At 37.9% G+C, this 72089-nt stretch overlaps 2 protein-coding genes, 1 long non-coding RNA gene and 1 pseudogene across 7 annotated transcripts; 2 read left to right on the top strand and 2 right to left on the bottom strand.

Moving 5' to 3' along the window:
- Nucleotides 1–5278: 5278 nt before the first annotated feature.
- On the bottom strand, nt 5279–9297 carry LOC134218231 (protein FAM91A1). Its single transcript, XM_062697156.1, has 10 exons — nt 8944–9297; nt 8803–8887; nt 8603–8743; nt 7912–8426; nt 6675–7848; nt 6501–6610; nt 6163–6441; nt 6003–6106; nt 5873–5942; nt 5279–5809 (listed from the first exon to the last, which is right to left on the bottom strand). The coding sequence occupies exons 1-10, from the start codon at nt 9028–9030 to the stop codon at nt 5699–5701; spliced, it is 2676 nt and encodes an 891-aa protein (XP_062553140.1). The 5' UTR covers nt 9031–9297; the 3' UTR covers nt 5279–5698.
- Nucleotides 9298–14725: 5428 nt separating this feature from the next.
- LOC134208872 (chromatin-remodeling complex ATPase chain Iswi-like) lies at nt 14726–17006 on the top strand (annotated as a pseudogene).
- Nucleotides 17007–18621: 1615 nt separating this feature from the next.
- Nucleotides 18622–19619, bottom strand: LOC134214147 (uncharacterized). Its single transcript, XR_009979680.1, has 3 exons — nt 19317–19619; nt 18857–19258; nt 18622–18802 (listed from the first exon to the last, which is right to left on the bottom strand). It is a non-coding gene; the product is annotated as an uncharacterized LOC134214147 (long non-coding RNA).
- An 8707-nt stretch (nt 19620–28326) lies between these two features.
- LOC134218229 (dnaJ homolog subfamily C member 5 homolog) lies at nt 28327–58600 on the top strand. Of its 5 annotated transcripts, none has more exons than XM_062697151.1 (8): nt 28327–28679; nt 28712–28940; nt 43176–43314; nt 43385–43537; nt 43602–43736; nt 55021–55083; nt 56721–56919; nt 58464–58600. In XM_062697151.1, exons 2-8 carry the CDS (start codon nt 28921–28923, stop codon nt 58496–58498), a joined length of 744 nt encoding a protein of 247 aa, XP_062553135.1. In that variant the 5' UTR covers nt 28327–28679; nt 28712–28920; the 3' UTR covers nt 58499–58600. The 5 variants fall into 5 exon arrangements, with proteins under 5 accessions (XP_062553135.1, XP_062553134.1, XP_062553138.1 ...); XM_062697154.1 differs by lacking the exon at nt 58464–58600 and adding exons at nt 57092–57147; nt 57353–58383 and having other exon boundaries at nt 28328–28940; XM_062697150.1 differs by having other exon boundaries at nt 28327–28940.
- The last annotated feature ends 13489 nt before the right edge of the window (nt 58601–72089 follow it).

The raw sequence follows: 72089 nt of genomic DNA, 5'->3' as shown, positions 1-72089 counted from the left end.
ATTGCAATTCCGAAATGTGAAGTTAAATTCAACTCCATTATTATTGACGACGATCTTCAGCTACTGATCCGTCTTAAAAATGTGAGAAGAAGGCAATACTAAAGAACACGCGATCCCGCGTTGAAAGTTATTTGGCGAGATTTGCAAATGAAATTAAAAACGTTTCGCTATTCTGAGAAATACCAACTTTGAGAATAATGTCTCGAAGTTGGATCCCAGTTCGAAACCCTTTTGGAAATTAACAAAATTCTTAAAAACCTCAAAAGCCAATTCCAGCGCTTAAAGAGGGAAATAAAATTTTATTAACAAATGGCGAAAAGGCTCAAAAACTTGCTCAGCAGTTCGAGAGTGCCCATAATTTTAGTCTAGGTCTCACTAGTCCAATTGAGGATCAGGTTACACGGAGCTTCGAAGACATTCTCAATCAAGAGAATGTTTTGACCCTTCGTTGGGAACCAATTTGGATGAAGTGAGATCTATTACTAGAAAATTTAAAAATATAAAAGCCCTGGGTGATGATGGTATTTTCTACATACTTATCAAAAAACTTCCTGAGAGCTCTTTATCCTTTTTGGTTAATTTATTTAACAAATGTTTTCAATTGGCATACTTCCCAGATAAATGGAAAAACGCCAAAGTTGTTCCTATTTTGAAGCCGGACAAAATCCAGCTGAGGCTCCTAGTTATCGCTCAATCAGTTTGCTTTCTTCAATAAGCAAACTGTTTGAAAAGATTATTTTAAATAGAATGATGGTTCATATTAATGACAATTCTATTTTTGCTGATGAGCAATTTGGTTTTCGCCATGGGCATTCAACCACTCATCAGTTATTAAGAGTTACGAACTTAATTCGGCTCAACAAATCTGAAGGATATTCGACTGGAGTTGCTCTTCTTGATATAGAGAAAGCATTTGACAGTGTTTGGCATGAAGGTTTGATTGTAAAATTGATGAATTTTAATTTTCCTCTGTACATCATTAAACTGATCCAAAATTATTTATCAGATCGCTCACTGCAGGTAAACTATCAGAATTCTAAATCTGATAGATTACCTGTAAGAGCTGGTGTCCCCCAAGGCAGCATACTGGGGCCCATTTTGTATAACATTTTTACTTCTGACTTACCTGATTTACCACCAGGGTGACCTTTGTTTGCAGATGACACGGGCCTTTCAGCCAAAGGGCGAAGCCTTCGTGTCATTTGTAGTAGATTGCAAAAAGTTTGGATATTTTCTCCACTTACTTGCAAAATGGAAAATTTCCCGAATGCTTCCAAAACTCAGCTTATAATTCTCCCACATAAGCCGAGAGCTTTTTATTTGAAACCTTCTAGCAAACATATTGTCACTATGAATGGGGTTCCAATTAGTTGGTCTATCGAAGCTAAATATTTAGGACTTCTGCTAGATCAAAAATTAACTTTTAAAAATCACATTGAAGGCCTTCAAGCCAAATGTAACAAATATATTAAGTGCCTATATCCACTTATAAACAGAAAATCAAAACTTTGTCTTAAGAACAAACTTTTGATTTACAAACAAATTTTTAGACCTGCCATGTTGTATGCTGTGCCAATATGGGCTAGTTGCTGCAATACCAGAAAGAAGGCACTCCAGAGGATTCAAAATAAAATTTTGAAAATGATTCTGAAGTTGCCTCCGTGGTATAGTACCAATGAACTTCATAGAATTTCTAATATTGAGACATTGCAACAAATGTCCAACAAAATAATTTCCAATTTTAGACAAAAATCGTTGCAATCTTCTATTGCAACGATTAACTCCTTGTACCCTTAGTATAAAATAGGTTAAGTTTAGTTTAAGTAGAAAACATTGTAATTCCTACATGGTTCAATTCAACCAGAGGAAAAAATTCTAACTGCTAGAGGCAATTGAAATGTATTAATAATAACTAAAAATATAACATAGCAAATAAGGATGATAGTGTTAAGAAAACACGGAACACCTAGTCTAAGAGATGAATGCATGTATTAGATAATTAGCAAATAAAATTAGTTAAAAAAAAAAAAAAAAAAAAAAAATTGAAGGACGTAGGAGACGTGACTAAGTGTATTCTGAAAGACAAATAAAATTACTACCTCACTACCGGACTACCTTATAACACAGTAAATGACCGATAGGGAATGAACTCATGATCAGCGCTAGACGGTAAAACAAGAGATAGAGTCACGTTTAACTGAGACCTTAGCCACCTATGTGCATGAGAATAGACCATATCAGGACAGAATTTTCAAAGCGACTTATCTGCTTTTGTAGGCGGGGATTCGGACGGCGATTTGACGGGTCTGATGGCTTTCCCACGCGGGCCGACACTATCAACAGGTAGCGGAAACCTTCAACTACCTGTTGATGTTTTTGGTTTGCGTGGGAGAGCTGTCAGATTCGTCAGGTCGTCGTTTGAGTCTTTGTTTGCAGGGGCGGGTGGGTCGTTTTGGGAATTTAGCCTTGATATGATGCTTTCATCCACTATCCTTTTATCTACATAACTAATAGTTTGACCACCTAAGGTCGTGAGGAGCTCAAATGGAAGCTTACGAAATGGTTTGAAATTTTTACTGACTGAATCTAGTTCCGAGACAATGATGATGCTATGCAAGGCCGTCATAAGTCCACAAAGATAGTATCAGGCGTTTTCTTGGAACATGGTTCTTCAAAATATGTAGTTGTTAAAATAGCAGGCTCAAATTTTTGAAGATTGTTTGGTGAACGGTTCTGAACTGTGGCCCATTTTGGCTTTTCGATTCAGTTTTGACTGTTCACTAGATAATTTTCAAAACTTTGGACGATTATTGATATTCATCAAATTGTAATACGATATTTTAGTTTCAAAATACGTTTTCATGAAAGGTGTTTATTTGAAATATAGTCAGCAATTCAAATTTAACGAGATGTATCGCAATTCCTATACCATATACACTAGGGTGGTTCAAAAAATCGATTTTGCTCCACAGTGCTCATCTGATTCTTTACCATGTTCTGAGGGTCCTCTGAAAATTTGAGCTCATTTGGATTAAAACTGATTTAGCACAAGCCGTTTCAAGTTTGCATGCAAATTAGTATGGGGAAATTTATTTTTTCATTATACTGTTAATGACGTTTCCCCATTAAGCGCAGGTTAAAAGAAAACCTACATAGCTAAAAGGGATACTCAACAGCTTTCACCCAACGAAAACCGCATGTTGATTAATCGTCCCAATAATAAGTAATCGATTTTAAGACAGGTTGCGAATCTTTAGTCATGATCGTTAAACTTCTTTGAGGGCATCACTGAAATGTGCAGTGCAACATAGTAGCCTGAATTTGTGTGTGCTATCTTTCGCGCCACGAGCAGCAATGTTGCCTGTTGATGAGTTATGCAATTAGCTATAGATTAAATTCGATTACTAATTATTGGAACGATTAATTAAGACGCGGTTTTCACTGAGTGAAAGCTGTTGAGTATTCCTTTTAGCTATGTAGGTTTGCTTTCAACATGCGCTTGATGGGGAAGCGTCATTAACAGTTTAATGAAAAAATAAATTTCCCCATACTAATTTACATGCAAACTTGCAACGGCTTGTGCTAAATCAGTTTTAATCCAAATGAGCTCAAATTTTCAGAGGACACTCAGAACATGGTAAAGAATCAGATGAGCACTGTGGAGCAAAATCGATTTTTTGAACCACCCTAATATACACATCAACATAATTGTATTAACACTGACTCGCGATCGAAAATTAAGATTTTGAACAAACTTTTAAAGCTTCTCTTGTTTGATGGGGACATTACTTAAACGCTATTGATGAGAAAACTACTTCGAAACAATACCACTCACACTGAATACTCCGAACAATATTGAAAGAGACTTTTTATAAGAACTGTTTAGATCAGGCCTTAACAGCAGACTGTAATGACGAATAGACTAATCATTTAGGAGTAAGGATTTGTAAGGGTTACCTTACTGGACAACTAAAATTTGTAACATCAGACAACTCTAACTAGAAGAATACAGATATCAACACGACATACTAACAAACACATTTGTTTAACCGCCTAAATACAAGGGAAGCTCTTTGTGATTTATAATTGGAATCAAAGTTAATACATATAATCAAATATTATAACCGACATCTCTCCACAGCTTTAATATTCATCATAAAAATATCCCCAACCTGCCCATACTCCTAAGGCAGTGATATACTAGCAGTATATCCCGCAAAACTTAAAACCCCATGGGTAAAGATGTTGTGAAGCCTTATCCTTTAGTCCCTGGTGTATCATGGACGATATGAATTTCAAATTCACATCGGTGACTTGGCCCCCGGCCCCCTTATACATCAATAAAATAAAATAAAATAAAATAAATAAAAATTTTCTCCCGCTTGCCACTGGCTTGACAAATAACATTCTGCGAACGGTCCGTTGTGTGCGGAATCCCGATCAAAATGGCTCGCGCGCGCCGGAAAGCAGCTTTCTTATATCGAATGAAGTAATTCCATTAGCCCCGCCCCTTCATTGAATTAATCGTTATGAGTGCACATTATATTTACATTCATATCAGATCGCAAAGGGGCGGGGCTAACGGGTCTAATTTATTGAATACAAGAAAGCTGCTTTGCGACGCGCATGAGCCATTTTGGTAAGGAATCCACAAAGAGCGGTTGGACAAAATTTGATGCAGCGGAGCGGACACAGCAGTATGAAGCCGGTAGTAGTAGCAATGTTGAAAAATTTATTTCAAATGGTGGAGGCTTACCGAAAAATTATCGAGAACTGTGTGTAATTTATTCTTGAAGTTCTCCTCATTTTGCCACATACGCTTCCATCGGGGGCCAAACGTTTCAAATTAATATATTTGGGTTTGGTTTGACGCTACTTTTGATTTTGCTTATTTCTCCTTTATTTCGGACATTTTTGAGGATGTTGTGATGTCCTCCAGTGAAAACCAGTCGAGTGGCTTCAGCGGCGATGAGGCCGATGAGTCATGTTAGTTCCACGGTTGGAGACTCAAAGTTTATCTAACTGGGAGCAACTATTCGACTTCTTGATTCAATTGTCCTCCGAGCAGTTTGCTAAATGTTAATAAAAAGACACAAATTATCATGGCATATACCATCAATTTCGAATAGCTACGTAGTCCTATGCCACCTTTGCGTACAACCCGATTGGGCTGCACCTTTAAGTTTTTCTGGAAAATAATTCTTCATGGAAATTTCATTAGGTAAAATAACTGCAAACCAGGGAGTTTCTTTCGCACTTACCATATACACCGGACCCATTTTTTAGCCTAAAATAAATGAATTTATTCTCCGCACAATGTGTGTACGCCAGGGACTAAGACTGGACTTTTGGTATCATGCGCTTTTGCACACTATCTACATATTCGTTAATGCTGTGTCACTTCTTACCATCTATGTTTAACGATAAAACAGTACGGTCTCTCATCTATATCATACCCATCACCACAGTTGGTTTGCATTATCGTATTGCAATTGCGTTTCAGTAATAATACGCTGAATTTGCTTATCAAACTACCCTCGAAAAAGTTTCTAATCTTATGCTAAATATATTTTTCTTCGTGGTAATAAACAGGTTAAAAGTGGAATGTGTTTATTCATGGTATGTTGGGGAATTTTTGGTGTATCTCAGATTGAATTTTACTTAAATTCTAATAGGGAGGAGACCAACGCAATCATCTCTATTTTCCATTCCAGCTGATAATTTTACCATTTTCGAACGCCAGATTGATTCGTGGCTTTGGAACTAACTTACCCGGCTTCACAAGTTCCATGCTCTCGTCCTCGTAATACTTGAACATGATGAAGTTTTGTTTTTGAGATTAAAATAATGGAATAATGAAAAAAAAACTTACCAAACATTGCGATATGAACTTTAGATAGCACTGCTCCATCTTCAAATTGACCTCCTGTATATTTTCCATGCTGCATAAAATAAATCAAATAAATCACAAGAGTATGATAAATAATATCTGAAAAACTCACTTTTCCTCCGAGCAAAGCTTCTTGATCACATGCTGACATATGCTAGTATTGCAGTCCACGTCGAACAACGGAATACCGAAATGAATGTCAAGTACGGTCCATTCCTAAAATTAACCAAATAACTGAATAAGCAATCAAGACAGATAACTCCCTCACATACCTCCATCCTGTTCCGGATCAATCGATCCTTCGTGTCGGAGTCCGAATCGGCATTCTGGCTGGCCTCGGCCAGCTGCTGCACTAAATCGTGATCGGGGCTTGCACTATCCTGGTCCACTGAATCTTCTAACACTGCTCCCACTGTAGGTTCGTCATCTTCCAGCAGATCCGGCTCGGCAACCTTTCCATCGTAAATGTCTCGTATCCGCCGAATGTCCTCGATCAAACTGGCGTCGTCACTTTCGATCGATGTGATGGAACTGATCGTATCCGAGCGAGTCTTAAATAAAAGGTAGGATTAAATGCGGGACATTGTGAAAGAATCTGATTTCAAATTACTGCTTTCGGTTTTGGGTAATCCAATTTAGTCGTGTCAGAATTCTTACGCTCCCTGCTACTTTTGCCATGATCCTTAAACAGATGAACATTTTCATCATAATTTTCGCAGCCTGCAATGTCACACATTTAGCAAATAAATTCAAATGTGTTTAAATAAACATCCTAATTGCTTACCATAATCCGGTACACCAGTCCTAATGAACGTCATATACCCGAAGCTATTCTGTAAGTCCAACACCTTGGCCAGTCTCCGCACTGCAGAGTGCCGGCTCCACTCCGAAACGCGACCGAACCCAGCGTCGAACGGAAACACTTCGTAGTGCATTTCGGCCGGTTGCTTGATCCCGTAGCCCTGTATGAGCACGCAGCCATTTTTGAGGTGTTCGTTCAGCGAAGCAAACTTCTCCGAATTGAGCACAAACGATTCCGTGTGGACGATGGTGATGAGCAGTTTTCCGTATCCGAGGAACAATCGCGGCAGGTGATGAAGGACGGTTCCTTTGGCCAAGAGCAGACTCGGCGGACCATAACCGCCCATGTGATAGTAGAACAGTTTGGACCAAATGTGTGAATTGGCGGAGGTCCTGTAGAATTGACCAAAGAACGGAATGGTAAAGGGTGAGGAGAGGACCCCCGAAAGTGGGGCGGCAGCAATGAGGAATTTGTACTTTTTCTCGAGCAGACGGTTTCGGGTTTTCTGGTCGAGGGCTTCCAGGCTTTCCAGGCGGAGGAGATCCAATTCTGTGTTGAGGACGGTTTTCAGTGCGACGATTGTAGAACGTAAAATGATGGCATGGTGGAAGTAACGACTGACCTCCCCTTCTCCGTCGGCATCCAGAATGGACACTTTCTCGAGTTCACGGAGAAAATCGTTCATTCCTTCGTCACAAAGTTTGCCTACCTCGAAAAGCGTGACGGCATGGGTTTTCAAGCCCGGAGACAGGTTTCCCATCATGAGAAAAGCCGTGAGTGTTGAGTCGAAGATAAAACCGACCCGTTTGGCATCCGGTGAGCGCAGCTCCTCCGGTTTGGCATCCGAAAGGTTGCTATAGTCGCCGGGACTGTCTTCGGCAGGACTTGGACTGTCAAGCGAACCAAGGGCAAGATCAGTGGCGCGATCGCTTTGCTCACTCTCGACAGATTCTTGACTAAGAAGCAGGGAATGGTAGTTGAAGATAGTGCGGCCAGTTTGCTGCTGCTGCAGTTCGCGCCTGGCATTCCTCCAACTTTCGTGAGGTTCGACGTTGTTTGTGTAACTAGATTGCTTACGACGTGCAAAGTTCAAGCGGCAAAATAGGGACGTTGCTTGTTTGACCGTATCCAATGGAACTTGCAGGATACTTGAAAGCTAAAAAAACAAATATTAATCAATACATAGGTAGATTAACTTCATATTAGACAAGAATCTCACATCCGCAATTGTGGATTGTTCGTCTGCCGTGACGAACACATTGTACAGCAGGTTCTCAAAATAATCTCCGCTTACTCGATTCATAACAAAGTTCTGAAGTGGAGGAATGCTGATCTTGTCCTCTCCACTAATTGGCACATCGAGATAGATTAACCCCTTGCGATACAAACTGTGCACTATTTCATAGTCCAATGCCCCGGCCGTTTGGGCACCGAAATCAATCAACTGGTCAAGGATAGCCAGCTCTTCCGGACTTACGAACTGCACATCGCTTTCTAGCACGTAGCCAACCTCTACCTTCCACCAGTGCTCAATAACAATTCGTCTGGGGAATTTTGGCAGCAGAAAGTACGGATTGCGCTTGAAAAACAGCTTCGGTGAACTGGTCTTCAAATCACTTGAAATCGTAAGATACTCATTGCGTCCGATTCCGACCACCCGAAGACAGTCGGCCGCTGTAAAATTTGGCAACGAATCGTAGTTTTTGTCGTTATTCAACAAGAACACCAGCATGTCTAGAATTAAATTAGTTTGCAAAATTGAAAGAAAAAATATAATTCCTGCTTATGAGTAATGAAAGACAATCGAAGAAAATGCATTCTCGCAAAGTGGTCTCATAAAATGGTTTCAACTTCAGCAACCATACAATATTGAGAATAAACCTTATCTTCTTATCAGTTTATGCACTTACCTATGTAGTAGTTGAAAGGAGTCAACCGGAGCCCTTTGGCCACAATGTCGGCCAGATGGTACGGAAACAAGTGCAGGGCCCGTATGTTTTCCTCAACCAGCTTCTCGTAGTACAATTTCTCATGACCGAATGTGCTGTGAACTGGTAAAATACAAAAAAAAAACACTAAGTCTTCGTATCGATATCCCAAACAAACGTACCTAAATTTCCTCGATAGCGTAGTTGGTTCTTGAGGCTGTACTCCAGAATAAGCTTCTCGTAGCGCTTCTCATTATCGTGCAAGCCCTTCAAAAAACGTAAACATTAAAAACAATCCATGCCAATCGAGATTCGATCATTACCTTCTTCAGCTCCAGAGGCAGATTTGTCCAGCTGACCTTGCCGCGGATGTTCTCCTCCACAACGTGCAGAATGTTCTTCGGACTCATGTTGGACTATTCAGTCAGCAACACCACATCATCGTCACCTCGGAAGCAACCGTAAAATACTATCAAGTTTGTTCGAACTTCTATTACCAAACCGATTCGGAGAAAGCTGTCGACGTAGTACAAAAAACTATCAACCTACTAGAAGCAAGTTAGTGCGGGTGATTTACTACGGCAAAGAGAAGTGACGGAATGTTTTTGTTTTCATTGTGGAATTCTCACGAATTTCGTCTGAATTTTGAAGTTGCGCGACAGCTTTTGACGATCGCTTGTCAATCTTGTCAACATTAACTGCGGTGAGAGAAAGCTTTCGAGTTGAGCAGTGTTGCCATATTTATAAATATCTGCAACTTGAAAGGTTTTCACTCATATTTAATATCAAACACGTAAAAAAATAACCTTATATGTTATGGCAAAAAAAACATTCGAAAATACTATACTCTTCATTATGCCACCTAATGAATGATCCCATATCAAAAAGCTAATAACATTCGTAAGTTAATGAAAAGTATAAGTTTCCGAATGTATGTGACTAATGCGATGTATAAGTTTTTTCTTATACATGTCATTAAGCGCCTGCTTTGGCAAAAATGTATTAGAAATATTAATAATAAACAACATTGAATTTTTTTTTGTGAACGATAGCCAAACCATTATTAGAACGGTTCCACGCACGGTTTACGTTCCACGTTGAACTATAATGATAATGGTACTGGACCGTAATCGTACTATACACTCAGCGAACTGGACTATCGAAATTCATAACTGGCGCCTTATGAATCTTCGACTGATTATTCCACTATTGTCTATCCGGAAAAAAATTATAACGCTTTTTATACAGAAGTTGGATTTTTCTCCAGGTATAGTCAACTTTCCCAACTTCGGAAGTAGTGCGCTGGATTCACCTAAAGATGCGCTAAACAACGCATTAATTAGTTTGACAGATAAAACTTCGGAAGAAAGTTCGGTTCGGAAGTCCCGACTTCCGAATTCTAAGTTGGTGCTACGCCGACAATAACAGTGCTTCTTATACGCAGTTACCTCCTCGAGTAATCAAGCGTCGATGGGCGTGTGGTCTACGTATACCAGCCTCCCGATCCCGACGTCCATGGTTCGTCCACCCAGTCTGCCGCACTTCACTTTTTTTCAAATGAAAAACATCATTCATAATACTAATGACACACTGGTGGTACAAGTACCATGGTACAAGAATCTTGAAATGAGTTCCGTACTGATTATTGTCTTTATCAAAGATAGTCTTGGAATAATTTTCTTGTCCTCTTGTACCATGGTACAAGTACCACAGGTGTGTCCTTAGTATAAGGCAGCATATTGAAATTCATACCGATTCCTTGTGGAAAATTTTCATAAGGTATTTGATTTAAAATCATACGTCTATTTTCCTCAGTGTAGTCTATTAACGTTTTGACTATAGATAGTGGAATATATAGATGAGCGAAGATAAATCCTCTGTCTCCAAACGAACTGTCAAACGTGTCTCCAAACGAGCATGACGTCACGATTTCAATGGTAACGTTAAGGGCTGTGACGTCATATGCGCGTGTGCACGGGCAAAAAAATCGACTCAGCCATGCTTTCGCTCATCTATTAGGGTCTCGCCGACATTTCTCACCAACACGAACGCAGGTTCGTGGTTGCAAACAATCCCATTTGATTTTGCCGTGACAGCTGCTCGTGGTTGCAAACAAACCGAGTAAAAGTGTGAGTGAAACGTGCGTGTACATACACGATCGCTGAAAGCCTAATAGATTCTACTATCTATAGTTTTGACCATAGTGGCTACGGTTTTCGTAAAAGATATTTTAGTTACTAGATAAAGATTGTCGCTTCAGTTCCCTTTGTTCTGCTGTCCGAAACATGTGTGGTATCAAACTGTCAAATCGTATGGATTTTCCTTCATTGACATTTAGATCCCCTATCCTCGCCAGCAAAAGATGTTCCGGACAGCGACGACAGCGACAATCTTTATCTAAAAGTTGGTATCGTGTACAAAAGAAATTTCTTTTTCTATCTCAATCACATGTTAAATTCCGTTCACTGAATCGGAAAAGTAATGAATCGAAACAAAATTCTTAGGCCGGTCGCAATGCTGTTGGGTTTTGTATGGCGTGTTTGGAAATCAAACTAGAACCGAAACTAGCAGTTCGCAACGCAAAGTTGCAGTTTTATTTTTCGAGCACTTTTTGAAACTGATTTGTAACTGCTCGACTGGTTTGTTGCAAATAAAACCTGATTTGAAACTTGAATGAAACTGAGTTTCAAATTTATTTAATTGTGTTTGTTTGTTTGAGATGATGGACAAACTCATTTTTGTTCGTATGCTAGGTAAAAACTACCGTGAAAAATGTTAGTTTGTTTTATTTTTGTTTTATGAAAAAATAAAACCAAGTTGCATTTCGTTTACAACTCTGCGTTGCGGGCACCAAGTTGTAGTTCTATTTTGACAGTTATAAATTTTATAACATCAAGCAGTACCAAACTGAAATTGCAACTTCAGCATTGGGACCGGCCTAACAGCAGTATCCACATGAAAAGAACAAAAAACAAAATTGGCATTTGTAAGGTTCCCACGTAAAGTAATGAGAGCTGTCACTTTACTATCGGAAAAATATTCTGCTCGATTATTCCGTACGTAAAAGTGACAATTTGCCAGGCAATTTGCTCCATGCAGATCAGTTGTCAAAATTCCCCTTGATAATATTGAACAAAATTCCGTAATAGCCTATTCAGATTACGCCATTAATGACATAATAATTGGCGTTTCAGGGTAAATACGCTTTATGATGTCATTATTTACGTAATATTCCATACATTTTGCGCTGTCAAAAGATACCCGCTAAAAAGAGTCACAAAGAATTTATTACGAACAATTATTACGAGAGAGCTTTCGTTCTAACTGGAATGCAGGGAGAAATTCAACAAAACAAAACTGACAAGCGTCACGCTCTCTTTGCCAGAGAGAAAATTCTCTCTGTTTTCATTTTGTTTCGTAGTTGACAGTCATGCTCTTTCTGTCGCAGCAGGGTCGAATGCATGTTAGATGGAAATCTTCTGAGCGCTGAAGAATAACTCGGATTGTGATGGTTTTGTGGAAAGCATTTTATATGATGAAAAATAATAATGATAATTATTTATTCTCCACTTATTCAACATGAATTGTATAAAAAACAGATGCTCTCTAGAATTAACATGAAGTAATTAACTTAAATCTAGATTTAATAAAACAAATCGAATAAATTTTCAAAGTTCATGGGCCAATGCGGAAGACAATTTAAAACGTAGGAATGGTTGTAAAACGAATATATTTGATGAATAAACATGATTTCATAAATTGTTTCAATTCTGCTCCTTGAATGGCTTAATATACTTTGGATTTCAACATTTTTCACGTGGGACAACTGTACGATTTGAATGGGATGTATATATAAAGTAGTAATGCATTAATTCATCCAAAATCCAGTTTAAATTATATCACATTCACACGATTCGATTTTGTTAGAAGCTGTATCATTGATTGTCGAATAGAACGCAATAGTTCAGTTTCCATTTTTGAAAAAAAAATAAATTGCTGAGTTGCCCTTCATACATGGAGATACTAGTGGAAATACATTTTTAATTCGATAAAATTTCTTGAAAATTGGTCCAATCGTCCTTTTTTTTATTTATTTGTGAGAATTCCCAAAAGTATCTAAATTTTTCTATCAAATCTCCGTTCGATCATAGTACAGAATCAAAATACTTTTTAAACTTAAAAATAAATTGAGGAATAGTCTGATTCCCCAAAGAACGGCGCACCCAACTAATGAATGTAGCTTCGCTCATTATCCTTAATGAGAGCTTCAAATATTCTTCGAAAATCCCTTTTCATATTTTTTTTATATTTTTTTTTCGTAGAAACTTTGTTCAGAAAAAAATGTTCGATTGCCGCCACACAAATGCTTGATTTCGCAAATTAAATTTTAAAACTCTCCTTGAATTCAACCCTGTATTAGCGTGCAAATGAGGAAACATGGAAACGTCAAGATATATTATCTTGCTGCAGTCTGAACACCTCGTAATAAATGGATACCCTCTCACTTAACAAAGTCATAAATAGCCCAATCTGAATAGGCTATAACCTCTCTACTTTTTAAGTCGATACTGGCCTGCATAATGAAAAACGACATACCATGCAGTCAAAATTACATATGCGTTATAAGATATATTGTCACTATTCGCTTCATTGTTAGCATACAATTTTAAGCTTGATTTACCATACCAACCCTACATCAACACTTACTGTTAATACATACCATGCTGTCGATGTGTAATTATATAGTTCTTCAATTGTACATCTACCAACTGATGTATGGTACATCGAAAATTTTGTTCGGAAAAACGACCGGATTTAAATGTTAATTATACTTAACCGCCTATTACTCATATGGTCATTTGGCCGTTTACAATCTGAGCTACTGTTGAAACAGTATATGAGACTGTCCATTTATGGTTAACTACTATTAGTGAGACCATCGCTACAGTAACACTTATTCTCTTCAATTATAACAGATGCGGTCTAAGTATGGTCCATGATTATGCGGGTGGCCTTAAGCTGAGACGAGACCTGCAAAGACGGCTTTCTTTTTCCTTGTTTTGACATTTGTTCTTCTTTTCATCACAGTTGATCATCAATTCTCAACTGTTTCCTTGAGTGTTTCACCTAAATCCCGGGTAGAATCTTCTGAGCACAATAAACGTGTTTGCAATTTACGAATTTGTAAACTTATTTTTATAAAGATTTTCCTATCGGAAATAAAACATGTATTTATAACTGTTCAATAATAATCTGTCCGGCTATTGTAGAATACTTTTCAAAGTGAAAAAGTACTCGTAGAATAAAATCATTCCACAGAGCAAAAAAAAGTTGGGATTTCTACATTTTCTACATTTCATTTCAAGAGTAAGGAAAAATTGGTATTTTTGAGTGCTATAATATTTGGATTGAATGCAAAATGTTTGATCTGAATGTTTTTTCCCAGTGTAAAATTGTTGTTTTTACCAGGGGACTGAAGAGGTGGCTTATTCGTCTACCCATTATTCAAGCAACATATGGCGAACAATATTTTTGTTATTATTCCGTTTAATTCATGATAACAAAACTTCAGACGTATTGACGTGCTATTTTTCGACACAAAATAGGTATACAAACACAAATGGCTCGATAAATCTCCACTGATAGCAAGTTTTCGCCACGAAAAGTTTATTGCCGACAATAAGCACTAACTACGTACTAGCCTATCACCCAACATGAGCAGCTGAATTAGGGTAAACCACCTAGAAATCGGGTACCAAAAACCGAAGTACCAAAACCGATGTTGGGTAGAGTGCCATTGTACCGCGGATGACAAGCGTTTCACCCTCCTGGTTTTACAGTGAAAACAATCAAAACAAAATTTGTAAAATAATCAAAGTTACTCCCATTTTTAATCTTTCTGGCAACCATGACAACAAAAAAAAAAATTAACTGGCAGCCCATGACGATCTGTCAAGTCGGAAATTTTGGAAAAACGTTTTTGTTTATCAAGTTGCTCCAAAGGCCAACAAGAGAAATTCATTCGCCACCTTTTGCCGGCAGCTCTTTTATATTCAATTTTGGTTTGTAAATTTGTGTATTTTTTGTGAGTAGGCATTTTGTGCGATAACGACGAACGTAAACTACGCTTAACCATGTCCAAGGAGGACGAGACCGTTGCCGCCCGTTGCAATGTTGAACATTTCGTAAGTTTGAGGCCACATACGACATTTATATGTGAAATTTAATGTTATACTTGTGTTTCAGAAAGAGCCGAAATCCGACACTACATCGTCGCACTCGGAAGAACTGGATAACGCACTCGATGCTACGCTGGAAACGGACCGCGGCAAGCAGTTCAATTTTTTGCTGAAACAGGCGGAGATTTTCTCCTACTTCATGCTATCGGCCCCGGCAAAGGAATCATCACCACCCAAGGTGAAGGGCAAACCACAGAAAGGAGGCGACCGAGGAGAGAAGCAACCCGCCGCGAGCACCCGACAAAGTGAGTAGTTTTAATTTTGGTTTTGTACGCAATGCCAAGGACGTATTCAGAGGTTGGTCCATAAGGGGGTTGTAATTCGATGACAGTTTTCTATATTTTACTAATTTTCACTTGCCAAAAACTGAATTTCAATTTTTTTGCGTTTTCAACGAGGTTTTCAAGGAGAAAACATTGTTTTTATAATTGTTCAACTTTGGTATATTGTTCAATTGATCAAAATTTTTGCACAGCACGATTTTTTAAATTTCTTTGCATGCTCAGTCTTTATTCTTTGAATTCATTTGAATGGTCTTTGAAAGTTCGTTTATATCCCTATATTTCTAGAAAATGTAAGAAAAATAATTGGAATCTTTAACATTGTTTTGCAGCCATCGCCATCGAAAGACGGAACAGGACCAACCACCCATACCCATACCTGTTTTATGGTACTGAGTCTGGTCCAGAACAGCAGAACAATGGACGTTTTGGAAAACTTGTAGATCAAACTTCAGAACTGGTCTTCAGTCAGATGACACGCATGTTGGACATTTTGGAGGATTACTGCTACTGGCGTGGCTATCGACAGGCGTGGCGTGGCTATTCCAGTCTGGAAGGTCGAACCCCACGAGGATCGTACGAAAATGATTGACGATTACTAGTGCTGAGAACAGCCGGCGGGTATCTATTTGGCCACAGGTGACGTAGACATTATCTACGACTCAGATTGGAACCCTCAGATGAATGTACAGGCTATGGATCGTGCTCACAGAATTGGACAGAAGAAACAGGTCCGTGTGTTCAATCTTATCACTGAAAATACCGCCGAAGAGAAGATCGTTGTACGTGCGGAAATCAAGCTCAAACTGGATAAACGGGTCATTCAGCAAAAGCGTTTAGTGGACAATAAAATCAATCGACTCAACAAGGATGAAATGTTGACCATCATTCAATTCGGTGCCAATCACGTTTTCCAGTCCAAGGACTCAGAGATCACCCACGATGACATCGACCGTATTCTGCAGAAAAAAAAGGGCAAACTGCCAAGCTGGATGAAATGGGTGATTCTTCACCAGTCTTCACTGCGTAGTTTTACCTTGGACACTGAAAACCTCAAAACAGTTCAGTCCATCAGGAGAGGACTATCGTGAGCATCAAAAACTGCACGCTCTAGGCTCCTGGATTGAACCACCAAAACCAAAGTACCGAAAGCTCCCCTGGCCTCCGAAGCAACCAATCCAATCCACAACTTCCAGTTTTTCCCACCCATCAGGATGTTCTAGCTGTTCGGCCAGGAAATCTACCATTATTGTAAAGTGGTCAACTACATGGTCCCCAAGAACCCAGACCTGGGCATGAAAGTAACCAAGGTCCAACGAGTGGAACATCGTACGATCGACGAAGCAGACCCGCACAGCGATGAGGAGCTGCTCGAGAAAGTATCGCAGCTGACACCAATTGGAACAAACGAGGCGTCAATCAATTCATCAAAGCCAACGAATTGAAAACATTGCCAAGGAGGTAGAGAGCAAAACACCGGAAAACGTTATGGAGTACAGCACGGTCTTCGAGGATCGAACGAGGCGATGTGAAGATTCAATGCCGGGAATCGATTACGAAGGTCCTTGACAGTAAGGTAAGGAAAATTAGATAGTGGTATGTGAAGCAAGACAGCCACAATGTTTTTTTGACACAAAATTGCTATGTGCCACCCATTTTAAGTACAGGGAATGGGGCTTTATGTTGTAATGTTGTATGCTAATAACTCAATGCAGTCAATTGAATTATTTTTTCAATATTTTATAGACTCGACCTTATCTACATACACCAACTTTAACATCATCGGAGATGTGGTCTATCGGAAGTAACGGGAGAAAACATCTGCCTACACAGAAGGTAATGATTCTGGCAGTGCGGTTTCCTTGAAGAGCTGCAGAGATATGAATCAGAATTCATGGAAGAGGAAAAAGGCCTAAGGCGCAGTTTTTATATATATTTTATATGTAAAATGGTTTGTAATATGTTTTTATTGCATATTAATATAGCATTCGTGAATAAAAATAATAAATGAAATGAAAACGGAATACTTAATTTTGAAAACGTTAAATTTTACTCTGACATATTAGACTCAAATTGAAAGCATGTACTAATTGTTGTTTTGAAAGCTAAACTGTTGATTCGAAAGTAAAATACTAATACACATTTAGTTTTGAGAAGATAATGTCATTTTGAATAGTCAACTCCTGTGACAGTTCTTACCGAAGTGACATTCTTGCACTTGTGGATTTAACAGTCTTATACTTTCTACTGAAAATCACTAACTAATTTTCTTAATTTTACCAACGTTTCTTTGATTTTTACCAACGATTTTTTTTTGTGTGTGTCGGAATACTTTTCGAGGGATACCAATACTTTCACACAAAAAGGTGCTGGTTGCATCTGACAATTCGTGACAGCGCTTGCTGGTTGCAGATGAAGTTACATTTTTTCCTCTTTGCAAGTCCCGTCCCAGGCCTTAAGTAACTAAAATATCTTTTGTTTTCGTAGACCGGACTGTACACTATGGTGAATAAAATATGAAAAGTCATAAATTATTGTCTGTTTCCTTGGTAACAAAACGCGCCGACCATTTTTTAGGCGCTATCAAAATCGTCGCCAACATCTTTATTCTGAAATTATGTTAGTTTTATTAGTAAATAATGTCAATCTGCATTAAAAACAGGGCTCAATTTTGGGAAATAATATGATTATTGAGTATATAAAATTTTGTTCACAGTTGATTTGACAGATCTTATGGCCATTTCTGCTGGCGACGATTTTGGCGTCAATTTGTTTTGCGACGATTTCAAATCGTCGCGGCCGATAAGGTGGGAAATTGATAATATGCCTTATGAAACGCCAAAAGTTCATTTCATTACCGTTTCATAAGGCTCGTAAAAAAATCATGTTCATTCGTAATTATTATTGTCAGATTTTCTGGATATGATACACTGCGCGGCGTTTGTAATGTTCCCAAATGGGTATTTGCACAAAACTTCACGCGGCGAATGACTGTCGAAAAGTACGGCCGCGCCAAACGATACACCGCAATGATATTCACCCATAAGAATCAAGTAAACGGGGTGCAGAAAGCGCGGCGGTACCTTTCATGAAGGGTTCGCCGCGTGCAATTTTGAGAAAATCAGCCAATATTAACGAGCCTGGATTAAAAACAAAGAGACGCAATCTTGGACACAATACTCCTACCTTCAACACTCAGAATAAATTGCATATTACTTCTATAATTTTTGCACTTATATTTTGACCAGTTACTTTGGCTTTTGTAAAGTATGTGCGGCTCTAATAATTATTCGTTGATTCAATCATGATAAATTATATGTGCAGAACTTTTATAGCACGATAAGACATGCACATAGATTTTAAAAGGAAGCATCGCAAATAATCCATTACTATTGCACTTAATTTTAAATATGATAAAGCAATTATCGATATTTTTCAATTCTATTCAACGTAAGTATAAACAAAAATTAAAGGAGTTCCTTTTATTTCTATTGAATTTATTTTCCTTTCAATTATCATCGTATGTATTTCCTCCCGTTCGGCGGGAAAACTGAAATTTCGATTACTTCCGGAAAACGGGTTTCTTATACATTGAAGGAAAATTGCATGGTGATCAAAACCAAGTTCACCAGGATGTATACTATATACAACTATAGTTGGTCCTATAAAAGAAAAAAATACAGAATAGCGTCGTTTATAATAATAAAAGTGCTTACGTGCTTACTATTGCCGATCGCAGATCTTACTATTGCAGATCGTTAACATCCTGGAAATCTGTTTGTCGGGCAGGACTAGATACATAGCCTAATTGACCAAGGCCAGTACTAGCTCCACCTCCTGCATTGCTCCCAGCAAGAAACGCATCAGAAAAAGTAGGACGTACAGTTTTATTTTTCGCTGCTGTTGCGGCAGTTCCATCAAAGATCGTTTGATCCAATGAACATGTTGTTCGTCTGCACACAGCTGCTGCTATTGCGTGAAGCTACGAAGAAGGTCCTAATTTGAAGAGGGAGTGGATGCATTTTTCTCTTCCTTTACGTATGGTGGGGAAACTTTGCTGTCGGTTTCTTCGGGATACGGGTTTCTTAGGCTGACAGTGGGAAAATCGTATTCTGTTCCTAAAATAAAAATCTTCAATATAGCGTTTTCGCGGCTAGTGAGAATAAAAAAGCTTACGATTGCATGATGCACACCCAGGAATACAACTACAGAACACGCGCCGTGCTTTTGAGGAGAAGGGAACGTCCGTACATTTCAATCGAAAAATGCGAAAAACAGCTTGTTGGACGGGGAAGAACTTTTTAAGCAGAGTTGCGCTCCTGATGTTTTCATTTTTTTCCTTGACTGGCGTTTTATGTGCAGCACATGAGCTGCATTAGATGCACTTCAATTTCATCTAACTCAAAATTATATTCCAAAAACCTTATGCATAGTTATTATTAGGCACACATAAATCTTAAATTATGCTTTCAGTCAATGTTCTAAGTGCGAAAACATTTAAAATATATCATTCGTTTTATTTGAGTGAACAACCTTGTGCTCGATTGGAACAACCGATTTGACAGCAAATGCGCTGTTCAAATTTTGACACTTCATCTCTTTGTTATGAGTGCAGCCTCTTTAGTAATTATAACATATTGTAGGGTGCTGTCAATACGATACACCGCGCGGCTGTTGTAATGTTTCCAAAAGCGCATTTGCACAAGATTCCACGCGGCGTTCCACATTCGAAAGGAACAACCGCACCCTAGGAAACGCCGCAATGTTATCTCCCCATAAGAATCGAGTATACGGGCAGCAAAAAACGCGGTGCGTCGTTTCCTTTGGGGAGCGCCGCGTGTACTTTTGGGCAAATGCGTTAATACATTTGCCTTATGAACACCGACAAACCAGCGGGCCTGTCTAATTCCAAAATTGGCAAAAAAAATTGAACGCCGTTTTACTTGCAGTGTAGTAACTCGTTCTGTCACTGCTGACATAAGCGATCATTTGATAAAAGAAACCAAGAAAGAGAGAAGGAAAAATGCGCGAGAATCGACTAGCTGTTCGGTGTAAACATCATATGCACGCGTTGAGTAATCTACACTGCGATGTTTATTAAAATAAATCCTAATTGAAAATCTCATCACAATGCTATAAGGGTAAAATCAGCAGTGATTCAAATCGTTCGGGGCTGTTAGTTTGAATATGAATCTGAAACCACAGACAAACAGACGTAACACTTCCCTTTTCAACATCGTTCACGTGTTCAACGGTTGATTTGAAATACATCTGTGCTACGCGATTGTGCCAAGAGAGGCGCTAGTGTTCAATCGCTTTGACATTTGATTAGTGTATATGCTGCTGAATGTTTTCTGTTTTGATGACGATGATGATGATGATTGATATAGATGTATGCGTAAGGAGCAAACGTCAAATAGGAAATAATCATGGCCGACTCTGTTACTCGCGATTCTGATAACAGATGGCAGTAGTGTTTTCTGAAAAGCGACTGACGGTATTTTTTCGAACAGTTTGTATGAAGAGTTACGTCTGTTTGTCTGTGCTGAAACATTCATTTTCCCAGCAGCTGTTCTAGATTCATTTTTTATACCAGTCAAATGTAAAAAAAATAAAACTGGTATATTGCGGTTTTTGCACTTTATAAGAGTTTTGCGAGATTTTTTTTCTCACAGTCATCTTTTTCTCACACTCAATACACTCAAAAAAGTTTGATTTTCCGTGTATAATATTTGTGTGTGAGTGCTCAATCTGAAAACAAACAGACGTCAAATCAAGGCGGAAATCGATTTAGTGTACACGCTTACATGTGACTCACGAGTAATGGGTTATAATTGGGTAAATTTCAGTAACAAAAATCGATCAACCCGAAATGAGAGTGAGTGTGAGAAAAAGAAGCGGGCAAATCACAATCTATTGTACTTTCAGTTGAAAACCGAAGTGAGCTCTCGTGACAATCAAGTTTTCTCCCGTTTCCTTTTGTCGCAACTACGTCGCGACTAGTGCGCATCATGGCGCACGGTGGTGGCATAGATCCGCACTAGTCGCGATGCAGTTGGGACATCAGGAAATAAGGAAAAACTCAATCGTCGCGAGAGCTCACTTCGGTTTTCAACTGGAAGCACAATACACATAACTCTTCAAATTGGTGAAATCGGCAATAACGCTTCGTTCTATTTTCTGCAGATTTGAACCACGATTGAATCACGAGATTTAAATATTTTCCAATTGTTTTGGTGTATGAATGCGCCATTTTATCTACGGATCAATCCACTTTGCAATTACGGCGCCTTTCTTGGCGCCAACATGATGATTTCATTTAATTGAAAATTTGAAAAACATGAATAGAACACTGCTGGGGAAACCAGCGAGTTTGTGCTATTTGGCTCCAGATTCAAACTAGAAAACCGAAAGTGGTCGAAAATTTGGAATGAAACTGAATCACTCCTGATTTCACTCTAATCGACAGTAAAAATCTTATACCATCACTACAAAAAGCATTTTAGCTTAAGGGTAAAAAAACCGTCATCACGTCATTGGCGAGAAAGACAGCCACGTGCTCGTACCACCACCCAGCAATAAAACCACCCACCAAGGAGAAAAAGCAGTCTCCAGCTGGATGGGGGAAGTATTTTTGTCTCAAAACTACATCATCCAATAGCGAAGACATAATTATATAGGGAGGATTCTTCATTTGGTTGTATTTCGCTTTAGTTTTCAAAAAATAACTGCCTTTTGGAACATTTTTTCCCAAGAGGGGAAATCGACGATTTACTCTCACGCTCTCTTATATATACGACCCAAGTAACACCGAAAACATCATTATTAACGGAGATCTAATAATAATGTTGAATAATGGTCGGGAAAATGAAATACAAAACATGTTATGTTCAAAGAAAGCTATGAAAAGGTTTTTGTAAAACATACAGCAATTTGATCATTGAAGATGTTTCATACTACATTCTTACAACTTGCTGATAACATGTTATTTTTTTACTTTTGTTTGGTTATTTGATATGTTCCGTTTTACATTCTCACAACATTAAACATGTCTGCAGGAAGATTTTACGAACAAGGTCATAACATGTTCACTTTATGACATTTGTTTTGTCGCATAGATGGAGTTAGTGGAATAAATTGATACGAATTTTGAAGAACTGTATATGGGAAGGCACGTCGGTTTGTCGGTGATTGTAGGCGCTATAGAGAAGGTAGCTTGTTCCTTCATTTCCTTCCTACACCGCTCCTGCTACAATACGATAGTTAAAAGCATCCATTAGTAAATGTACAGAGCTTCAGGCTTTAAATGAAAACAAATTGATTTTAATTAAAAGGATAACCAAATTTACCATTTTCCCTTGTCATAAGACGAGTTTGTACAATCCCATTTAATTTCACCACTCAATTGTACATTGACAGATACGTATTTCGACCTCAACAGTAAGGCCGTCTTCAGTGTCTCACTTGACTCGACTCGAGTATACATCATAAGTTGAATCTATGGATTTTTGCCATGTGTGGATTTTTAGTAGTGTATATTTTTCAAACCGATTCCCTGCAGGGGTAATTTTTGTGCTAATTTTGATTTTTTGTCAGTGTAGAATTTTGTGCAAGTCCCGAATAGAGATGAGTGACGTTTAAAGAGCTGAGCAGAATGAATACGTTTGCGTACGTTCTGACAGTTTTCCCATGGTAAAACTGTCAAAACGCACGCAAACGTATCCATTCTGCTCAGCTCTTAACGCTCGCACACTGATGTGCAATTCGGCATGTGTAAATACATGTTTGTTTTCCTTCTGCTCATAACCTCAAAATTGATCTTACTTACTTAAGGCCAGTATCGACTTAAAAAGTAGAGAGGTTACGGAATTTTGTTCAATATTACCAAGAGGAATTTTGACAACTCATCTGCATGGAGCAAATTGTCACCTTTACTTACGGAATAATCGAGCAGAATATTTTTCCGAAAGTAAAGTGACAACTCCCATTACTTTGCGTGGGAACCTTACAAATGCCTATTTTGTTTTTTGTTCTTTTCATGTGGATACTGCTGTAAGAATTTTGTTTCGATTCTTTATTTTTCCGATTCAGTGAACGGAATTTAACATGTGATTGAGATAGAAAAAAAAATTTCTTACGGATCCTGTACACGCCTGTACACCTCCGGTGGTGCAAAGGGCCGACTTGAAAGATCTCCATCCTGAGCGTTGCCTGGCTACAGAGATGCCAGATTTGAAGACATGTCTTCAATTTGAAGACATTTGAATCTCTGTGAAGACATTTATTTCGTGAAGACATTTTGAAGACTTTTCAAAATATTTGAAGACTTATCTACTCAAGTATCTGCACTTGAAGACAATCAATAAGCCAGCGAGTGGAAAATAAAGTTTTATTTTCTACTTCTATGACTTCTATATGTAAAATATACAAAAAATATTACAAAAGTCTTTGTCCCGGGCCACAATAGGAAAAAAGGAGGTATTTTTGGCCAAAATTATGAATCCTGCAATAAATGGTGGCATGAATCATAAAAACATAGATAGAAACGAAAAATATTTTTTTCGAGCCTTTAATGGGGTATGGGACCAATTTTTGGCATAGTATCGATTTTAGTCATATTCTACAAAACCTACGAAATTTTGTCACATTTTTTGGCTTGCAATAAGCCCGCTTGATGCTCGATTAAATACTACTGGTCATATAAAGGGTTTTACTGTATATTCGTGTCACAGACAAATGGACGCAACACAGTTTTCCTAAAATGATCAAAAAGCACTATTAGCTTCTGGTGTTGAAAATTCACTGAATAAAACTTATTAAACCAGCAAAGGAGAGTAGAACAGATTCAATTAGCGTCATATTGTGACATCAACGAAATGAAATTTCATTTATTTGATATTTCCATAAGATTTCTTTCATAAATATAAAAACGTATTGTGACAAGGAGTTATTTAACACACTACTCATCCACCACTTTATGACACGTTATGGTTAAATCTATAATTCGCTTCTATTATGTAGTAATGTCAAAATTGTAAATTTTGAACCCCTTCCCTTCTACTGCGTGACGCTTTTTATGTGTTAGTTGATTTTTTCTTGAATTAGGCGCAACGTTAAGACATAACCCTCCCCCTTCAAATGTTATGTAAATTGTGTTCGTCACCATTTTCAATTGAAGTGGCATTATTGAGTAACTCAGATGAAAATTGAAAAAGAAGAAGTTTACCAAAACACCTGATTAACGGTAATGTTATCTTTCTCGTACATTATAAGAAAATGTATTTTGGCCATAACTTTTGAGCCCATAGTCCGATCCAGCCTATTTCTAATAGGGAGCAATGGAACAACGGTCTCTGACGAATAAAACTCGTTGCGAGTAAATCGGTTGTGCCTAAAAAAAGTTAAGATAATTTTTGCTCACACACATACAGACATTAACATACACGTACACACAGACATCACCTCAATTCGTCGAACTGAGTCGATCGGTATACAACACTATGAGTGTTTGGGCGTTCTTTTTAATGCTTTTGGAGCAATCATATAGCTTCTACGTATACTTAGTACACGAGAAAGGCAAAAATATGCATTTTTAAAAAATCATGTATCTTACAAAGTTGTGAATTTGGGCAGAATTTTATTCATGGTCCTCAAAGCTTAAACGTTCAATAGTATAGTGCATGATGTTTTACTGCGGGGTATTGCGGGGTACCAAACTGTTTTGTTCGTTAAAAACAGCGTAAAATATGCTTTTACAAAACTACTTAAAACTAAATTCTGGACGGAGCTATTATTACATTATCAAGCCTATTGCATAGATATGTTTAAGAGCTTTGTAACGATATATAAATATGTTACTTTTGAGACGAAAATATGGCAAAGCTGGCCGTTTTCCCAAAAAACGTAAAAATATCATTTCTAGGAGGGGCTAGTTTGAACGCCCCCACCCCTCCTAAAAAAATCTAAAAAATAAAAACCGTCCTGATTATAAAAATATAGGTTATAAGCTGTATATTCATCACATTTTATTCACCCAAATCGAAAATTGGCCTTTTAGTAGTTTTGGCCACTCCTTTATATGGGGCTGTCCTATTGTGCGGGCCTAGAATCTCAAACATAAAAATACCTTCACACAGCGCACAGTGATTAAAATCCCGAAAACCGTGATCGTCAGCTTTTTCGGTATGAAATCGTGTTTTAAATGGCATAGTATGTTCAGCAAGTATGTTGCATACATCAAGGGGTATAATTTGAGAAAACTTCATTTTTGATTAATTCACCTAAAAGTGAGTTAGAAATTTTATTTTTTTTCGAAATTTGTTAACAAAATGGCGTTTTTGGTAAAGTTGTCAGAAATAACGTACAGAAAAACTTTGTCAAAGACACTACGGGTCTATCTATTGAATCGAACAAAATATGACTCAATTCTAGATAATAGGTCATTTAACCCTATAAAGACTGGTATACAATGAATAACTTTGCATGTTCGAATTTTTGAGGTTAACAATGTTCTAGAAACTTATTCAGCACATAAAAATACAGCATTCAGTTACTAAATCATAACAATATTTTCAATTGTTAGAAGGAAATTCGAGAATTACGAACAAAATTACCATTTTTTTCACACCAAAATATCTCGCAAGGATGCAAAAAGTGGCAGCAAAGCTTTCTATTACAAGTGGTTTTATTTGTATCTCGTTGTATCCTCGTCAGATATTTGTTATTGAAAAATAACAATTTTTCTACATGTTCTTTGGTATATATGTAACTGCAACGCATTTCAGACCTCATACGCACTTTACTTTGGGTTGTGCACTGGTTAAAAAAATCACGATGGCAGAATTTGTTTGAAGTTTCCCTTGGTGGCGGCGGCGTTTTTGTCGTTTATATGAAAAGGTATTTTGATCATTACATCGGAACGCAATGACCGATCAAATTTACGGCAAAAATTGATTAAACTCTTTTATGACTTGATTTAATCTACTCAACCGTTGAGCTTGGTTAAAAACCTGACCTGAATTTTATCCTAATTCCTTCTGAACTCATTTGATCTTTCCGGCATTTCCATGTGAGTTTCCTCTAAATATCCGTCGGGAAACTCTTTTAATTTTCCGTGAATTTAAAAAAAAATCTGTGAAAATTTCAAAGAATTCTTCGTGTAAAATAAGGAGAACTTCCGATGAAAATTATTAGGGATTTCTTGTCTAAACTCAGGATAATTGAAACTGGAAGTTCAGTACAAAATTTATATCTAACAATTTTTGTAAAAAAAATATAGAGGTAATTCTCCAAAATTTAAATTGAGAATTCTTCTTAATTTCCACAAGTTCTACTGAACTCTTGCAATGAATTCCTTTCACTTTCCACAAAAAAGTTGTCTGAATTAATTTCTATAGAAATTTTTAGCGAATGTCGACAAGAAGTTGAAATTGTTCTGGTGATAAATGGATATTTCTCATTATTTTCATGGTAAAATCCTACGTAAAAATCTTTCTAAAAGAAATTCAGAGAAATTCCACAAAAAATCGGTGTAAAATTCCACTAAGTAGCAAAATCAGATGAAACTTGTTACACACTTTCGTTAAATTCTTCCATAAATTCCTTTGGTAATTTTGCTAGAAATATCTTTTGACATTCCTCCAGTATTTTCTCTGAGAATTTCTCTAAGAATTTCTTTAAACATACGTTCTGGTATTTTTTCCGAAATTCATCCAATAAGTTGTCCGGAAGTTTCATGGATTTTTTCGAAAAATCCTCCAGGAATTCATTTGGAAGATCTTCTATAAGTTCCTCCAGAACTCCTTCGGTAGTTCCTTCACGAATTCCTCCAATAGTTTTTCCAGGAATTCTTCCAAAAGGGTCCTCGGGATTTCTGCGGAAGCTCCTCCAGGGATCCCTCCGGAAGTTCCTCCTCTGGAAGATCCTTCAAGGTTGCCGAATTACTCTCCAAGAATGCCTCCGGAAATACACTTCCATTTCCTCCAGGATTTCTTTCGGAATTTTCTGCAGCAATACCTCAAGAAGCTTCTCCAACTACCTCCAAGAATTCCTTCAGAAGTTTCGTCGGGAATTTCACGGGACATTGCTTCAATAATTCTTCAGGAATATCCTTCAGGTATTCCTCCAGAAAATCCCTCCGGAGTTCATCTTGAAGACAGGAATTCCTTCTTAAGTTTTTCCAAGTATTCCTCCAGAAGAAAGTTTCTTCAGAACTTTCTCCAGAAGTTCCTTCAGTAAATCCTTTGGATGTTCCAACAGCAATTCCTCGGAAAATTTCTTCAGGAGTCCAGAAATAATAAGAAGCTCCATCTAGAAGAAAGTTATAAGGAGCTCCATCGGGAATTTTTTCGGAAGTTGATCTAGATATTTATCCGGACGATCCTTCAGAAAAATCTCTGAATGTTTCTTCAAGTATTTCACAATAAATTTTGCATTCCAACAGGGTATTCTTTAAAAAGCAATTTGAAAAAGTTCCACGTGGAAATTTAAAAGTTTAAAAATCCGACTCAGTACAAAATCCAGGGGAAACTCGTTTTAAAAAAATAAAAAATGTTAAAAAGTAAACATTATTCAACACGAGATTCAACATCAGTAATACAAGGAGATTATTGAATTTACACACCTATTCGATTTTGAAATATCTCGACGATAATCATAATCTTAATGATGAAGACATTTGAAGACAATTTTAAACGACTGTGAAGACATTTGAAAATATCATCTGGCATCCCTGCCCGGCTATCGCTTTAACCTGTTGCCAGGTTAGATTTCGGTCGACTTCTTTTATTTCTTTATTGAGGCAAAATTGATCGAGTCATCACAATGGTTGCGAAGGAGTCAAAAAATATATGGAAATATACTCATTTTTACCCAAACTTTGCTGAGTAACACCATCTAGGAGTGTTTGTTTTCCTTTTATCGCCACTCACACTTTTGGACGTGAGAATCTCAATGATTGATCGGGAAATTTAATAACTATTTAAAACGATTCAATGAATGGTTCGATCAGTTTTGCAAAAAAATTTATTATTTAATATGTTATTTTTATATGTTATATTTAATAACAGTTTCGTAATTTCTGGAGGCGCTTCTCCTAAAAGCTCCTGTCACTTTTGACGTTTTGCTTTTATCTCGCTCTTCGCGCTCTTTCCGCTCTCGGCTACAGAGGGTGACCAGTTCAGCCATTCTTGATTCTTTGCCTGCCTACCGTCTGGATGTTCGTGACTCGTTTGTCGTTTTGTAGCGCGAGGTAGCAAAACTTGTAAAATTTTCACCCAGCCATCCAGCAGCTGCTGCTGTTTCCTCAATCGCTCGCTCAATCCATCAAAGCAAAAGGAAGCGCGCAGCGTAGAGTTTGTGAAACAAAATATTCATTGATAGTGAGAGTAAGAGCTCGAAATCGTCGTCGTCGTCGAATGTAGTCAGTGTTGGTATCGGTGAGTGAAGAAAAAACGCGAAGAAAATTCGAAATCGCATGCAGATTGGGTGTGAAGAAAATCGTCGTAGCTTTTTTCTAGTGTTAAATTCCGGATTCCGTAGGTAAAGAGTCCTCCAGATCGTAAATTGTGAAGGACCGTACGAGTTTCAGTGAAATACTTGAGGAAGCAAAGCACAAGTTGCTGAACATATTTTTTACACACCCCGAAAGAGGAACGGGAGGAAAAGATCCCGAAAAGTTTTCATCCGGAGCGGATTGTCCGCTCTCGTTGGAGGTGTTTGTAAGAGGATATCGTCGAAATACTATAAAACACTTCGGGACTAACCACCAGTGGAATCAAAAATGGACAAAAGGAAACTATCGTAAGTATCTGGGGAAAGTAATTATTCTAGAAGTGGTCCCAAGATAGGTCAAGGTGCGTGCGACTGAAGCCCCATCGTTTTCATGCTGTAGAAGAAGAAGAATGGGAAAAATCGATTTCCCATGACTGAAAAAGAAAAGGGAAAAAACGAAAAATTACTCTACCAATGGTGCCCTACGCGGCACTGCTGGTGCGAGTATGATTCATTCAATATGGATTTGTTGTGTTTACACAGTTGGAAGTTTTCTAAATATGGGTTCCAGCATCTGGAAGAATTTAAAGCTTAGGTAGTCAGTAGATTTGCCAATTCCAGATGGTTCATGAGCTTTCGGAAAAACTTGTTTTTGCCTCCTAATGATAAAATACGGTCGAATATGCGACTCGGAATGTTGTAGTCTCCATATACCTACTTTTTCCATTAGTAGATACTTCCTACCTATACAATCGTCAGCAAATTACCGGTCAATTATTGCGATTTAGAAATGCAGATTTCAACAACTTTAGTAAACCGCAATTAATGAAATCTGGTTTAGTTCGCAGACATGTGACAGTCACAGTAATGTCCTAAGTCCAATACTTGTGATTAATAAAAAAATCAGGCTTGGTATTTTCTATCTGCCAGAGTAAATTGTTTTATTGAGATTTTTTTCTAGCATGATTCAAATAAAATTATATAAATTTCTGAAGTCGAATCAAGTATGAGACACCAAAAACGGTCTTACAGTTGAGGTCGAAACACGTATCTGTACGTATCTGGCAGGTGAAGACAATTTCTATGAATTTATTCCTTTTCATTATTTTCAGTTTGTCAAGTGAGATATTCAAGAGTACATTCCTAGGCATAGGCAGAGATGTATTATCCTAACTAACTCCTAATGTCTTGGGGGGATTGTATTTTCTTTAGAGGAACCTTTGGTACTCCTATAAGAAATTTCGGATAAAATCTATACGGATGCATATTTATCAACCAAAACCAATTACTCACGAATTTTTGAGATTTTTTTTAAAGAATTACTGTTAAGGTCGAAATGCATCTGTTAAGTTACAATCAAGTGTAAATGGCCAGTACTTATGTACATAGTAGTCTTATTAAGGGAAGACATTCCACTGAAAAGCTCTAAATAATTTGCTATTCAACCCAATTTACTTTATTCTGATCTGAAGTGTATTATCCCCTGCCCATCAAATGATCAGATCGCAATCAAGCGTCTATCGTAAGCGTATGCCCGAGCGTTTGAATTTGTTTTGAATAAAAAATATGATGTCTGCCTAATTAGCGATATTAGTCAAATTGAATGCATTGCTTGGTGCTAGTGAGAATGGGTGACGAAAAATAATGATAGCTGATATATTTCTTGAGCCTTCGTCCATTTATTTTGCTTTGACACTGTTTAAATAGTTTATTGGTACGTGATGAAATGATGACTATTTAATTGTCATTCTATTCAATGAAATGTATTTTGCACATTAATTTCTGGTATTATTTTTTAGTATTTTACGTATGATGCAAGCCAAGCTCACACCAACTTCTGTTATCGAGGTCGTCGCTCCTGCTCTGGATTACGAGGCTCAGTAATTCCCCATTAATCTGGAACTTAAAATGGTATTTTAAAACAAATCATCTGTCGTGCATCTCAAGATTTAAGAGTTGTGATAAATGGGCCGAAAATCATTATTAAAAAGCTAGTTAGAGCGAAACAAATACTATTTCCTTCTTCTGTATCCACCCCTCTCTTTTATATGTTTTTTTTTTGTTATTTGAACTCTTTTGTCAAAAAATAATGAAATATTGAACTTTTCTAGAAAATTCTTTAAGAAAACTGATGAGTTTTACGATTTTATCAATTAACACTGGATTCTGTTTTTACACGATTTACAGTTCTCGGGAACTTTTTCAAATTGACGTATGTAACATTTTGATCAAGCTGAGAAAATGGTCTTGAGTTTTCAGATTTCATTTTTATCCCATTTAGAAACTAATCATTTTTATTGCAATTGAATACACCTCAACGATACATTATGAAAAGGTTCATCGTCACTGACTCTGAAACCTGCACTGCGTGTGAACATTCCAGTTATTTTGATAAAAATATATGTTACAACGTTCTGCAACAGATAAATCACATACGTCGTTTTGATACGTCAGCATGACCGAGGCCATGCTACTTTCGTCGAAATGTTACGCTGCTCCGTACGCTACATTGTTGATACGTCGAAATGTTGCGTCAAGTTGAAACGTTTCACGCACATGCGACAAAAAAATTGCAACACTTACAACACGACGTAACAACATTTGCTGCAGAAAAACAACGTAAAATGTTTTTCTTAACAAAAACCGGAATATTCAAGCAACATGCTTAATTTTGAAATCAGTGATGAAAAAGTACAAGCAGACGCACGTTTTAAAACTATTTAGTTGTTTGAAAAAACTTTTTAAAGTACATTTTCTGCTAAGCGGTGTATGTGCAATATTTTCAACAATGATGTTACACCGTTTTGCAAAAAATTGATTTACATTTTTAATAACACATTTTCATGTAGCTTTGAAGATATACACATTTTTAGATGAATTTTATACCATATGCTGTTGAAAACGGGTTTGTTTACAATTTGCGACATACGCCGTTTTGAAAAAGTACCCGAGAGTTTTCTCAATTTTGCAATGGAGTGCATATTAATTACCATGTGATTTTTCTTGAATTATTTAGGATTTTTTGAAACATGTTGCAAAGACTTTGGAACCAAATTGAGGTCACACGATCAAAATTAGGAGCAAACAGAATCCTGTGTATTAATTTAATTTATTTTTCATTTCCATTTTTCATTTCGTTACTGTTTTGTTAGTGTAGGATGACAGATTGCTTCCTCTCGTTTGCTCGCTCGGAAGGTCTGATCATCTCAGACAACGATCTTGATCTAGCAAAGAAAAGTATGGATAAACTTCTGTCCATACTTACTATTTAACTTACTTTTTACTTATGGGTCCTGTACATACCGAGTGGGGCAAAGAACGAACTAAAATATCATATTGCCAAGATATATTTCACTTTTTTTATTTCTTTAGGAAGACTACACCGCCATGAATCTCTGGGTCCGTCTCTGCTGTCCTGCTGGGTTCCAGTCTAATACTTGTTCACAGATTTCGCCCTAACGTGAGATGTGGCCGGTCCAGCCTCACTTTCGTTCCCGACTTTCAATTGCTATAAACTATCAGCCTCCACTGACGGAGCTCAGCTGGGACACGTGACCCACCGAATTGAATATCACTATTTGCATAATTTTCTAAATAATTCCTGGCGGATTTTTTAAAGTGAGTCCCTGAAAGTACTCCTGGAGGAATTTCCGAAGGAATTTGAAAGAAATTTCTGAAGAAGAATCAAAGGTATTTGTGAAGGATTTTCGAAAGAATTTCCGAAGGATTTCGAATGGATTTTGCCAAGCTTAACGTTTGTTGTCCATCAAGTTGTAGTGCAAGTTTGGATTCATCACTTACTTCGGTTTGACATTTATAGCATCGGTACTTTTGCTGCGAAAAGAGCGACATTAACAATCTTAGGGTCTGTTCACATATTACGTAACGCAAAAATCCGAGTTTTTGACCCCCTCCCTCCCCCTCGTAACAAAAAGTAACATTTTTGATACCCCCTCCCTCCCCCATGTAACGCGTAACTGTGAAAATTTTAAAGGCAATTTTTTTTCCTTCTCTGAAGCATTTGGGTTTTGGTATTTTTTGAACACTGTTAGAATAGGGACGGCATATGATCAAAAATCAAGGATATCAAGAATGCAGCTAGTAGAAACGAAAATAGAAATTGCCATCATAACCATTTACATAGTTTTGCGGAACCGTGGTGCCGAGAAAAACAATATTCGCTTGGTATTTTTACGCATATCAGCATGCTTGATTTCGATAATGACTAGTATACGATAACGATAAACAGCAATTACTTCAAACAGTGATTAAAAAAAGACATTCATATTTGTTTTGCGTTATGCGTAACATTTAGTAGTACCCACCCCTCCCCCACCTTTTAGTGTAACAAAGTATAACGCAAGTTGAACCTCCCCCTCCCCCAGAAGCGTTACGTAATTTGTGAACAGACCCATACCTACTTTTGCATCAACTGTATTTCTGAAGAAATTCTCTGGTACATAGCCGAGCTTTCGCAATCTATTTTGAAACCAACTCTTTCACACGCATTGTTTTGTGCAATGCCAACCGAGTAGGATGAGTATTCTGTTATGTCTGGCATCCACACACAGCTTCATCAGCAATTGAAGTAACATTGTGGGTTCGTACCACTTGCTAAATCGTGAAACCAATTGAATTGATTTAAATTATCTTTATTTACGAGATTTTCGGCCCTAGGCCGGTTCATCTCGCGAGAAACGAAAGTTCAAGCACTATCGCCAAGTCGTTCGTTATGGATCCTGTACACCTCTGGTGGTGCAAAGGGTCGACTTGAAAGATCTCCATCCTGAGTGTTGCCCGGCTATCGCTTTAACCTGTTGCCAGGTTAGATTTCGGTCGACTTCTTTTATTTCTTTATTGAGGCTTCGCCGCCATGAGCCTCTGGGTCTGCCTCTGCTGCGATGTCCCGCTGGGTTCCAGTCTAATGCTTGTTCACAGATTTCGTTTCCGCCCCTACGTAGAGTGTGGCCGACCCAGCCCCACTTCCGATTCCGAATTTCTGTTGTTATCGGCCTCTGGTGACAACGACGATGGAGCTCGTTGTTTGAGATCCAGTTGTGAGGCCACCAGGCCCGAATTATATACCGCAGGCATCTGTTAATGAACACCTGCAGCCGTTGAGTGTTCTCCACTGATACATACCATGTTTCGCTAGCGTATAACAGCACAGATTTTACGTTAGAGTTGAAAATTCGTATTTTGGTGCGTTCACTTATCTGCCTGTTTTCCAGATATTTTTTAAACTCGCAAAGGCAGCCCTTGCTTTCTTGATCCGTGCGCCTATGTCAATCTTGGTACCGCCGTCTGACCCCATTTGGCTACCAAGATATTGGAAGCTTCCAACATTCTCCACTGGTTGCCCGGCTACTGTGAAACTGGAAGGGGTCACCGTGTTTACATCCAACGATTTGGTTTTGTTGACGTTGATGACTAAACCTGCCGAGGAGGAGCGCTCGGCAAGGTCGTTGAGCTTACTCTGCATATCAGAGCGCCGTTGCGCGAGGAGTGCAACGTCATCAGCCAATTCGAAGTCGTTTAGGTGCTCCATGGTTATAGGCTGCCATAACAGCCCGCGATTTGGTTCACGGTCAATCGCATCTACCAGAATCTCATCGATTACGATGAGGAACAGTAACGGTGATAGAATACATCCTTGTCTCACACCAGCTACGACCCGGATAGGGTCGGACAAGACCCCATTGTGCAGCACTCTACACGAGAAGGCCTCGTACTGTGCTTCGATGAGGCCGATGATTTTCTCAGGAACCCCCTTGCGTCTCAGGGCGCCCCACATATTCTCGTGATTGAGATGGTCGAACGCTTTTTCGTAGTCAATGAATACCAAGTAAAGGGACTCTTGGAACTCGTTGACCTGCTCCAGAATTATGCAAAGCGTGACAATATGGTCCACACAGGATCTTCCGGCACGGAATCCGGCTTTCTGCCCCCGGAGAGTCACATCGATCTTCTCCTGAATCCGGGCTAGGATAATTTTGCACAGAACTTTTAGAACGGAACACAGCAACATAGTGCTTGCCAGTTATCGCATACAGTCAGGTCATCCTTTTTGAGTACCTTCACTAAGATACCTTGCATCCAGTCGACCGGGAAGTTGCGGTGTTCCAAATATTACGAAATAAACGAGCGGATGTCATGAGGTCAGCTTTGAGCATCTCGGCTGATATGCGACCAGGCTTTATTCGATTTCATGCTTTGGATGGCTGTTTGAATCTCTAGCAGTGATGGAGCTTCGGTATTGACGCGTGTTATACGTCGGATCCTAGGCAGATCATGCCGAGGTGGTGATGGTCTGGCTGGCACTTGAAAAAGTTGTTCGAAGTGCTCAAACCAGCGTTTCAGCTGGTCAGTTGGGTCGGTCAATAACTGATCATTCGCGTCTTTCACAGGCATCGTTGCATTCATCTTCGCCCCGCTTAAGCGTCGTGAGATATCGTAGAGGAGGCGAATGTCCCCGGTTGCGGCGGCTCTCTCTCCTTCGTCGGCCAGAGAGTCTGCCCACGCTCGCTTGTCCCGTCGACATGAGCGTTTTACTTCCTTCTCAAGAGCCGCGTATCGTTGACGGGCTAAGACTTTGGCTCCTCTGGTTTTCGATCGCTCTATCGCGGCTTTGGCTTCTCTTCGCTCCTCTATCTTCCTCCAGGTCGCCAAGGTTAATGTATAATGTAATGTATAATTAAAAAAAAAAGTATAATGTTAAATACATACTAACGATTTGAGAAAACAAAAAAAAATTAATGGAGGCACTCCAGTTGACCATTGCTTTGCCTTTCATGAAGTGGTACTTCATCATAACCAGAGCCGTAATTCCCCAAAGATTACAAAAACATAAACAAATCATCCGAAGAAAACGATTTCGTGTCAATAAAATCCAATTCTGAAATGCATCGGTCGACATTGGCAGAATGTTTATTTTTTGTACTTGAAACGGTTGTCATTTCGCGGTAAACCATTTCGCGGTCTGTATCATTTGGCGGTAATCTGTTTATACAGGTTTGGCGGTATTCCGTTTCGCGGAATATATAATTTCGCGGTTTACAATTTCGCGGTATTCAAGCATAGCTTTTTTTTGTACTTTTAAGAGTTTGCCATTCTTTTCTACCAACTCTTAATTTCCTCTTCTTTATATGGCCGTTTCTTTAATTGCGTTTTCCTATCTAGTTTTTTTTTCTCTTTTGTTTACGCATCATTTTATGTTATTTCCAATTAGATGTGTGAACTTTGCCATCAAGATACACTATAAGGCAAAATGTATCTTCCTTAAATGTTAAAGCCTTAAAGCTGGTATTAGACGAAATATCATGTGCTGCCTATTAAATGTTCGCATTTGCCCGGTATAAGGTAAAATCTGTTGTTTCACCTTCTTTCAATTTTTGCATTTGCCCGGTATAAAGCAAAATGTTATGTTTCGCTTTCTTTAAATGTTTGCATTTGCCCGGTATAAGGCAAAGTGTGTTGTTTCGCCTTCTTTACATAGTCGCATTTGCAAATATGTTTTGCCTCAAAATATTTTTTTGTTGGGATTTAAATTAATACAAGTCTACTTTACACAATGATTGGGTGAATTTTATAGCCAAAGAACACATTATTGAACTACTTGTAACATTAGTAAAATTAAACCTGCGAATTAGCATTGACCGCGAAAAAGTTCACCGCGAAATAGTACTAACCGCGGAATGGTATACCGCCAAATAATATAAACCGCGAAATGTTATACCGCGATATGATCTGAACGCGAAGAGGTAGACCGCGAACTGGTACACCGCGAAATGTCGTACAATCCTTGAAACTACTTCTAATTAAATTATTTTAACTGTACTTAGTATTGATCTGAGACGAGACCTGCAAAGACGCTGCTTCTTTTCTCTTGTTTTGACACTTGTTCTTCTGAGCACAATAAAAGTGTATCCAATTCACGAATTATTTAATTCATTTTCATAAGGGTTTTTATACCGGGAACAAAACACACGTTTATAACTGATTATTAATAAGCTAAACGGATGATTTGGAATACTCGTTAAAGTGAAAAAGTCTTCGTAAAACAAAAATCATGCGGAAAATTTTATTCAAGATACCAATACTTTCACACAAAAAGCTGCTGGTTGCACCTGACAGTTCGTGACAGCAGTTGACTGGCAGCAGCTGAAGTTACATTTTTTCCTCTTTGCAAGTCCCGTCCCAGGTTCTAGAGATTTGAAAATCAAAACCCACTTGTGTTGTCCCATCTTGCTATTTATTCGCATAACAGTCACATTTTACGAAGACTTTTTCACTTTAACGAGTATTCCAAATCATCCGTTTAGCTTGTTAATAATCAGTTATAAACGTGTGTTTTGTTCCCGGTATGAAAATTCTTATGAAAATGAATTTACTAATTCGTAAATTGGATACACTTGTATTGTGCTCAGAAGAGTCCACCCGGGGCTTAGGTGAACAGACAAGGAAACAGTTGAAACTCAATGGTCAACTGTGATGAAAAGAAGAACAAGTGTCAAAACAAGAGAAAAGAAGCAGCGTCTTTACCGGTCTCGTCTCAGTCTAGAACAAATCCTATTATTTTATTAGTTTTTCTTAAAGATGAGTTCATTTTAAGCTTATTTCTGAAAGAAAATCAAAATTGTCAAAAATCGATATGGGACTCTTATGCGAATCGCGGCAGTGTATTTTCCTATATATTTCGGCTGAAACCCCCATATTCACTTCAAATCAATTGCGCCAGCTTATGCAATAACCAATCAGGCTGAAATTTTCAGAGATAGTTTTTCTTACCCAAAAGCAAAATCCTGGGGGGTGCCCCGTAGAATCGGACGACTTTTTGTATCCTGGGCCAGTCTAAATTGTCCATTATGTATTTTGGTTGACTAATTTTTAGTTTGCCCTTCTTGATACCGCGTTTTAAATCCAAATAGTACTTCAATTCGCCTATTTCCGTCATTTCAAAATGCTTGGTCAACATTGTTTTAATCTTCATTATGGAATCCAATGGGTTTGAAACAATTATGATATCATCAACGTACAATAGTATGTATATCACTTTGTTTCTTCCAATACAAACAGCTATCTAAATTTGATCTTTGAAAACTGAGTTTTAGTATATACGAATTAAACTGCTCATCCAACTTCTTGATGCCTGCTTTAATCCATATATGTAGTGACTTCTTTAAACGGCAAACTTGTTGTGGGTTTGTGCTCTGCAAACCTTCAGGTTGGCGCATGTAGATATCTTTCTTCAGGAGTCCATTAAGGAATGCACTCCTCACATCCATTTGGTGCACATGATACTGCTTCTGATTCAATAGCGTACGTCTCATCGTAGTCGAATCCTTTCTTTTGTGAAAATCCTTTTGCTACCAGGCGTGCCTTATATCGGTCCACAATTTCAACTTAAAAATCTATTTGCAGTCGATCACATTTCTTCCAGCTGGCTTTGATACCAGTTCCCAAGTGTTGTTATTCTTGGCTTCTTTCCAGTAAGTCCTGTCACTTCTTTGCCTAAGTCCATCAATCGTTGGTGGTATGTTATCTATATATGCCTCGGCATTCAGTGCATACCCCATCATAGAATCATCAATGGTATCTTTCATACCTGCGAAATTTTGATCGGCAGTATTTGATCCAAAACTTGTTATAAAATTAAGAAACTTACCGGGTATCCTGCGCTCCCGTCCGCTATGCCTCGTGGACACACCGGGAGCGCACCGGTTGATTCATCAATCTCGTTAATGACTTGAACTTCTTCATTTCCTACGGGATCATCAAATTCACAGATTGATTGATCTAGTGGAGTGACATTTTCGATTTTATCTACAGTTGAATTTTCCATTTCATCTTTCTCGTTTCCATCTGGTATCGATATTGATTTGATTTCCTGACTTGTAGCTTTTAAGTTTCGTTGCTCAACGAAAACCACATCTCGTGAAGTGAATATTATTTTCTTCTTAGGGTCCCAAATGCGATATCCATTTGTCGTGTATCCTACCATCAAATTTTTCATAGTCTTTGCATCCAGTTTGTCACTCTTTTCCTTAGATACCCATGTGTACGCAGTTGATCGAAAATTTCGCATTTTATCGACACTTGGTTTTCTCCCATACCAGAGCTCGAATGGTGTTTTTCTATCTTGTACAGAAGCTGACGGACTTCGATTCAAAACGTAGGCAGCAGTTTGTACAGCTTCACCCCACATTGATTTTGATAATTCAGCATCTTGCAGCATTGATCGCGCTTTCTTCGACAGTGGGCGATTCATACGTTCTGATACTCCATTCTGCTGTGGACTGTATGGTATCGTAAATTCAATTTGTTCCCTCTTAACGTTGACAAAAATCCCGGAATGATTTGCTACTGTATTCACCTCCATTGGCGCATCTGAGCCTAGCTATTTTCATACGCATGATAACGTTCAAATAATTATTGCATTTCATCTTTCGATTCCATCAAATACACAGCGGTAAAGTGACTGAAGTCATCTATGAATGTTACATAATATCGCTTTCCGCCCCAGGTAGCCGGAGTAAATGGTCCGCACACGTCCGAATGAATCAGCTCCAACAATCGGCTTGAACGTCGTTCAGTAGTGATTTCAAAACACTTTCGGCTCTGTCTCCCAGCTAAACATACTTCACAGATACAATCTTTCGGCCAGTCTTGAATGTTCGAAGTTGTTTGAATCATTGCATGTTTCCACAGGTTCTTCAAATTAGCTATACCAAGGTGACCATATCTTCTATGTCATAACTCGAAACAATCGCTTCTGGACGCCATAATGCACTTGCATTTTCTTTACTTCTAATCCATGCAAAAATGTCCAACGCATACAGCTGACCAACCCTATGGCCAGCACAGACTATAACGCCAGCTTTCTCTATGGTTACCTTACCACCGACAATTTTCACTGCCATCCCATTATCTTGTAACCGTTGCGTTGCACCGAAAACAAGTTGCATTGTAGATCTGGTACATACAATACTTCGTTAACGACAGCACGTTGCTTCTTGCCGTTGGCCAGCATATCCACTCGTACAGTGCCAGCAGTTTCTGCAACCAACACCTGGCCTGACTTTGCTACAGCAATATTAACTTTTCGCTTCAAAGGATGCAATTCTTCAAATAATGATTTGTCTTTCAGCATATGATCCGTAGCGCCAGAATTCAGGAACCATTCGATTTGCCGATCATGTGAAGTCAGCAACGCACCACTATCGACATTCGTTGTAGTGATAAATGCCACCTCGTTTTCACTTGTTATGTTTCCACCAGCTTTATGTCGTCGACCAGGTTTTCCAGTTCCAGTTTCTTTCACGTTCTTTCATATCAATTCGGTGATTTTCAGGACAATCAGCACGCTTGTGTCCAATACGAACACATCCGTAACACTTGAAGCCAATCCTTCTGCCTGTGAATGCCGATTCACAGCCGATGCTTTCTTAACAATTCATTGAACCCTTATTAGAACGCTTTACTTGTTGATTTAACAATCTCTTCTGGACAGAAACTGAAGAAGAAATTGCTTGACATTTTTACCTTCCCTGAGACGCAGTTCTTGAAATTGCTTTAGAAAAAAAAAACAGCTTTCCTGCAATTCCAACTCTTTCAAATGCATTCTTCAAGGCATCCCTTGGCAGTTCGCTTATCCTTTACGTATTCGAGTTGATCTTCCGCAATATGGTGAACCAACAGGTTCTTGCATCTTCGGTCTCTTGCCATTCGTTCATCTAAAAGCTTCTTCTTCCGCTGCTTAACCTCTGCTGTATCTTCCGGAAGATCCTTCGCATATTGTTCATCGGCAATATCATTTTCCAGACACTCGAGTCAGTCATTGTCTTCCATCAAGACTTCATTACGGAATTTCCAGTTCACGAAATTTTGACCGTTGAACAGCCATAGCTTGTCGTCGTTCATTATGAATTAATCGCAAAGAGATGAAATATTTTCTTCCAATTCTAGTTTTGTCCTGGGCCCATAACCTAATAAGCATTTACAATAAACGTCTTTATTGAACGGAAGTGTGGTTTCCATACCACTAACCAAGCCGTCCACAACCAGGGCGTTAGGCAAGAAGATTCACGCTTCGATTGTGTGCTGTTCAATAGATGGTCTTCCTTTCTCCCTTTCACCCTCTATCGTTTCATACTTGTTCGCGCCCTAGGGAACGGTTTTCAATCTGATGATTTTCAATTATCTTTCGATTATCTACTCCCTCATACTTTGAGTAGAAATGACCGATAAAGCCAAAAAAAGATCTTATCATCAGGCACTCATAATCTGAATTGTCTTCATCACTAGATTTTTTAATTTTCATTCTTTTGTAGTAGTGAGCCACAGCATCCACCTGCTCATCGACAGAATTCACCGATACTGATTTTTTAAAACGGAAGCGGTCTCGTTTCAAGCTTTTTTAGTGATTTAAGCTTTTTTACTATGTCATCATAGTTGACTGTTTCTACATCTACATCAGGATACAGTTTCACTAATTAATCAAACACTGCCTCGCCGCTTAGAGTAATGAAGAATGATCTCTCTGCCTGATCATCAGGCACATTATTGATCTTGCAATAAATATCAAATCGTTTGATGTGATTTGTGAAAGATCGACCATTCACGTAATGATCTAACACTCCGATCAAACCCGCTGGTTCCATATGATAGAAATATGTGTGTAACAATCTAGAATTAAACTAAACAGAAAGTGGTCACTTACTTGTGTCTGCTAATGCTTAAACTACTTCTAATTAAATTATTTTAACTGTACTTAGGATTAGGTAGAATGATAATTAAAGAATTTCGGAATAACTTTAAAACACTTTTTGTCTGCTTCATGCACTAGACTCGACTGAGCTCTAGAAATATATATATTCGTAATAGTGCTGTCCAATGAGAGCTTGAAGTTTCTCCCTGTCCTGCTCATGCCCATTTGTTGACAAAAAAGAACGAGCAGGACGGGAACAACTTCGAGCTACTTCGAGCTGCTCATTGGACAGCACTACTCTCTTTGAAGGCATACATGCACAAACTCTCAGAAGGAGAGTGTAATCGATTGTATGTATAAACTTCAACTGTCATATTAGGTTCATATACAATAGTTTATTTTCAATAGCAGATAATTTTCAATAGTTTTGATGGAATTGATATGTTGCTGAAGTGTGTCCGAATCGATTGCTTATAAAACCTTGACAATTGTAACATAAAGAAACTGGTTACTCGCTAAAATGAACTACTCAAAATTGAGTCGAATCCGACTCATTTTCATTGAAAACAGGACAACTCAAAATTTGAGTAAAGATACTACTTCAATAAAATGATGATTTCGCAAAAGTTAAGCTTTCCTTCCATCAATTTTAATACGACAGATGCGAATCAAGTTTATCTATCTATCTAAGTGCATTTTACGACAAACAGACTCCTAGTTTAAGTGCAATCATCATTTTATTGAAGTAGTATCTTTTACTCAAATTTTGAGTTGTCCCGTTTTCAATGAAAATGAGTCGGATTCGACTCAATTTTGAGTAGTTCATTTTTAGCGTGTAACCAGTTTCTTCATGTTACAATTGTCAAGGTTTTATAATCAATCGATTCGGACACACTTCAGCAACATATCAATTCCATCAAAACTATTGAAAATTATCTGCTATTGAAAATAATGAAAATGAATGTGAATCGAATGAAAATGAATCGGATTCGACTCAATTTTGAGTAGTTCATTTTAAGCGTGTAACTTTTAAAATCTCACAAATTTCGTTACAAGATCCGACGCAGTTAACGCCAAAAAAGCTCAGCAGTGTAAACCAGGCTAAACAAAAGTTGGTCCGAAATCGAGTAAATTCGAATCCAATTGCCTTTTTTTAAATTACTATGCCTACAATAAACGTGCACGTATTCATGTCTGAGAGCATCTAACCAATTTCAATCGATTTCCACCTCCGTTGCATAGTAAGATGAAACCCTGAAATTCCTCTAAACTCAATAACGCAGTTGAAGAGTTCTCTTTTTAATTGACTCTTGTGATTATCGTTGCATTAGCATTTGCCTTACTTCGAAGCTGCAACAGTTATATGTATCTACTGATCCTAGTTTTGTGCTCCGTGTATTATTCATTTACATTCACATGGGACACTAATATGCGAAAAAGATTGTTCGGCTTTATAATTCTGGCAATTATTTTACAACAAACGAAAGTCCGCGACGGTAAATGATAAGAAATACTTATTTATTGCAACGTGACATCAGTCAGATCAGTCACACTTTAAGTTTATGTTTGTGCTGATTCCATTTCGCGACTATTAGTCACAGCCCCCGCTTTGTAAGATGTATGTACCTATAGACCTTGCAAATTTTATTCAAGTCTTATCGTGGGGAACCCTGAGCTTGCGTTTTATTTATGTGGAATCATTCCTTTTTCCTCTTGTTTCAAAATAATTAAACAATGCTGATTTTTCATAATTGAATTGCGTTTTCAATTTCCAATAGGGGTCGACTCATATTTCCAAAATATACAGCTTTGATTCCATCATGCAATATTTATTCCAGCACGGCCGGTGACACACTGTACCAAACGCTAGGGCTGCCCAAAACCGCCACCGCAGACGATATCAAGAAGACCTACCGGAAACTTGCCCTCAAATATCACCCAGACAAGAACCCCAACAATCCAGAAGCAGCAGACAAGGTTCGTCTCAACAGTAATTGTTGCCATTGGAAAACGATTCAATTTATTTTTCTCATTCATTCCGTTCTAGTTCAAAGAAGTCAACCGAGCACATTCCATCCTCAGTGATTTGACCAAACGAAACATCTACGACAACTACGGCTCGCTTGGGCTGTACATCGCCGAACAGTTTGGCGAAGAGAATGTCAACGCATACTTCATGGTCACGTCTCCGACGTGCAAGGTAATTCCTAATCTCCTTTCGTCGCCTTCAAATTCTAAAGTCTTGTCCTGGAAAACTGTTTTAGGCCCTTGTCCTGATCTGCGGTATCATCACCGGTTGCTACTGTTGCTGTTGTTGCTGCTGCTGCTGTAACTTCTGCTGTGGCAAGTACAAGCCACCGCACCCGGCGGACCAGTCCGGTGATTACCATCATCTGCACGTGAGTAGACCAAACCGTACTGTGGGAGTAGCTTGGCGCTATCGTTGTTTTGAGTGTGTTTCACTAGAGTTGTGGGATTGCAAAACTCTGAGCACTTTGGTGTGGCCTGTATATTGAATCCCTCGAAGGTCACGCTACCGCTTCTTTGAATCGGTTATCTGAGTGCGCTTGATCGAATCTCTGCGATATCATAATATTATGATAAGGAATGTAGTGTGAGTGCAGAGATAAACGTTATGACACTGTGCGTTTCTCGCTATATTCTGGTTTCATAATCGCGCCCCGCTTGATGAGTTTGATGTGTAGCTTGATAAACTAATTTGGCATTTCGGGAGTTTTTTTTTGTTAATATAAGAGGTTCGTGTTAGAATATTGAGTTTCTAGGATTTAATGAGTTTAAAACTTTGCAAGTTTTACCAAAAGTTGTATATATCGCAAATGAATTTCAGTTGGCAGTAAAATGTTTTAGCAAATAGCGAGGAAAACAGGATAGTTAGATAGTGTTTTATTTTCAAGTCATTTCCGTGTCTTCCACTTTATTTGTAAATACTATGTTCTTATGTGGTACATATCTAAACCTTGAAAAAATATGTCATTACTAATAAGATTCAAGTTTCTATAATTTGATGTTCAATCGGCATTTTAATAAGTTTTAAACTACCTCAGAGAATTCTTCGAAAATTTTCACAAAAGATGATGCTTATTACCTATAGTCGACCCGGCAGACGTTATCCTGCATAGTAGGCAAAAATGTGCGATGAACTGCCCATGCAAAATTTCCATACGAATCTTAGTTTTAGTTTTTCACGATTTACTCAACTTTACTCGTGATTTTAGCGTTAGGAAATATCATATAAACCCGTCGGAAATTATGGCGAACATATCTGCTGAAGGAATGAAGAAAATCCATCCAGCCGTTTTCAAGTCATGCGGATACGAATACAGACAGTTTCATTTTTATTATATAAAAGATCCAGGAAGCATGTCTTTCTACATAAAAATACGACAGATCTGTTTTTTATTGAATCTTATCTAACATCTAGACTAGAACGCGAATTTAAAAGACAACGGGAACCCCAATGAATATGATTTAACACAGGGCTGCCCAACGTACGGCCCGCGGGCCGGATGCGGCCCTTGGCTCCATTTTTTGTGGCCCGCGGCGTGTAAGAAAAAATACTTCATATGCGGCCCGAAAGCCTTTCTATCTGACTCGAAAAGCTCCTTCTGTAGGTTATTACTAATTATAAGAATTAAATCTGGGCCAGTTTTGCTGTTAATGAGATTTTAACAAAACTGATGAGAGCTTTCCAAGACAGAGAATCATCTTTAAATTACAAAGGAATTAGCAGTTTTGATCTTATTAAAGGTAACAACTACTTCAGGTATATACCTGAGGAAAGCTGTTAAAACCTGTATGAAGAAGCTTCAACTTAAGGACTTAAGGAAAACTTAAGGCCTCCTAAACACTTATGAGGCACCGGCGATGACGGGAAAGAACACAGGCGTTGTGACACTAGAAAATTAAAGCAATTTGTTTTATTGTTATACGATTGTTAATAAGCAACAAAAGTTAATCTGTGATAAATCTTTGCACATTGCATTTTTTTACCAAAAAATTTCTATGTGCAAAAATTATCAATATTCGTAATGCAGCGACGCTAGTTATTTAAAAAAAATCAACTTTACCTATGCGAGGAAACTTAACCACCACTAATCCCAAATTATGTTAAAGAAAATGGAAGTGATTTGCTGTGTTATTGTGAAGTTTGTTGGCTATCCCGTGGTACCTTGCTTGAGAGATTTTATTCTCTTCGAAAGGAAATTACACCATTTTTACATTTTTACTTAGCAAATCCAATGCCCAAGCTGCCACCAATCATCTCAATAACATGAACATAAAGCTGCAAATCAAGGATCAACACATCGAACCTTTATTATCCAACATGCAAACTATTGAAATAAAATTGAAACAATTTGGTACAATTGATTGTCGAAAACGGATACATTCTCAAATTCCGGTAGAAAACAGTAGAAACGTACGAACAGAAATTTTCAAACCTATTCGCTTATTTTTGAGAACACAGTTCCTCAACACCGTTCACTGGTTTGAATAACGTACTTAGAATGTTTCAAATGGAAATAATTGACCTCCAATGCAGCAACGTGCTCAAATCTTAATTTCAGAAAGACATATCTTTCGTAAGATATTTTCTCTCTCCAGAAATCATATCTGTGTGAACAACTCTTATCAAGAATGAAAGCAGTAAAAAGTAATTGTTGATCTTCATTATCTCGCTTGCGAAAATCGATCACCGATTGCGAAATCAATATGCGTCGAGTATTGGAAAGAAGCCAACAATTCCATATAAAAAGAGAAAGAAAATAAGCACACATAAAAAATTGTTCAAACAAGATTTAATTCATGCTTAGTTTTTCTTTTAAACAATTTTAACCATTCTGTAAAACTAAATGCCATTCGGGAAAAAATATATTTTATTTTGGTTATTTTGAAAATGTATAAAAAATGTACCGAATATTGTCTGGCCCGCACGCAAGTGGCCATTTTGAAAATTGGCCCGTTGCTTGAAAAGGTTGGGCAGGCCTGATTTAACTAAAACTTTGTTTTTGACTGCTTAAAATACACTATGGGGCTAGGTGAGCACTCATACGGGGCAAGAAGGGCACCTTCCTAAAAAAAACGGTTGCCATAACGCCGTTTGGCATAATGGCCATTTGACATAATTTGTATGTGGTGTTGAATTGAAAGCCGTTTGGCATAATGGCATTTTTTTTTATAGAGGGATGAAGGCAAATCTGCAAACAGACACCTGAAAATAGCACTCAGGAAGTGGAGTTGACGGAACGCCGGTCCCACTAAACTCACCCAAGCAACGGAAGGTTGCTTGAGTTACCCTCTTTACTAATACCCTGGTTCCCCCAGGAACTGCCTCCCAGCATTACTTCTGGGGGATAGGCAGTAGTTAATGTACTCGCATAAAGTCCATTTGGCATAAATTACATATGATTCCAAATGAATTGCCTTTAATCTTTACTTAGCATCACGAAGGCGCTGATATGGACGCTTTACCGTAGTATAGCAATAAGCTAAATATGATGTGAAATATGCCAAATGGCCATTAAGTGATCAACTTATATGAATTTTGCCAAATGGCCTTTATGCCAAACGGCATTCAATTTGACACCGCATACTGCCAATTGGCCATTATGCCAAACGGCCATTATGCCAAACGGCCTTCAATTTGACACCGCATACAAATTATGCCAAATAGCCATTATACCAAACGGCATTATGGCAAACGGGGTACCCAACTAACAATTTTGGTGCTAAAAGCTTCAACTTCTAGCCTAAGGCTGTATAATATTTGAATACAAGCAGCCAATGCTGAATAAAAGAAAAACCTTCGCAAATAATCCCTTAAACTTCAACTCGACTATTACCCAAATATCTATCAGCTAGTCAGTTTGTGCCGAATATATTTATCTTTTATCGTTTATGCAGCTCTCATATAGTCATAAAACAGCTCTGTCTGAATTAGCAACAAAGCTTATCGGTTAAGAGTTCATGTATGTAATTGAGTTGCTTGTTAGCAACTTCCCATATTACGGTGAGTAGCATTCACAATGAAAACGTTTTCGCTGTTCTTATAGCACTAACAATATAGCGTAATGACACTATAAATGAACTAACGAAGCTTTTAGGCAACTTCTGTATCTTTGTAGATTACACAACGTTTAAGTAAACGTTATACTGCTTCTTTTAATAGCTTATCAGCATGGAACGTCAAAACCGCAATGTTTACATTTGATTTTTCTTGCCGGAGCTGTGTATGAGCTATTGATTTCTGTGAAGCAGCTACAAAGGTATTCACCTGCTCTTATAGCAACTGGCAAAGCGCTGTCATGATTGCTAGCAGTTAGTATAAGAAAACAAGCCTTTTAGAAGCGATATTTCTGTTGACGGCTACTGTTAAACGATTAGCAACAGAATAGCATCTATACAGATCGAGAAAATGTTGCCTAAAAATAATTTCAGCGATTGATGATGCAATAAAGTTAGCCAACAGAGTATGCTGATAGATGTTTGAGTAATAGTTGAAATAATGCTGAAAGTATAATTTTCAAGCTTATGTGCTAAAAGCAGCATGTAGGCCTCTTTCTAACGTTTATACAGCATGAATCTGAAAATAGCGTTAGTAAAACAACCTATAGGGTATGCGAAGAAGCACATCCATAATTTTCTTTGTTATTACATATGTCAAAGTGACGGTGATGACAGAGCAGCAGCCATTGAATCAGGAGATCAGGAGTTCGAATCTAGGTAGTTAGCAACAAAATTGATATTTCAGTTTTCACAATAAAAAAAAACAATAAATAAACTCCGAAATTTACTCTCCTCTCAAATAATATTTAATCAAATTGAATTCAGTAGCTGTATAAAACTTATTTAACAGATTCAAAAAATCTGAATAAGCGCCATTGAAGCGAATTATATTACTAAATAGTTTAGTAAAGATTGAGAAAAAAAATGTGTAACATGCTGTAAAGTAGTTGTGCAGACACGCAAGGATGTTATCGATCATTTAGTAATTTGCGTTCGATCATTTAGTAGTTTGTCAATAACTCATTCCAGAAGCTGAATTTCAAAATGTGTTGTATGGTGAACTCCTAGTGCGAAGGTTTTTCTACAACTCTGCCAAATGATTCGTTGTTTGAATTCCACTAGTAACGGAGTTATAGCTATAGTATCAGTAACTTAGACTAAATGATAACAAAATTCCAATCATTTAGTTTCAGCTACTGCAACTAGTGATGTAACTCCACTATCAGTTGAATTCTATCAACAAACCATTAGGCAGAGTTGTAGAAAAAACTTCGCATTAGAAGTCCACCATACAACACATTTTGAAATTCAGCTTCTGGAATGACTTATTTCAAACTTCTGAATGATCGAACGCAAATTACTAAATGATCGATAACATCGAGACACGTCAAAAATAGCTGAATAGATTCGCTAGATTTGCTGGTAAAGGAATTGAATAGATGTTCATGATCATATGTATAGCACACATATTCAGCTTGAAGGCGTATAGACGAGTTGAAATAACATTTACATTGATGACATTAAATGTTAGTTGGGTACCGCCCCTACGAATTTGTGCGAATTGCTCAAGATGATTAAAAATATTGATTTTTCTTAAAATTATTAGGAAATAAAATTTAAAGAAAAATCAATATTTTTTTTTCATTTTTTATAAGAAAAACCTCAATTTTCACCAACTATTGCTAATTTGTCTGTAGGGGCAGTAGGGCAATATAAACATACGGGACAATATGAGCCAACCTAAATGTGAGCTTATTGGCAAGTTTTATCATGTCAAAGGTATACGATCTTTAAGAAAATGCCTCAACGTGAAAACCGCATCAAAATTCAATTCAAACATGAAAATACACTTGAGAATGTAATTTTCGCTGCATATAAGAATTGAAGTTTATAAATAAGGTTTTGGCTCAAAACTGATAAAAATACAGGTCAATAATGGACCATAAACAAAACATCTATTATAACTGAATATTGTGCATACATGTTTGTATTGATACGAATCTGAATTTACACTCTAAAAAATAATCACGTCATATTCACTTGAAAGTCACGTAATTGATCTGTCTTGAACAAATGACGATTGTTACGTGACGTTAGTAATGCTCACCTGAAATTCACGTAACTTTTACTAAAAATCTTGGTGAATATGACTGTATACCTACGTAAACAATTAAAGTGAGATTTTGTTAGTGTGATTGCAGTATTACAGCTTCGGCGTTTGCGAAAGCCCGGCATTGTAAACAAGAATGAATGATACATAACCTAAACATAATGAGACTTCGCGGGCGGAGGTAAGTGATATTTCGGGTGCATCTAGATATTTTCCGTGCCTGCAATTCTCCTCTTTGAGAAAAAAAGCAACGGAGGTGGGATAAAATGTTTTAGATTCGTTGAAAAACGATGTGAAAGAAAAGGAAGCTCCATGGAAGTCTAGAGCTACAGTTTTCTGGTCACGTTAGTATAAAGTTTATAGTCTAGGTTCCACTACTTTTGGTTAATTAACAGCGGCAATATTAGCAATTCTCGAGCAAGCAGCTGGTTTCAAATTCTCAGCGATTCTTATTGATAATTCTCATTGCTATAACTCCAAAGCGCAATGACAAAATGACGGCATTCCCTGTATCAATGCATCAACAACGCGAAAAAGATTCTCTTTTATGGGCAGTCCCTGTCCATTTTTGCATTCATTCCAAAATCATTTTATTGCAATACATTTCAAAACATGCAGTGGTTACCTTTCGTCGGTGGTTACCTGCTGTCTTGTAGCTTTCACTTAAAATTCACGTAACCAGTACGTACAAATCACGTCAGCTTCTTTCAAACTTCATGTCATTACTACTGGAAGATCCAGTCAGAGTTACCGGATAAATCACGTAGCTCAAGGAAACTAAATTTTGTTCAGGTTACTTGTCATTCAGGTCACTGTTACGTGAAAAGTAGGGTGAATGAGAACCACATTTGTTTTCAGGTAAATATGACGTGAAGATTTTTCAGAGTGTATCAAAAACTTTTTTTTCCAAAACCGGTCTCTATGGGGCAATATGGGCATACCTGCACAGAGCAAGATATCAGGCCTTAAAATGCGAACAAGTTCAAATTTCAGTAGTCAAATACAAGAATATTATCTTATATGTAAGATTCATTACGGAAAAATTACAACAGCGCATTACTGCGATTGAAACAGAAAAAATGACCATTGACCAATTGAAATGTGGCTGTTCAAACGGTGAAGAGTGACAAATCGGTCCAGTCCGCTGTTGGGCGGTTTTTTAATTTTATTTGGCATGGAATACTCACAACTGTTGTAGGAATATCATATTCTTCCATATTACGATACTTTTTTCGCCTAAATAAAGGTTTTGGATGGGTGGCCCATACTGCCCCAAATGGTGGCTCATATTGCCCCGTATAGTCGGGAACACACATTGAAATCAATACATTTTCAAAAGTACATTCCAACAATTTCCAAACGCATTTTTCGTCATTCATCGACGTAATATGAAAGGTAACATTCTCTAGTATAAGTCAACTACATTTAAACGATGTTTTTTAGAGTTTTTCGGCGCTTTTCGGAACGATTTCCTTAGGTGGCCCATATTGCCCCGATCACCCCTATTTCAGATTCACTTTATTTTTATAATATTTTTTCAGTGTCAAGTTTTTATTGGACTATTGGACTATTTAACAGTCACAGTGGGCCACGTGTGAAATTAGGAGGAAAAAAATATTTTCACCATTATGAAAATATTTTAGGATCAAAGTGTCTTCAGCAAAGTCAAAGCTTATTGTTTAAGCCCCACTGTATTTTGAGATGGAATTTTTAACTTCTATATTTCTAATCTTAGCATTGTACGAATTTCTAGAAAGTTGTTCCTTATTTAATTTTGAGGCACTTTGCTGGAGAAACCATTGTTGTACGTCTTTTGCATCATTTGTTATGTTTTCTTCTAGAACTGATGATTTTGATTTCCAAGTACAAAAATCAATTTTTTTTAAATGATGGAAAAACCTCAAATTCCCCATTACCAAAATATGCAGAGCAATCCTTACCTTTTCCTCTGTCTATCCCAGGAAGAAATTGATCCCCCATTTTCCCCCATTCAAAAATACAGGCATTTGAAACAACGGATTTTTTCAAGTATAACAGTGATATCTCTGCAATCCACCAATGAATTCACTCGGTTATGTTGAAAAATATTTAAAGCTCTTTTAGTGGAATGTATTCAACCGTCTAAGACGAGTTAAGTACTCTCCGTTTAATTCAACCAATTATTTTCGATATCTTTGCAGATACGTATTTCGACCACAACTGTGTGGTCGTCTTCAGTGCCTCGTACTTGACTCAAAGTCGAAATACGTATCTGCAAAGAATCGAAAATAATTGGTGGAATTAAATGGAGAGTACTTAACTCGTCTTAGACGGTCGGTTATGTAACCGAAACGTGCATTTTTGTATGCTCTAAAACTTTGTAGAAGACGTCACTTTGATAAAAATTAAAACTAAAAAGTTACAATCAAAATATTGATTTTTTAGGGTCACCCTAACACAATTATTCAAAATTATCATAACGAATGATATAAACGACGTACAACAATGGTTTCTTTAGCAAAGTGCCTCAAAATTAAATAAGGAGCAACTTTCTAAAACATCGTACAATGCTAAAATAAAAAATATAGCAACATCTGACCGCATAAGTTGACATTCCTCCAAAGCAGGCTATCATCTTCTTGGAAAAAAAATATATTTCTGCTGCGTATATATAAAAATATATTTGTTCACGGACGACCAAAACTTTCGATTTCAAACGAATCCCATTATTTGGAATCTTTACTTCATTTAATTTTGCTACTCACAATTAAGAGTACGCGTCAATTTTCGTTCGGAGTCGCATTCGAACGTAAGCACCAATATGTGCGTCAATCAACAGATTACTTGAAATGGGAAGTACATTCAAAGAAATCCGACGGATCCATCACAATTACTAGTGGCATGGTTTTACCTCCAGAGTTTTTGACACAGTTAAATCGGGAAAATTGTAAACCAATGCATGAAAGAAATCGGCTGACATATAAGTATGTCCCGGTTCAAGATACTTCAAATTGATTTGATATGTTTGATAAATCAATTTTCTCAATTTTCGACCGAGAAAAATGATGCACTGTTCGTCGGCCTTGACCGATCGCTATTCCCAGGAGTGTATTCACCAGTCCAACAAACATCGGCGGCGGCGTATACGTCGTAGTTTTAGGCTCGATGCCCACGTAGCGTCATTTCAACGCAGAGTGCACGTGGCGTCAAAAAGACGCAGGTCTGCACCGGGAAAAAGGGGTAACGCAGCGTCACCACGCCGATGCACACCAGCGTTATTTTAACGCTGCGTGCACGTGGCGTGGAAAAACCGCTACGTGGGCATCGGCCCTTAAATGGTAGTGGCGGCGTTTTCGGCACCTCACTGACCTCACTATTTTCCGATCGATCTGTTATTTTGATTCTTGACAACAGAAAATTCTCTCTTCAGAATTTCCACGGAAGTTTTTTTTAAGTTTAAATTTAATTTTCAAAAAAAAATCAGAATTTTCTCAAGAAAATTCATTAAAATATTCTTAACTTATAATTGTATAAATTATCTTAAACTTTCACGAGAAATTATCTTTTTGTTTCACATGGAATTCCCTTGAATTTCAGCAGGAGACTCTCTTCGATTTTCACGGGCATTTACGCAAAAAGTTCCATCAGAAAAATAATCAAAATGTTCATTAGAAATCCCGTAGAAATATTTTAAGAAAATTCTTTACTAGTTAATTTATTCAATTTATCATAGGAACTAGGATTCTAGGACCTGCAGCATGACATATTTTGCACCACTGCGCGTAAATGCAAAGTGTCGAGTTGCCAAAACTATTTGTGATGGCAGCGCACATCTCATACCACCCGCGCTACCGAGAAAAATCCTCTGAACCATTAAAAATACGGCATTTCAGATCCATTTTGAAGTGTTTTCTTTCGACAATTATAATGCAATTGTTATTTTTGTGTTACTATGCTCTAATTCAATATATCGATATCGAAAGCAAAAATATCGATATGACCGATGAATTGAAAGCAAAATATCGATACAAAAATATCGGATATCAAAACGAAAATATCTATATTCCGATATATCGGAAGTATCGGAACGTTGCTACCCGATGGCTACTGCAATCTATTGAAGATTGCGCTTGTTTCGACCGGAGCAAAGAGCAATACATGCGCATGAGCCACCGAACACAAAATGGATATTTTATTATTTTCCCGACAAGTAAAACCGCACTGCACTTACTTGCTCGATGGCTGTTGCAAACTATTGAAGGTCGCGCTTGTTTCGGGCCCTCCTTAGCCGTGCGGTAAGACGCGCGGCTACAAAGCAAGACCATGCTGAGGGTGGCTGGATTCGACTCCCGATGCCGATCTAGGCAATTTTCGGATTGGAAATTGTCTCGACTTCCCTGGGCATAAAAGTATCATCGTGTTAGCCTCATGATATACGAATGCAAAAATGGTAACATGATATAGGAATGTAAAAAATGGTAATGCCAATAAGAAGAAGCTTGTTTCGGCGGCCATTTGGCCTAAATGATCTTTTGACCGAATAGATCATTTGGCCGAAAATGTCCTTTCTGCAAAACAATCGTTTCGTTTCTGCCAAATGACCTATTCGGCGACTTTTTTGGAAAAAATTATCAATTCAACTGAACGACAAATTCGGCCAAATGGCCCTTTCGACAATTTCGGTCAGAGGACATTTTCAGACGGTTGAGCTAACCGATTTTTTCAACCAAAGGAACTGTTCGACCAAATGACAAAATCTTTGGATTTTAGCGGGAAATACGAAAATTTTGCTCATAGTTCTTTTAGAATGTAACGGAAAGCTTTTTTGAAAATTGAATAGATTTTTCAAGGAAAACATTGATATTTTGACAAAAATTCTCTGCAGTTTCAACGTGATGTTGTGGGGAGCGATACAAATAGGATACAAATATTTTGAGGCAATTTAATGATTTAAATGCGTTTCACCTAAATGTAAACTGGCAACCGATTCGTACTAAACGTAAACTAATATTTCAAGAAGTTTAAAAATACTACATAAGAACATCGATTATATTTTATTTTTTATTCATTTCATCGAATCAAAAATTACTAACAGGTAAAAGCTCATTTTAATGAACATTCACATCTCACTTAAGCACCTTTACTCATCGATTCTTTTTAGTTTTATCAAAAACGTTTAGAAATACTATCGCTGATTGTTGAAACTCAGCACCTGCGTTTTAGTTAGGTACGAGTGACAAGTTGAAACAAATGTGTCTTGGTAAGATATATGTCCAAATTCTCTTTAAGTAGTAAATAATGATCCCATGTTTTTGATCTTCTACATTAGATCTAAAACCAGACCGTTTCAACTTGCCGATGTACCTTCAACTTAGATACACAAAACCCAATCACTTTTTCCCTAGTGCGCGCACCAACTTTAGTGAATACCACAACCGAGCGCGGAACTTGCAGCACCACCGAACGATCACATTTCACATCTAGGTTTACTTCTCTATCACTTGTTTTTTTCTGCATCTTTTTTTTTTCTTTCACATATCCTCTTCGAAACTGTCGATAAACTTATTTAGAGGGACGGTGGTGCCAGTAGTAGTGCCAACACAGGTCCAGTCACCGAACAGCCTACGCGAAACGTATGTATTATTGTTTCTTTTTAAATTATATTTGTTAATCCTATTATTTTTACATTATCATTTCCATTATCACACGTTATCAAACATTCCTTTCCTTTGTTCAACCAAATGTATCTTGGTTTTTTTCATGCACCACTTTTATTCTACATTTATCACTTTATTTTATAACAGTAGGGTATTATTAATACAATCTCATATTTAAAAAAGTGGTGACTTCTTGTGGAACAAGTTTGCACACAAGTCAAATTTGAATATGATCCACCAGATGTCGCTAGTCACTAAACCAATTAACTGTAGCTATGTACCCGAGCAAAGTTTGAAATCAAATTGTAATCAAAATTTGCTGTCATGATGTCAATTATTTGATTACTTCAGTTGGTCTCGTTTTGTATGGATTAACGGTTAACACAGCAGAAATTAGAGCATATTTTTACACTGTGAAATCATACTGAAAACACATTTTGCTATCAATGAAATCAACATGATTACTAAATTTGATATCATAAGATTTTTAATTTGATAACAAAATCAGTATTCAATTAGATTATTTTTATGATCATTCATAACAACAACAGCATATTTTGTTTGCAGATTGCTTTTAATCTTCGTAAAACACATTTTATATAATCGACAGCATAATTTGATGTAAAGCTGCTATCATTATGATAACTGAGGAATGCATATTGAAAACATGTTTCGATATCAATTTGTATTAACTAACAATTGACATCATATTTTGTTTTCAATATAATCTCAACAGCAGAGCTTAATATCAATTTGCTCTCATTTTGTTAACCGACTTTGCTCGGGTAGCCATCTACCTAACTGCACTTTATACCTTCATACAAAGACTCATCTCTAACGTTTCACCCATCATCAAATCGCCTTCGCCTAACTCATGGTATTTTTCTTTCTTGTTTTTTATTTCTGCATCTTTTTTATTTAGACGGAAACGGTTTGAGTTTAAGGAGGGACCAGTATTTGCGAGAAATTCTAGAGACGATGAAAGGAAGAAAATTATTGCCTCATTTTCAATAACAAAAGTAGGATGGGAAGACACTGAAATGGATGCCATAAACTGTTTTCGAACATTTCGCAAAACAATAGTGGAAGGACATACACCTAGTTTTCGTTTGATTCAGTTTTCATCGGAATATTTTTCTCCTTTATTTTAGTATTTTTCTTAGTTATGATAAATATGTTTTCTGTATGACTTAGTTGCTTGAGGATGGCAAGAATGGCAAATCAATAAAAATGTTGATTGTAATAAGAAGAGTTTTATTTAAGTAATATTAAACTGAAATTCCGTCGAAATTGAGTTAAGGTGTGATTACATATTTTTGTTTGTTGCTTTTAAACTATATGAGATCTTTAATAGTCCATTTGAATAAAGGGTGCTGGTTTATTGCAAACAATGCCTAGGGTTTGGTGCTTTTTGTTTAGACTCCCTATATGTGATACGTGTCAATGCAAAATATTTGATCTGTTTTCAGAGAAGAATGCTCAGACATTTTGTTCTTTTTTAACTTTTTTATGCTACAATGGCATGGCATTTGATTTCTCTGCAAACATTTCAACTATTCAACATATTTCCAGCTTACTATATCAATTGCTTAATCATGTCGGTTACTTTCTAGGAGGATCTTGCAGATCTGGACGAGAATGCTGGTGGAAACCCGGTGACGTCACAGCCGACTGCTGGCCAAGCGCAGGGTGCCGGAATGCCAGTATTTGCGATGCCACCGCCGTCTTCGAATCCAACCAATCCGTTCACGGGGGCGGCGGCCACCGAAAGCACAGGCCTCAACAGTGGTAATCAACCGGTGTATACGCCAGGTAATTATTGATGATCGATGTGGTTGTGAATAGCTTAATTTTAAAATAAGTCGACACTAGAAGTAAACGAGATATAACATGTCAGAAAAAATATTTCTATTTCTACTGTCGATCTATTGAAATTATGTCGCATTAATAAATACTACGTATTCTGAACAATTTTCCTTGAAAGGCCATTAAAAGTTCAACCCGGATAATATCATCACAAGATGCGAAATTAAAATGATGGTAAATTAATCACTTTTCACTTTCCAAATTTTGTTTGCTTTTTGGCATCTATAATTCCTCGTTTCATTCTGTTGTTTTTTTTATATTTTTCAATTTTATATGAAATAATTGGAAATATCTCATTCTTTGAAATTTTACTCTTGATCTCTAAACTACCTCGTCTCCAAATAAAGATAAAACAAACAGCATGTGTCTCTTCTTTCAGGTATGAAGTAAGTGTTATCGCCATTGTTTAAAGTATATCTTTACCTTTAGTGGAATAAAAATTACCACGAAAAGAAACCAACAATAACCAAAAGCTACTGGATTTTGCGAGATGTGCATGTGTGCCACGTGACAATGCTGCAACATAACGGTTCACTCCTCTGGATGAAAGATAGCCCAAGTTAGATGCTACGATGTTGTGTTTGCACACATACGCAACTTTATCACACATATGTTATGTGTGATGGAAACAGCCAGAATCAATCAGATGCTTAGGAAACGGTACACATTAATCAAAAAACACAATATTTGAATATTTTAATACAAAGCAGTAAACTACAGTCGAACCAAGAAATTGAACTAACTCTCACGTTACACCAATACAAAGGAAATCACACGATCACTTCATATTCACAAGAGTCAAACACACGGCAGCAGCAACGGAGAAGCAGTATCGTAATCGCAGATATAAGGAATAACGTTTTCCTCATTACACTATAACGAAAAGAAACAAAAAACATATATATTACGTGTTACTACTATTTCCATTTGCAAAGGAATCAGATTACATGCCAAGCAAAGTCCTACAATAAAAGAAATAAGTCTATTTCAAATTCCAAAGTATGTCTGTTATATTTTTTTCTGCAATTGTGTGGTTAACTTCCTTTCTCGTCGTGCATAAGAAATAAAAGAGAAAATTACAAGAACAATCTTATATTAATTATAGTAATGTATCAAGCAGATTGAAATGCAAGTTCTTCTATTCTCACATGTGTATGGTAATAGAAGTTGGAAGTCAGAGTAGAGACTGGGTTTGACTGTAAAGGCAAAACGAAAATTAGAAGAAAAAAATATATTAACGAGTGAACATTAAAACAAAACCACAAACAAATAATGGAATGTAGGGTGAAGCTACATCATTCAATTGTAATCACATTCGGTAAACAAGGAAGCAAAAAAGAAGGAAGCAAACAAACCTATGATAATAAATTTTTCATTGCGCCAGTTATACTCAACCTGAAAGTCTATAAATCCCTGTGAAACTGTGTTTTATCTTTCTGTGACAACATATCCGAATTACATTCCGGTTTGTTTTACTTTTTTTCTTGCAGAATCTTCTACCAACTGGCGGTATTACGAACAATGATATAGGAAAGAGTAGTGGACGTATCACCAAGCATCAAGAAACGTGCTTTAGTAGAACAAGCAATTACCACATAGTTAAATGTTGAACTTTTAGGTAAGTAGTGCTTTGATACTTGTTCATTGGTAGATGCACTTTTCGAAAAATATAAAATAAATTTCTTATTCGTTCAATGCTACTACCAATTAGTTATTCCATGATTTGTGAATCATTTTCAAAGAAATCTCATTTCGCAATTTTTAAAAATATCTTCAACTTCATTGATTCTTGCACTAAATCAATTTTTTATGATTCTACTTTTCTCTCTGATGGCTGCATATATCCGTTCTCTTAAAGTGTTACATTTGTTTCTAATTCGGCACTTTTTCTTAGCAAAATGTTAAGAAACATTGCAATAAAATATTGCAGAAATTATTATCTTCACAACTTGCATAATAATCAGTGACGAAGCCAGAAAATTGGTCAAGGGGGGTTGCTTCATATATAAGGGCAGCAGTTTCATTGTTATGAACTGGGAAAGTCGAATTTAGTCATATTAAATAATTTTTAAATGTAAATACGCTAAAGAGTCCATTGCTAGGCACAAGGAACATGTGGAAATGGAACATATATAGCTCCTTACCACAACGGGTTATGATTATGAACAATAAAATACTCTGAATGTTCAGGTTTCTGAAGTCAATTTCACTAAGTAAGTGTTTACCAAATTTTTGGAAGCGCAATTGCGCATAGACTGGGCAGTTACATATCAGATGATAAGGAGTTCCATAATCGGATTCACAACTATCACAAACAGATGATTCAACGCGTTGAATATTTGCCATGTGATAGTTCAGTCGGCAGTGACCTGTCAAGGCCAAGGTAAAGTATTAACTGAATTCAGTTCCTCAGTTTGAGTTCGACATGCGATAATTAACATCGACCAAGTTGGCCGAAGCGAGAGCTTTAATAGCTGCTTGGCTTCTGAACAGAAGTATATTACTTTGCCCATAATGCGTTGCTGCTGTGCAGATTGCACTCCACACATGATGGCAAATATTTTCGCTTGAAAGACAGTGCTGTGTTTACCCATTGAGTGTGACTGTTCCAATCTCAGCTCACGCGAATAGACGCCTGCACCTGCAATACCTTCGAGAAGGGAACCGTCAGTGTAACAAACAATGCTGTCCGACATACTTCTCTCCAAATAGCCAGATGTCCACTTATCCCCCCAGGGGAATTGTGTTGAAAATGTCCTATAAGGAAAACTACTAACGTGTGTCAGATCACTTGGCGCAAGGAAAATTTTGTCCCAATTAACCATAAGCGGTAACAACGAAGTGTGTGTAGAACTGCAGTTTACAGGATTCTCTTTCATAAAACCGAGTACCCATAGTCGGTAAGTACAAGAAAATGCTGGACAAATACCATTACGGTTACGTTTTTCCGTGAAAAGCACAATAGATGTTTTAATCGGATTAATTGAAAAGCCATATTGGCAACACCAACTTTCAACTACCTGAAGAGCATTTTGCATCAGGTCGAAGAAGGTAGTAATGCACAAACCCACTATCAATGTTAGATAGTCGTCGGCAAATCCATAGGTAGGTTTTTGTCTGGGTCGATTTTCGGGTCGGAGGTGAATCTTTTTTTCGGAGTTTGTAGTGAAAAACTTCTTTCTCCCACCCCTCCTTTTTCTAGAGTGACCCTAGAAGATAAGCGAAAATCGCGCCTACTTGATGAATTTCTTTTTTCGTTTTACGCTTCACTCAATTTTCGCGAAAAGCATTCGCGAGTGAGCATTCTCTGCTCGTGAGAATGAGTGTGAATTACGATCCCTGGCTTTTGTTTTTGATTTTTAAGAGTTTTCTAACAAATTACATAACGCTAAATTTGATGATTTTGGACCCCCACTCTCCCCCTCGTAACACTTTTTGTTTGAAAAGATAAGACAAGACAAGGAAGGTTTTTATATGGATCGTGACGCTCAGCCTGATCCCTTCCGCCCTCTACAGCGTTACGTATTTTGTGAAAGGGTCCTATAATAGTTAGAGGCTTATTTTTTATTTTTTAAATTATGTCGACTGTTAGCAATGTACTTTTCGGTGGTTATTCGGCGTTTCAGTCTATATTGTGAATGAAAAACAACTATATGTTTTCTTTCTCCAACGTTTCGATCCTTATTGGATCTTTCCTTGGAATCCTTGAAAAAGAATAAGAAAAGAAAATAACCACCGAGAAGTTAGAGGCTTAGAAAATATGGGTTTTTCGAGAAAGTTAATCTCGGCTTATTGAAGAATCGACTGAGACAAGTCAGACATATAGTAATAGAAAAATATATATAGCTCTTTTAGTGGAATGTATTCAACCGTCTAAGACGAATTAAGTACTGTCCATTTAATTCCACCAGTTAATTTTCGTTATCTTTGCAGATACGCAAGTCGAGTCAAGTACAAGACACTGAAGACGACCACACAGTTGTGGTCGAAATACGTATCTGCAAAGATAACGAAAATTAACTGGTGGAATTAAACATATAGTAATAATTACCACTCCGGGTGGCTTGCGAGCAAAGGCGTGGGATTGCCATTCCGGAGATGGCGAGTTCGTTTCTCGGTCCGGTCTAGGATGTTTTCGTGTTGGAAACAGTTTCTCGTCACCCTGGCCATAGCATTTTCATAATACTTGCCACACAAGATACATACGCATGCAATAACTGGCATAGAGAAGCTTTCAATTAATAAAGTTAAAAAGTAGGCGAAGCTCCAGTTTGAATGTAGAGCTTTTGAAGAAGAAGTTAGACAAATAACTTTGATTGTACTCAATTCTAACAGCTTATGATAAATATTTACGATACTAGCAGTATGTACCCGGCCTTGCTCGGAATTGTCAGTTTGAATCGCAGTTTTTTTCACAATATTTCGAAAAATGATAAAACCAATTGTTTAAAAGGATAATTGTGTTTTACTTTCTGATACTTCATCATTTCATTAAAAGAAGGCAGATTTCAATTTTGGAAACATTGACTAGTTTTTAAGAAGGGGTCAAACCCACAATCTCCTTATTCCGGCCAAACGTCTATTTCTAAAGAAGGAAAAACATTCACCGATGCCATATTCCGGGAAAAAGGATATTTGAAGCCTCCGAAATTGTTCGATACCCTGTCGGGTCTAGGAAATTTTCGGGTTGGAAATTTTCTCGACTTCCCTGGGCATAAAAGTATTATTGTGTTAGCTTCATGTTATACGTATAAAAAAATGGTAACTTCATTCAGAAATCTCTCAGATAATAAATGTGGAAGTGCTTAATGAATACTAAGCTGCGAGACGACAATGTCATAGTGGGGGATGTAATGCCAATAATAAGAAGCATATTCTTGAATAGTGGTTCACACCCACCATTGCCTTATTCCAGGCGAATGCTTACTTTTAAAGAAGTATGTAATCACATACACCATCCAGAAGGAAACAAATTAAGCATTGCTTTTTACTTGGCAAACCGTGATTCCGATGAAGGGTAACAATTATCATTGCTTTATACCCAGCATGCTTTCCATGAAAAGATTGGTGTTTTAATTACCATATTAGGGGAAAGTGGGGTAAGATGGCCATATGGGGCAAGACAGCCCACGTTAATTATGCCTTAAGAGAGCATTATATTCACATTATTATTACAAGGGATGGTTCACAATAATGTAAAAGGATTATACAACTGAAAAATACACTTTGACAACCACACTTGTTCTTGTAATATTGATTAGAAGATGGTGTAGTTAGAATTCGAATTTTCTTATAATTTTCTAGTTACATAATTTAATAATTGAAGCCTAAATTACTCATTTTTCAGGACAAATTGATATTTACCGAAGCTTTTATATAACTATTTCATATATACAATAATAATTTGAGGAGATTCACAGTAATTATAGGTTTGATAGGATATAAATTTTTGGATATACGTCGGCTTGGGGTGGTATTGCAAACTGTATAGGAACAAGGTCATCTCCAGGATTAAGAGTTGCCTAACCCTTAAATGCATTTAAAAAATGTTAAAAATAGTTTCTACGTGAATCACAGATGATTTAAAACAAAGGATATGGTTTTAACAGTAGAAATTAGTTTTAGGCAAATTCTGATATTGTCGTAGTGCCAGTTGTCAAGGAATCAACATGAAATACGACCTTTTTAAACGAAGCATCATTAGAACATAATCCATAGAAGTGCAAGAAATGTGTCCCCTATTCTAAATAAATTTAGCACACTTTTGATATAGTTTTGGCCCATGCTCGTCCTGCCCCGAGGGAGTGGTCATATTGCCCCATATGGTAAATATAGGCATCAGAAAAACAGCTTTTTTAAAACCAGTTTATAAGATACTGAAACTTTATCAATCAGTGTTTATTGATACCAGAGGCGCATCCACGTTCCGAGTCGTGGGTAGGACAATCCAGTTTTCCGCGAGCAGTAATGGCCGTCTGTTTGCATGTGGGCTAGTCTCTGATTCAACGTTTGTGGAAGTCAAATCAGATACTAGCCCAACGGAAAACTGGATTAGGAAAGGCGAATTTGGGTAACAATTTTGATATTAACATTATCATTAAGCGATTCGCATTAATTTAAAGGTGTTACAAGCTCATACTGTGGTGTGAGAGTAGCATCTCCGCTTGAATCCGCTACTTCAGAGGCATTCTACAACAGTCGAGATCTGTTCTGGCCACGTGCTTGCGAATGAATATTTTAGAGGAAAGAATGGACACTTATTAAAGAAAGGTGGCGAGATCTCTACGACGTCTCATACCCGAGCAGCACAATTCAGACAAAAATGGTTGCGGCAACTTGATTGTGACAGAATCCGGTCACATATAAGCTGCATTAACCTATGTGGACTATGTGTGCTGCTAAGATATTTTTTTGCAGCTTTATTAGAGTGATTTTTAAGTGAAATACAAAGTTCATCACTAAGAGCTGCTAGGGTAGGTGCCATTGGAGGTCTTTCAACTGGTAGTGTGGAACAGAAGGAATCGTGTTGGTGGAATACGAAAAACAGAATAAACTAAGACATGCGGAATAGGAAAGAGACGAGCCTGCGATCGAATCCACGACCTCCTGCTTATAGTTAGCGACCACTGAGCTTGTCTCCTATTAGACAAACCGTTCTGGTGTTGTGAAATCGATGCATATTCTACTTATACCTTCCCATGTTGATATGAAATCGATTTCAATATAGACCAGTTATGCTTACGGTGGCAATATAATCAATCTAAATATAATTTCAAATTATTTAGTCCTGAAAAGTTCTTGCGAAGAATACTCACATAATTGAAGATTTTTTTCAATTTTCAGGACAAATATTGCTTTTCCAAGATTATTAAGGCCTTTTAAGAAGTTGACATACAGAAATTCTTACGATTATTGAATATCTATCAGCAGCTCGGATCACAGAAATTCAGTCACGGATCACAGAAATTTGTATTAATCATTAATCAGTTCATTTAACTCAAAACGGCTACGCAGTCTTAGATAAAGAAAATCTGTGTTATTTGCCAGTGTCATCTATGTTAAAAATAAGTGTTTCCAAAATAATGTACCACAAATTTCCAAACCTGACAGTTATTGTAAGACTAAACATTAGACAAGGAACAAACAAAAGACACCAACCCCGTGTCGAAACGTTGGACAAATAAAAATCTTGTTTTAATCCTCAAAGACTGAGTTGCCGTTTTAAGTTAAAATTACAATAAACAGTCGATCATTCCAAAGTACATTAATCAGTTCAAAAAAATATTGCTAACTGCTAGGATTTTAAATAAACTTTCAGAAATGGTTATGGATCAAGAAATTGCATGATTGTCAACTAATCTTTTTGAGACCTCAGAAGCCTTCACCAACCAAATTTCAAGCGGAATTTGGGGTATTTGTGGCTCCTCAAATTTAAATTAATCTTCAGAGGTTTTCAAAAAAAAAAAACTTTTTTCCGTGGGCTTATTGGAAGCCATTTAAAGGTGCTTTATTTATGATAACTTCTGAAAATGTCTCTAATCACATTTGCAGATTTCAACAACTTCTATTTTATATCTGGAAAACCTTTAGACGAAGTAAGTTTTCGATCATTTAGCAGTTTGTCAATAGGTCTAACGAATGACTAAGCCAAATTCTAAAATGTGTTTTATGATGGACTTCTTGTGCGAAGGTTTTGCTACAACTTTACCTAAAAAATCGTTGTTTGACTGTCATTTACAACGAAGGTATAGATACCTACTTGCAGTAACTTAGACTAAATGATTGAAATGTTGTTCTCATTTAGTAGAAGATACAGCAACATGCACTTAAACTCCGTTTTAGTGGAATTTAAACAACGTTTTTTTACGTAGAATTATGTCTTTCGATAAGATAGGGGGGTCATTCCAGAGTTTCAAATTTGGAACCGTCACGAAAAGAGGTCAGGAAGTAAGAGTCAATAACTCAGTCGTTTTTCAACGGATTCTGGAGAGATATTGAAAATCTCATTTCGACAGGTAGTGTTAAATTTCACTTTTACAGTAAATTGCCTACATTTCGGCTAGACATTTTTGACTTCCTCCAAAACAAAGCATAATTGGAAAAATTGATTTTGTTTAATTTTTGACGTTCTTTGCACCAGTTGTCGCACTAGTGGCCCCAATTTGACCAATCCCATAAGAAAACAATGGGATTTGCTAAATAAGGAACCAAAAAACCTTTCGCTTGATATGTAAAGACCACCCATATGCATTTTACTTATTTTAAAAAAAATGTTCCTATGTATGGCGACAATTGGTACACCCACCCTTTATACATCCACAATGAAAAAATAATTGAATTTTGCATCCACTATCGAACTATACGTAATTCTACGTTCAATTTACGGTCGTGTCTTCAATACAACCTTCTACTTTTTCTTTTTAACTTGATTAAAGTGATTTTTCAAAAAGACATCGAGTCACTTCAAACAACGTTTAGTTTGGCGGAGTTGTAGAAACCCTCCACCACCGTACAGCACATTTTAAAATGTACCTGCTGGACTGAGTTATCGACAAATACAAATGATCGAGCTCAAATTCCTAAATGAACGAAACCATTCTTGATCCCATAAATCTTTATATATATCATATAAGACTATTGTTTAGACTCTAATTAACTTTGAAATCTTCATTTGCTAACACACAGATTCCTGCCAGCCAATGACTTCATCTTACTATAATCATGGGTAGGACAATGCTTTGACTGTCCTACCCAGGAAAATTCATGCGTAGGACATGTCCTACTTGTCCCACCCACTCCCGGCGCCACTGATTGATACTTATGTCAAAGACGGGTCATCATAAAGGTGTTCCATGGACAAATCAGCAGAATTTGAAGGAGTGTCGCTATTTTACAAGGGTTACCACTTAGGATGGCCATCTTGCCCCACTTTCCCCTATTATTTATTATTTATTCAGACTAAGGCCGAAGTGGCCTGTGCGGTATATATAAGTCTTCTCCATTCGGCTCGGTACTAGCTACACGTCGCCAACCACGCAGTCTACGGAAGGTTCGCAAGTCATTTTCCACCTGATCGATCCACCTTGCCCGCTGCGCACCTCGCCTTCTTGTGCCCGTCGGATCATTGTCGAAAACCATTTTCACCGGGATACTGTCCGATATTCTGGCTTCGTGCCCGGCCCACCGCAGTCGTCCCATATTCGCGGTGTGCACGATGGATGGTTCTCACAGCAGCTCCTGTAACTCGTGGTTCAGTCGCCTCCTCCACGTACCGTCCGCCATCTGCACCCCATCATAGATGGTACGCAGAACTTTCCTTTCGAAAACTCCATGTACGCGTTGGTCCTCCACGAGCATCGTCCAGAACTCGTGTCAGTAGAGGACTACCGGTCTAATGAGCGTTTTGTAGATAGTCAGTTTGGTACGGCGTGAACTCTATTCGATCTTGTGGAGTCCAAAGTACGTACGATTTCCAGCCACTATGCGTCTCCGAATTTCTCTGCTGGTATCATTTTCGGCAGTCACCAATGAGCCCGAGTACACGAATTTGTCTACCACCTCGATTTTGTCACCACCGATGCAAACTCGCGGCGGGTGTCTCACTTTGTCTTCTCTTGAACCTCTTTCTATCATGTACTTCGTCTTCGACGTGTTGATGACTAGTCCGATCCGCTTCGCTTCCCTCTTCAGTCTGATGTAGGCTTCCTCCATCTTCTCAAAGTTACGTGCCATAATATCTATGTCGTAGGCGAAGCCAAATAGCTGGACGGACTTATTGAAAATTGTACCACTCGTGTTAATCCCTGCTCTTCGTATTACTCCTTCCAAAGTGATGTTGAATAGCAGACACGAAAGACCATCACCTTGCCGTAACCCTCTGCGGGTTTCGAAGGGACTCGAGACTGCCCCTGAAACTCGAACTACGCACATCACCCGATCCATTGTCGCTTTGATCAACCGTGTCAGTTTATCCGGAAATCCGTTTTCGTGCATTAGCTGCCATAGCTGGTCCCGATCGATTGTATCATATGCGGCTTTGAAGTCGATGAATAGATGATGTGTGGGCACGTTGTATTCGCGGCATTTCTGCAGTACTTGGCGAATGGCGAACACCTGGTTCGTTGTGGAGCGTTCGCCCATAAAACCCGCCTGGTACTGCCCCACGAACTCCCTTGCAATTGGTGCTAGTCGACGGCATAAAATTTGGGAGAGTACTTTGTAGGCGGCGTTCAGCAATGTGATTGCGCGGTAGTTGCTACAATCCAGCTTATCGCCCTTTTTGTAGATGGGACACACGACACCTTCCATCCACTCCTGCGGCAAAACTTCCTCCTTCCAAATCTTGGTAATGACCCAGTGCAGAGCTCTAGCCAGTGCCTCACCACCGTGTTTAAATAGCTCTCCTGGTAGTTGGCCATCCCCAGGGGCTTTGTTGTTCTTCAGCCGGTCAATCTCCTGGATTTCCTGGAGATCCGGAGCCGGTAAAATTATGTCCTGCGCGCGTTCGCCCAGGTCCGTCACCATACCCCCATCTTCGTCTGCCACATCGCCATTCAGGTGTTCTTCGTAGTGCTGCCGCCACCATTGGATCACCTCACGCTCGTTCGTAAGAAGGTTCCCGTTTATGTCTTTACACATATCAGGCTTACGTGAACAGTTTAACTTCTCAGAACTTTCGTGTGTTATTAGCGCGGTACAGTTGCTCCGTCTCTTCACGGTCTCGATCTTCCTGCTGACGCTTTTTCCTCCGGAAAATCGAGTTTTGTCTGTTCCGCGCCCGTTTATATCGTGCTTCGTTCGCCCTCGTGCGGTTTTGCAGCAATCTCGCCCATGCTGCATTCTTCTCTTCTTCTAACTGCTCACATTCACCGTCATACCAGTCGTTTCTCTGATCCGGGGGCACCATGCCAAGTGCAGCGGTTGCTGTGCTACCAATGGCGCATCGAATATCTCTCCAGCCATCTTCACTCTTCCGTTGGAAGTGCCACTTCCAGCTGCTGCGCGTATTCTTGGGCTAGTCTACCGTCTTGTAGCCGCCCAATGTTGTACGACTTGGACGCTGGTTGTACACCGTTGAGAGTTTTGAGCGCAGGCATACTGCAACGAGTTAGTGGTTGGCACTGCGGTAAGTACGGACGTTCGTTATGTCGGAGAAGAATTTACCGTCGATTAGAACGTGGTCGATTTGGTTTTCCGTTTCTTGGTTAGGCGAGCTCCATGTGGCCTTGTGGATATTTTTGCAGGGAAAGAAGGTGCTTCGGACTACCATTCCGCGGGAGGCTGCGAAGTTTATGCATCGTTGGCCGTTGTCATTCGATACGGTATGCAGACTCTCCGGGCCGATGACCGGTCTATACATTTTCTCCCTTCCTACCTGTGCGTTCATGTCACCGCTGACGATTTTGACGTCCCGCAGTGGGCATCCATCGTATGTCTGCTCCAGCTGTGCGTAGAATGCTTCTTTCTCGTCGTCGAGTCTCCCTTCGTGTGGGCACGAAGCACTATGAGGCCGGCACTATGAGGCCGGTTCCCAGCTCGTTGGTGGTGCCACAGCTTTGGTAGAAGGTAGCCGCTCGATGCCCGCTTTTCCACACTTTCTGTCCTGTCCAGCAAGTCTCCTGCAGCGCTACGACGTCGAAGTTGCGGGGATGTAATTCATCATAGATCATCCTGTCGTAACCTGTGAAACCTAGCGGCTTACAGTTCCATGTTCCAAGCTTCCTATCGTGATCCTTTATTCGTCGCTTAGGTCATTGCCGATTATATCGAGTCGCATTATCTCTTATATTGTTTGTAATTATTGATTTTCCAGGCGGCTTATTGGGCCTGCGCAAACCTCCTGTCTCGTCGGAGGGCCGTCGTGTCAGGGCTGTTTAGCGTCCCACCTAACACCAGGACTTGGGCTTGTGTGCTTTTCATAGGAATTTAACAAGGCCCACTGTCAAACCCCACCACATTCTAGGCAAGCCCCACAACTCGCAGATGGCCTGGGGAGGGATCGACAAGCCCTTGGACATAGTCCCTGCTGCCCGTGTTGAATTACCAACCGTAGTTATTTCCACCATTGCGGTTTTACTCCAGCACCATTCAGGCACATAACTATTACAGTTGACACAAAAAAAATGTCTAATGTCTGATAAGAAAATTAATTTGAGCTTTTTAGTGGAATGTTTTCACCTGTCATAAGCCCTGTCCATGGATAAGGGGCTTGACGTTGATATTTCAAGTGTCTTAAAAAGATTTTTATTTTATTTTTATTTTTGTTGTTTAATAGAGTGCTTTTTTTAAACAAAGGTTAAGTTCAACACTAAATTAAAAAATTAAGATATTTTTCCATTTTTTATATCTCCTTCACAAGAATATCGTTATTTTAATGGTAATGGTTTGAAAATAAGTTCCGTAGAGAAACTTTTATCACATCTTACTTAAATAAGGTCAACAGTTATACCAAACACTTGAGGTACCATGCCTCCAAGTTAACTAATGGTTAGTGTCGCACGATCTAACAACAACTGCCTATTGGTAAATTTGGAGGTGCCGGCAGGGCTCAGTAGGGGTCTAACTAACATAACTCTAATACTAACAAGACCCTGAAACAAACGCTTATCCAAATAGCATACATCTATTTATACTTGTAGTAGTAGCTAACAATAATTCATTTTGTACCCGTATACTGCCGTCATACGTATATTTGTCCCATGTTTGCTGGGATTCCCTATATACATGGGACAGTTATGCGTATAACGGCAGTATAGCTGAAGTAGAATTTTAGTAGTGAAAAGTAGAATTTGTAGATTTACTAATTTGGTATTGGAGATAGTGAATAGTATCTATTGGAGATAGTGAATAGTATCTATTAGTATCTATTATATCTTCTCGATAATCTTTTTATTTTAGTCTATCTAGCTGCATGGATCAACGCAAAAAAACTGTTTCTCTCTTCCTTCTATTAGGTCAGTTAGAAAAATTAGCGGATATATAGGGGACATGACTTAGTGTTTCTCGTATTAAGTCAAATTCGCTGACCTTTACCTTATAATAAAATAAATGACCGATAGTAAAATAAATGACTGAAATTTAAAGATATCAAATAAATAAAAAAAAACGAAAATTAATACATGACCATCGGTGGACAAAAAGACAAGAGACAGAGAATAGTTTGGAATAGTTAATTGAGACCATTGCACTCACAAGATAGAGAATAACTAGTACCACTATTATTGCTACAAGACTAATAACTTGACCACTTACGGAAATGAGGATAGACCATATGATGCGTTCATCCACTATTATATTGAATATTGTATACCCTGAATCTGAATAACTGAATTTTAGACCTCATTATTTTAATAAATAATAAAGGTTTGAATATTAGAAAAGGGAATAGAACTTGACCAAAAAAAGCAATTACGGAACAACTGGACAGAAATTTTGTATAATGATCACTATTAGACTACTGAAACTTTAACATATGACATTACTGTGACTGATAGGATACAATTAACTCGACGACGTATTGACAAACATCCGATACTCAACCGTGTTAAAATAAGGGAAGCTCTTCAATGTGTCCATTTATTACAATAGTACTTAAATTAATCTATTTTGAAACTACCCTACCAGAATGATATCATTACATCTTTATTCGAAATTGTTACTTGGAAATGGCAACAGTACCACCTGTTGTCAACATAGACTACTATTAGGTATTGAATGTCGGCTCCAAGTAACTAATAATTAAATTTACATAAAAAATATATTAAGCTCTTTTAGTGGAATGTATTAAACCGTCTAAGACGAATTAAGTACTGTCCATTTAATTCCACTAGTTAATTTTCGTTATCTTTGCAGATACGTATTTCGACCACAACTGTGTGGTCGTCTTCAGTGTCTTGTACTTGACTCGACTTATTTTCGTTATCTTTGCAGATACGTATTTCGACCACAACTGTGTGGTCGTCTTCAGTGTCTTGTACTTGACTCGACTTGTCGTCGAGTCGAGTCAAGTACAAGACACGACCACACAGTTGTGGTCGAAATACGTATCTGCAAAGATAACGAAAATTAACTAGTGGAATTAAATGGACAGTACTTAATTCGTCTTAGACGGTTTAAATTTACATGTTAACTACTTATTCAGAAAACATCTATGTACATGTTGAGCTTCCATTATTTGTTCGGTTTATAATTGACAGACTGTAGATAGAAAGAATAATGTATCGGTATGATCACAATACAAACCCAGGCCGCAGTGACCTAGTGAGCAACATAGCTTGAGTCGTCTGCTAGTATTGTGTATCACATGGAGAGCCCAGCCGAGATACCAGTCTATTAAGACTACAACTGGTCAACTCTCGAAAAAAAAAAAAAAAATTCTTCACCTGTCATAAGACGAGTTTATACAATCCCATTGAATTCCACCACTTAATTGTATCTTGACAGATACGTATTTCGACCTCAAAAGTAAGGCCGTCTTCAGTGTCTCGTACTCGAGTCGAGTCAAGTACGAGACACTGAAGACGGCCTTACTTTTGAGGTCGAAATACGTATCTGTCAAGATACAATTAAGTGGTGGAATTCAATGGGATTGTATAAACTCGTCTTATGACAGGTGTCTAATGTCTGTTAAGTCAAATGACCATCACTTTTGATGCTGTTCAAAATTATCCCAAATGTTCTTCATGCCGAATGGCCTTAGGCCAAACAGTGTTATGTCAATGGCCCGCTTTCTTCAGGAATATGTCATTTTCTGGGAAATGTGTTTCGGGGGAGAATCATTTTCGGGAAATATCATTTTCATTTAAGTCATTTTTGGGGATATGTTATTCCCAGGACAATGTTATTCTCGAGGATTTGATATTTTTGAGGAATTTGGGAAAATGTTTTCCGGAGAATTGTACAATTTTTAAGAACCTCGGATGAACTAAATAATAGGGAATTTAAATTATGTTTAAAAAAGGGTACATCCTCCCTTTTCTCTAAAAACTAATTCCCCTATCGTTTTCTCCTTTAGACAAATGTTGGTTGAAATTGGCCAAGGGGTTCAGAAGTTACACTGAGTTGATCGATAACTAAACAATATCCCTCCCCCACATCTTCCCCTTCTCCAAAGAGCA

Source organism: Armigeres subalbatus, chromosome 2 (genome assembly GCF_024139115.2).
Source record: "Armigeres subalbatus isolate Guangzhou_Male chromosome 2, GZ_Asu_2, whole genome shotgun sequence".
NCBI lineage: Eukaryota > Metazoa > Arthropoda > Insecta > Diptera > Culicidae > Armigeres > Armigeres subalbatus.
The sequence above is the reverse complement of the archived record's forward strand: the minus strand, read 5'-3'. Positions and strand labels throughout refer to the sequence as shown.

What these genes read in the sequence shown, in the direction of transcription:
- LOC134218231 (XM_062697156.1), bottom strand. Translation starts at nt 9,030, where the DNA reads ATGAGTCCGAAGAACATTCTGCACGTTGTGGAGGAGAACATCCGCGGC. An exon ending in ACGCTATCGAGGAAATTTAG is followed by an intron (nt 8,744 to 8,802) that starts GTACGTTTGTTT and finishes GTATTTTACCAG; the next exon opens with TTCACAGCACATTCGGTCAT. An exon ending in AAGCTTTGCTCGGAGGAAAA is followed by an intron (nt 5,943 to 6,002) that starts GTGAGTTTTTCA and finishes TATTTTATGCAG; the next exon opens with CATGGAAAATATACAGGAGG.
- LOC134218229 (XM_062697151.1), top strand. Translation starts at nt 28,921, where the DNA reads ATGGACAAAAGGAAACTATC. An exon ending in ATCCAGAAGCAGCAGACAAG is followed by an intron (nt 43,315 to 43,384) that starts GTTCGTCTCAAC and finishes ATTCCGTTCTAG; the next exon opens with TTCAAAGAAGTCAACCGAGC. An exon ending in CCGAACAGCCTACGCGAAAC is followed by an intron (nt 55,084 to 56,720) that starts GTATGTATTATT and finishes GTTACTTTCTAG; the next exon opens with GAGGATCTTGCAGATCTGGA.